At 36.7% G+C, this 72,089-nt stretch overlaps 1 protein-coding gene across 1 annotated transcript; it reads left to right on the top strand.

Annotated features, from left to right (window-relative positions):
• The first annotated feature begins 41,406 nt into the window (after nucleotides 1–41,406).
• LOC121368355 (T-box-containing protein TBX6L-like) lies at nucleotides 41,407–71,720 on the top strand. Its single transcript, XM_041493049.1, has 8 exons — nucleotides 41,407–41,564; nucleotides 44,544–44,697; nucleotides 48,139–48,322; nucleotides 58,676–58,943; nucleotides 64,441–64,587; nucleotides 66,508–66,575; nucleotides 67,104–67,165; nucleotides 69,910–71,720. Exons 1-8 carry the CDS (start codon nucleotides 41,529–41,531, stop codon nucleotides 70,554–70,556), a joined length of 1,566 nt encoding a protein of 521 aa, XP_041348983.1. The 5' UTR covers nucleotides 41,407–41,528; the 3' UTR covers nucleotides 70,557–71,720.
• Nucleotides 71,721–72,089: the final 369 nt, after the last annotated feature.

Here is a 72,089-nt window from a genome sequence, read left to right as displayed (position 1 = left end):
GCCCATGAAGTGGCGACAGCAGGTTTCCTCTGTCAATATATTGCGTGGTCCTTAACATATGTCTGACGCCATATAACCGTAAATAAAATGTGTTGAGTGCGTCGTTAAATAAAATATGTCTTTCTTTGGACACAGTCCTGATAGCTGTGTGTGTGTGTGTCTGTGTGTGTGTGTGTCTGTGTGTGTGTGTTTGTGTGCGTGTGTCTGTGTGTGTGTGTGTGTGTGTCTGTGTGTGTCTGAGTGTGTGTGTGTTTGTGTGCGTGTCTGTGTACGTGTGTGTGTGTCTGTGTGTGTGTGTGTGTGTCGTGCGTGTGTGTGTGTTTGTGTGCGTGTGTCTCTGTGTGTGTGTGTCTGTGTGTGTGTGTGTCTGTGTGTGTGTGTGTCTGTGTGTGTGTTTGTGTGCGTGTGTCTGTGTGTGTGTGTGTGTCTGTGTGTGTGTGTCTGTGTGTGTGTGTGTCTGTGTGTGTGTCTGTATGTGTGTGTGTGTATGTCTGTGTGTATGTATGTGTGTGTGTGTGTGTGTGTGTGTGTGTGTGTGTGTGTGTGTGTCTGTGTGTGTGTGTGTGTGTGTGTCTGTCTGTGTGTGTGTGTGTGTCTGTCTGTGTGTGTGTGTGTGTGTCTGTGTCTGTGTGTGTGTGTGTGTTTCTGTGTGTGTGTGTGTGTCTGTGTGCGTGTGTCTGTGTGTGTGTGTGTGTGTGTGTGTGTGTGTGTGTGTGCCCAGGAGAGCGCACGTGAACATTAATTGGATATAAGCACGAAAACAAGGATAATGGAATGGCATGTGGTTGTGAAACTTCTCTAATATGGCTATAGCCATGCAATCTGATTGAAATCAGCGCCACTGATTAACAAGGAAGGAAGGAAATGGTTTATTTAACGACGCGCTCAACACATTTTATTTATGGATATTTACGGCACATGGTTAAGGACCACACAGATATTGAGGGAGGAAACCCGCTGTCGCCACTTCATGGGCTACTCTTTTTCCATTAGCAGCAAGGGATCTTTTATATGCACCACCCCATAGACAGGATAGCACATACCACGGCCTTTGATGTACCAGTCGTGGTGTACTTATTAACAAGTGGAGTTAATTTTAATCAGATTAATACCCATGGCATTTTTTTATTTTTTTTTACTCGAAATACAGTCTATCTGTATGTATGTATTTATTGTAATAATTATACTCTCTATTACTAGTTACTTCGTCTTTTTCTCTTGTCTCAAGTTTTGTGTCTCGGATTAAGCCGACTCAGCTATATTCAGTCTATGACCGATTTGGAACCCATGATATATAATTAATACAAACAGCTGAATTTGTGTATTGGAGGCGAAATTGTATTGAGCGATATTTTTTAATGCCTCTGAGCACAAAAGATCATCTGGTCATGATTTTTTCCATTGAGCTTTATCAGATGTTAACTTAACGAAGAGTAAGCTCAGCGGATTTCAATATCTGATTTCAATGAGATTGTAACGTCATTCAGTTCCGATGTAATCAATATTGGCACAGCCCTTGCACGTATATGTGGTTTAGCCTTATCGTAGGTAGCACCATTAGTATATTAGCTTAGGTTAAACTATACTTGAATTGTTCAAAATGTGAAAAAAAAGTATGAAAACTTGCATACTGGTAATTTTTTACTTTCTTTTATATAAATTTGTTTTTTGGTGGTGGCCATTTCGAGAACCAAGATGGCTGCCACAATTGTGGTCGGATCACGTGAGTGTTGCTTTAATATAATATTACAAATTGTACCAATATTCAAAATTTAATATTTTAAACGATTTTTACCTAATCTACCAGATTATATATAAAATATTATTTCACCGGGTCAAAGTTCGAATGTTCCCTAATTTCAAAAACAGAAATCATGACTTTTATGCCTGTCATTAGGCCCACTGGTCTATTTCTTGTTTCGGCCAGTGCACCATGACAGGTATATCAAAGAGTAACGGGGAAAATGTAGCGGGTTTCCTCTCTAAGACTATGTGTCAAAATTATCAAATGTTTTACATCCAATAACCGATGATTAATAAATCAATGTGCTCTAGTGGTGTCATTAAACAAAAAAAACGTTTCTTTCTTCTTTTTTTTTTTTTTTTTTTTCTTTTTTGTTGCATTATGTCATAAATGTGTTATCTTGACAGTAAATTAACGAAATTTAATTTGAATTAGTATTTAATGTACCAGGTATAGCATTGTGTTTGACACGTGTGTGGTACCACTAAAATTACCATAACGAATTTTGGGGCTGGATTAGAAAGGTTAACGACGGTTCTTGTTAAATCCAGAAAGAGCAAAAAACCCTCCCATGTTCTTCAATTTTGGGCAAGACAATTAGCGGGGTCGAAATTGGCTGGTATTCCTGGCGGACATTCGGTCCGGCAAGCTACAAATTCTACCTGACCGAATCAAAACTTGCCGGACCAAACATGATCATAAAGTATAAACGAAAATTAATGACCTGTCTTAGACCTGTCTTAGACCTGGCCTGCAGTGGTGTTTCCCGGCAAAAACCTATCGGGCCGGCAGTATTTCGACCCCTGAATTATATATATATATATATATATATATGGCATAGGCTTCGGAAGATGCCAAAAACAGGACTATGTGTGGACAGTTATATTAATCATCTTTCAAATGAAGTGGGGTCATTGTATATTCTTCCAAGATTGTGTGTGGGGGGAGGTGGGTGCTAATGCCCATTATGTTTCCCCTCCCATGCTACAGATGTCTATGTATGGTGTAGCAGCTTTAGATACACAGGTTAACATTGTCATCTATGATAGTTGCTTTGGTGCTTCGGGAACAAGCAGTAAATATTTAGGTTAAGTAGGTTTTTATAGGGGTTTTTTTCTTTTTTTCTTTTTCTTTAAAATGTTATCGATAAAATGTTTATGTTATGTATATACTCTTTTCACCTACATATTAATAATAATAACAATAAAAATAATAATAATAAAACTTTAGGATTGGTCGTTTTTGTCCCCAGGTAGGGTCGGATTCCAGGAAACGCATATGATGTTCTATTATGTTTTTTTGTTATATATATTTTTTAAAACGTCTATGCACCATACAGGCTGGTCTGGTATAATATTTCTCATATTTCACAGTATACGCGATCACGAGTTCGTCATATTGAACATGTGTTACATGTACCTTCACAAACACCAGTGAAACAATCGTCATGTTTGAATATGACATTTCACGTTGTGGGTTCTAAATTGACTCGTTACATTCTGGACAGATACGCCGATTCATTGTTTGGCCTTTATTTATCTCTCTTGGGGCGAGACGTAGCCCAATGGAAAAGCGTTCGTCTGTTGCGCGGTCGGTCTGGGATCGATCCCCGCTGGTAGGCCCGTTGGGCTATTTCTCGTTCCTGTCAGTGCACCACGACTGGTTTATCAAAGGCCGTGGTATGTGCTATCCTGTCTGCAGCATGGACATTGGTGTATATAAAAGATCCCTTGAGAAAATGTAGTGGGTTTTCTCTCTAAAATTGCCAAAATAGCCGATGATTAATAAATCAATGTGTTCTAGTGGTATCGTTAAACAAAACAAACTTTAACTTTTTATTTCTCTGGCGCGGGATCTATATCAGTCGGTAGAGCGCTCGCCTGAAGTGCTTCCGTCGTAGGATCGAATCACCCCAATGGACCCATTCTCTGATTGGGGTTTCCCCGTCCCAACCAGTGTACCACGACTGATTTATATCAGAGGTCATAGTATTTGCTGTCCTGTTTGTGGAGAAGGCTATGTAGGACTATATAAAAATCATCAAATATCTGACATCCAATAGCCGATGATCAATAAATCAATGTGCTCTAAGGCGCGCGACGTAGCCCAGTGGTGTAGCGCTCGCTTGATGCGCGGTCGGTCTGGGATCAATCCCCACCGATGGGTCCATTGGGCTATTTCTCCTTCCAGCCAGTGCCCCACGACTGGTATATCAAAGGCCGTGGTATGTACTACCCTGTCTGTGGGATGGTGCATAAAGAAGATCCCTTGCTGCTAATCGAAAAGAGTAGCCCATGCAGTGGCGACAGCGGGTTTCCTCTCTCATTATCTGCGTGGTCCTTAATATATGTCTGACGCCATATAACCGTAAATAAAATGTGTTGAGTGCGTCATTAAATAAACCATTTCCTTCCTTCCAATGTGCTCTAGTGGTTTTGTTAAACAAAAACAAACTTTAACGTGACAACGCGTTGATTAAAATGTATTCACTTTTTGCAAATTGATTGCAAACATATTTTATTGTACAAAGAACAAAATAATTGGGCACTTAATAGACACGTTTCAAAACAACTCGTTATAAGGTAGATGGTGTTTATATCTAACGAAAAAAAGTAGTGTTCTATATGTATAGCGATATTGGTATCATGTATTATATAGATAATAATACACGAGTGGCCATTCGATACCATTTATCTCACAACGAGTTTCTTTTAAAATGTATCTAACGAGCGAAAGCGAGTTTGATACGTTTGTAAACAACGAGTTGTGAGATGAATGGTATCTAACGGACACGAATGTATTATTCTGTTTCTTACATATCCCAAAAACCAGGTTTTAAGCAAATTTTAACATCTTTTTCGACTAAAAGATATTTACAACCCTTTGCACTTGTAGCTGACTTACGCATCACAGACACATGATTGTCAGGTTAACTATACGTCACCGTGTAATCGATTTCCATCGTATTGTTTTTCATTGGATATATGACATTGGTGACCTGGTCATCACCTAGGAGCAGCCAGTCGTATGTCTTGAAATTGTTAACACACGTACGTGTGTAAACAAGTATGTGTTACAAATAACGCATGGTGTTCTGACCAACGGGTGTGTATGAAAGTCCAGTCATTCTACGCGATATCACATTTTTAAGAGTTTCATTAACTGGCACTTTCTATATTTTTATAAAGTTATTTAGGAACATGAACTATATACATTAAACTACTTCTTGAAGTTGATTAGCGTTCAAATTTTGCGCAGCATTATCACTTTACATCGTAAAGGGAAATAACTCTCTTTAAACCACCCCAGCTAACTATAATGAAAGAAAGAAAGTAATGTTTTATTTAACGACGCACTCAACACATTTTATTTACGGTTATATGGCGTCAGACATATGGTTAAGGACCACACAGATTTTGAGAGGAAACCCGCTGTCGCCACTACATGGGCTACTCTTCCGATTAGCAGCAAGGGATCTTTTATTTGCACTTCCCACAGACAGGATAGCACAAACCATGGCCTTTGTTGAACCAGTTATGGATCAATGGTCAGTGCAAGTGGTTTACACCTACCCATTGAGCCTTGCGGAGCACTCACTCAGGGTTTGGAGTCGGTATCTGGATTTAAAATCCCATGCCTCGACTGGAATCCGAACCCAGTACCTACCAGCCTGTAGACCGATGGCCTAACCACGACGCCACCGAGGCCGGTGCTAACTATAATGAATGCCAAAAGAAACTGTACACTTTTCAAAATGCCATATTTTCTCAAATACTTGGACAAACTTCTACAAATTGTGTACATTATTTGAATAATTTCACCCAACAAAAGTTATAATCAGTCAGGCGTTACAAGGGCTGGCCCGGAAAACCAGTTTTGCACAAAAAAACATGTGCACCATTAAATGTGACGAGTAAAAAAGTTTGTTTTGCTTAACAACACCACTAGAGCACATTGATGTATTAATTATCGGCTATTGGATGTCAAACATTTAGTAATTCTAACATATCGTTTCAGAGAAAAACAACTCGCTAGTAAGGGATCTTTTTTATGCCCCATACCACAGACAGGATAGCACATACACGGCCTTTGTTATACCAGTCGTGGTGCACTGGCTGGAACGAGATGCGACTAGTGACTAGTTTATAATGAAACAAATTCAGAATGGTAGCCATTGAAAAAAATATTGGATATTAAAATGTGTTAAATGGCTAGGCTCTGTCAAATTTAACGCAGAAATACAATAGGTATGAGTGTAAGATCAGTGCACACACGGTATACAGGAGGATGAGACATGCCCAACAACCACACACCTTGCCTGCATTGCAAAGTGAATGACAAAACCTACCAGCAACTTTGGTTCAACGTTTACGGCGACGTGTAACAGCGTTATTTTGAGCTAACAGCGGAGAAACATATCATTAAGGACACTGAAGCGCCTATTTAACTCCCCCCCCCCCCCCTCTCTCTCTCTCTCTCTCTCTCTCTCTCTCTCTCTCTCTCTCTCTCTCTGTGTGTGTGTGTGTGTGTGTGTGTGTGTGTGCGTGCGTGTGTGAGAGAGAGAGAGACAGAGAGAGACGGACAGACAGACAAGACAGACAGATAGAGAGACAGACAGACAATGCTACCTTGAATTTTTTATTATTAAAAAAAAATAATACACCTACCCTGGCCCACATGATGAATAACTCTAGTTTTTAATTTTAAAATGTAATGACATTTTGTGATGTTGTTAATGAAATCTGGTTTGATGTTACCATCGAACTACGATTGTTTTCCTGTTACCAAAATAGATGTGAAAAGTATTCAGTGTATAGTTTCTTTTGGCGTTCAGTTTACATGATATGATGAAGGAAGCAACCCTGTTTTCTAACATAATTATGGGAGTTCAACGTTGCATAACCTAAGAGTCAAATCGCTTCCGATTACAACAGGAGCGGGACGTAGCCCAGTGGTATACCGCTCGCCCGATGTGCGGTCGGTCTAAAATATCCCTTTCTGCTAATCCGTATATCGGAAAGAGTAGCGGATTTCCTCTCTGATTATCTGTGTGGTCCTTAACCAAATGTCCGATGCCATATAACCGTAATTTAAAAAATAAACCATTCCTTCCTTCCTTCTGGGTCCATCAAAATAAAGAAAAGGGGCACATTTTTTCAAGGGAATTAAATTCCAAAACTACATGCCGCTAATTGGTTGTAATTCCAACACGGGTTATAGGAGAGGGTGATGGTGGCAGGGCCAATCGACAATCATTTTTAATAGATGTCTTGTAGTTTCGTAATGACATTGCAGTTTTTAGACGTTACATTTTGTATCGTACATCTTTTACTAATAAGTAAACTACATATCAAACTGATAATTCTACTATCAATAGACAACATAATAAATAGTTTATGCAAATTTTCAAATTAATCAAATTGCATATTCTTGTCCGCTATTCAGCTTTAAACAGTGGGATGTTTTGGGGTCGGCTTTTTTTTTTTTTCTTTCTTTCTTTTTTTTTTTTTTTCTTTTTTTTCTTCTTGTTTTTTTCTGTTCGGTTTTTTGGTTGGTTTTTTGTTTTTTGTTGGGTTTTTGTTCTATTTTGGAATTGTTTTGGGGTTGGTTTTTTGTTTTTTGTTGGGGTTTTTTTTTTTTGGGGGGGGGGATTTTGGGGGGGGGGTTGATTTTATTATTATTATTTTTATTAATTATCCGATACATGCACCCCACCCTGTCATAAACTAATATTAAATTTGGATGCCTTTCAGTTCTTTAGGCCTAAAATAATGTGTTTCCGAGAATGTGCAAAAAAATTATAATAATAATAAATAGGTAAGGAAAGTCAGCTTTAAATTTTTTCACATATTTCTTTTACGCTTTATGTTGGAAACGGTATTTGCCATTCCTATTGTCTTCCACTCCCCAATTTTCACCCCCAATTTAAAAAAAAATGTATCTAATTATAATATATTTTATAGATACATTTTTTACCTTTTCAAAAGAATACTACATGTATTTAGAAAATAAATGATACACTCAAAACCATGTTGTCAGTAAGTTACCCTCATACAAAATAACATGTTACCACTTCATCATGTTTCATTTTTTAAATCTACTCGCCTGTTAAATTAGCATCGTCGCGTCCTTTGGACCGCTTAACGACAGATGGCGAAATGGAGAGTTCGCTTCCCACTAATTAAAGTAGCCCCTATAGTAATTGTACACTCTAAAAGACTAACACTCGTTAAGACCCGATATCGTTTGACAAACCGTAAATGTTTCGACATTCACCCGAGTGGTAAAAACATTGATCTTCGGGCAACGTTTTCTAATGAATGTCAAGTTTTAATGTCATGGTTTTATTCTTAGAGTACTCTTGAAAATCTTTTAACACAAACGAATTAAGTTTTGATTTATTGAATTACAAAGGCTCTTATAGGTTGTTACTTGTGTGCGTGTGTATTTGTGTGTTTGTGCGTGTACGTTTGAATGTGTGTGCGTGAGATAGAGAAAGAAAGAAAGAAAGAAAGAAAGAGAGAAACAAAGTAACAGAGGGAGAGAGAGAGAGAGAGAGAGAGAGAGAGAGAGAGAGAGAGAGAGACGGGCGGACGGACGGACGGACAGAGAGAGAGAGACAGACAGACAGAGAGAGAGAGAGAGAGAGAGAGAGTGGTGAGTGAATGAGTGAGAGGGGGAGCGAGAGAGAAAAAGAAGTAAAGATTGTGTGTGTGCGTGCATGCGTGCGTGTGTGTCTTTTGAGTGTTACTATAACAACAGGTTTTACTGGGGGTTTTAATTCACAGAATTTGGGAATTTCATTTCAGTTACTAAATTCCACTTTTCTATTCGTTGTTGTTGGGTTTTTTGGGTGGTTTTTTTGTAAAAACGTAAGATCAATTTGTATTTTATATTTTTCAGAACAGGAAAATGAAGAAAAGAAAAAAATTGTTTTCATATCAACATTTATAAAACTTAAATCAAAATAGAAGTTTAAAAAAAAGAAAACCGTTTAAGGATGGGTTTAAAAAAAAAAGAAAACCGTTTAAGGATGGGTTAAAAAAAAAAAAAAACCGTTTAAGGATGCGTTTAAAAAAAAGAAAACCGTTTAAGGATGGGTATTAAGTTTGTAAGTTTGATGTCTTGATGTCATAAAACCTGTTTAAATTGATAGTTTAGTCATACTTTTACAGTTTATAAGAGTACAAACAATGGTTAAAATGCATAATTAATCCACAGTGCAATAAAAAGCAGCATAAAATACCTTTATGGAATTGAATTTAGCATATATAAAAAAACAAAAAACAAAAACAACCTCCATACACACATATACAAAAACCCCACAACAAACAAACAAAACAAAACAAGAAAATAATAGTATGACAACTTAGAATATTTCTTTATTTAATTATAGAATTGGATTGGGTTGGATAACATATTAACGTGCCTATGTCCAATTAAGGTTCAAGCACGTCTCTCCCGAGCACAATCTCCGACTTCGCCAGTGACTAGGTCCGGGGAGGGGGGGGGGGGGGGGAGTAGCGTTCCAAATGGGCAGAATTTTGAAAATAGCAATTAGTACAAAAGTCAATAGAATTTTAAAAAATAAAATAAAAAGTTAACAAGCCAAAAATAAAAAGAACTGACTGCTCGGCCGAATATTTGTATAATTTAGAGCATCTTAGGACAGTCCAAAAATAAATAAGAGAAAGAAGAGAGGATCGGACTATTTAATAATATTAAATAAAGAAAGTAATTTCGACATAAAATTTTTAACGAAGGTCCAAAAGTATAATGTCCGATCTATATATCCACGTGAGTGGCCTCGTTATGGCCGTTAGAAGAAGAAGAAGGAAATGTTTTATTTAACGACGCACTCAACACATTTTATTTACGGTTATATGGCGTCAGACGTATAATTTAATGCCGTTAGGGTGCACAGCTTGTAGGGACGGGGTGGGTTTCATCCCGTCAAGAAAACCCCTAGATTGACAGTCATTAAACGTTGAAGGTGTAGTGCTGTTGAAATACAAATCTTGAGAAGCAGGATCCGTCTGCACGAGAGAGTCAGATCACATCAGAGTGTTTAACGTGCACATTCAGAACAAGCTGTTGTAGCGCACGCCTGTCCTGGGCACAGGTGTCGGCCTCGGCCGGCTCCTCCGTCCAGGACAGGATAGGACAGGGGTGGGGTGGGGTGGGTTGGAGAGACCGCCTGCACTGGCAGGTGCAAGGGAGTACCAGCAGTCCGACCGGGGCCGGTAACAGGCGGAGACGAGAGAGTATCAGACTAGGGTTAATGATAGAAGACAACAGTGTGCACCTATACAGTACTCACACTGAGATTGAGGACTTTTAGTAAAACTATTTTAAAATACAGGCGCGTGTGCAGGAATTTTAGCAGGGGTGGGAGATTCTAAACCGAAATTTATAGAGGGGGTAAAAGTATATTGAGAAAAGAGTAGTTTTAACTCCCGAAAAACTCCCCCCCCCCCCCCCCCCCCCCCCCCCCCCCCCCCCCCCCAATGCACACGCGCTTGAAATGTGTTACGTACGCACGCCCGATCGGAGAACGACACAAGACCACTTCATCCGTTCTGCACTCACTCAGAATTTCTACAAGCAGTGCGGGAGGGATGAGATAGCTTTGTGTCGTGCTCGCGTTGGTTATGCAAAATTTAGATAACACAATATTTTATTTAGAACTAGTTCCTTCAACTACAGAAATTTTGACACATAATCTGAGTGGATAATGTGTTTTTTTGTTTTTTTATTTATTTATTATTATTATTATTATTATTATTATTATTATTTTATAGGTGTGGTGGTGTTTTTTGTTCGTTTGTTTGTTTGTTATTGTTGGGTTTTGAGGGGTTCTTTTAATATACACTTTAAAAAGTTCTGTCTAAGTAATTTATTAAAGCAAAACAAGAACCATCTTTATGTATTATACACGTGAGATTGAAAAAAAACGTATACCAACTATAATAGCTATTTAAAAAAAGTGGGGGAAAAAAAGAAAGAAAACAAAGTGAAAAAAGAATAGTTATTTAACGGTTTGATATTCATGTGGGCGGAACGCAGAAACGGGAACTTTGTATTAATGTTAATCGCGCGACAAATATGATAGTCCCAGTGCGAGTTATCTCTCCTTCGTTTCGACACGGACACGCCCCCATTTTGTGGGCTGTCACGCCCCCTCTTTGAAGACAATAGTTCCGGAGAATTGAAATGAACAATAATTCAAAAATAATGTGAGCCAACTCTTCCGAAAGCAATCATGATACTGGGGCATACAATAAAGTTCTGGCTTATCCCAAACAACTGTTATAGTTAGAAGTGTAGTTTTGAATCCATAATTCATTAGTTTTTAAACAATAATAGTTTTCAACACAACAACTTGATTGATGACAATTTCTAAATAAATTATAATACATATCATGTCGTTACTAAACTAAGATTCTTAAATGCAGCAGCAATCATTCTACAAACAAGATGAAAACTTTTATAACTGTAATTGCAGAAGCTGGCGTGATTCAGTTTATTGTTCGTAGCCAGCTGCAATTTTTTAAATTTTTTTTTAAACAACAGCAAACGTTAAAGTTTGTTTTGTTTAACGACACCACAAGAGCACATTAATTAATTAATCGCCGGCTATTGGATGTCAAACATTTGGTAATTCTGACACGTATCAGAGGAAACCCGGCCTTTGACCAGTTGTGGTGCACTGCTTAGAACAACAACAACAACAACAAAACACACGAAAAAAAAAAAATACTGGGGGGTTAGTATATATTTTTTCATACGTACGAAATTATTGGATGGGGACGTGGTTTGGGCTATTACAAACAAACACCTTGTTTATACAGATACTGACAATCTAAACAAGAAAATGTTGTTAATGTCATCAAAAATAATATGTTAGTCGTAAACCTTTAAAGGGACATTCCTGAGTTTGCTGTATTGTAAGATGTTTCCGACTAATAAAATATTTCTACGATTAAACGTAGGCCAACATAATATTATTAAATATATTTTCTTGTTTAGAATATCAGTGTCTGTATATGCAATGTGTTTCTGGTCGTCTTAATATTTGTGAGAAGCCCATAACTGGATTTTGTCTTAAAATAATTTTGTACGTACGAAAAAAAAATTTTTTTAGGAAATAAAATGAAATTTGACCTATTACAAATATTAGAACAATATAAAAAAACACGTTTAATATACAGCCACTAATATTTTATGCAGAAAAATATATTTCATATGTAATTACAATCGTTAAAAAGTCTCTGTTAGTCGATAACATCTTACAAATTGCAGCAAACTCAGGAATGTCTCTTTAATGTAGGCGTACCCATTTTGCAAGTTAATAACATAGTAACTAATGAAAGTGATGATAATGATGATGACATATGGTTGTTCTTTTTTCTTTCTTTCTTTCCTTTTTTTTTTTTTTTTTCGCAATGGATTCATTGTGAAGTCTTGTTTGTGTTTTGTATTTTCTTTTCGCAAACCTGCTGTCTAATTATCGAGCACATAGAGAAGTTTATTGCGTCTTTTATCTGTTTCCTTTATTCTTTCTTTCTTTCACTCTTTCGATAATGGTTTTTTTTTCATGTTTAAATTGCACAAATATATAACCAGCGTGACATGTATGTATTATGAAGAAGGCCTAGTAAGTTGTATAACTAGTGCCTAATCCATTTATTCTTTTAAAAAACAATAAAATATGTTTCAATCAATCGATTCATTGTATCCCCTTGCTGGTTTAATATACAATGTAACATGTATTATTCTTCTATAAGTGTTGGTGGTTTGGGGTGTGTGTATTATTTTTGCCGAGCTGGCAAAGACCCATATATTATTACTGTGCGTATGTCAATGGCCGTGGTATCTGTCGTCCTGTCTTTGGAAAATAATGAATGAATGTCTAACGACACCCCACCACAAAAATACACATCGGCTATTGGGTGTCTGTCTTTGGAAAAGTGCATATAAAAGATCACTCGTCGCTAATGGAAACAAATGAGCAGGTTTTTTCTAAGACTATATGTCAGAATTACCAAATGTTTCATATTCAGTAGATGATGACTAATAAATCAATCGATTCAATGTGCTCTTGTGGTGTCGTTAAACAAAACAACTTTATTCTTGTTTTACTGCTGCTGCCACCGCCACCGCCCCAACCCCATTTTATAGTTAGGTACGTCCCTGAATAATAATAATTCACGTTTTATGAAAAATAATCAGTGATTATGAAACGATATGATTAATAAATTATGTAATTTGGTAGAATTAGGTGTATCTGGCCTCCTGTTTATAAACCTTAAAGTCTAGACTTTAATAAAGTCCAGACTTTAACGTCATGACAACGTTATTCAAATAGCATTACGTTAAACTTTAGACTTTATTAAAGTCTAGACTTTAAGTTTTATAAGCACGGGCCCTGGTGTACCAAACGTAATATAAACAGGCAAAAGGAAAAGTCAGCAACCAACCACAACAATTGGAATACAATTTAATAGGCCTTCATTTATTTAAAGCGGACAGTCGCAATACAATGGCGAAATCTGGAGACATTAGTCGAACACGTGTTGTCGTTTTATACCAACAACCCGTCCTTTACTTCACAGCGGTCACATGTTGGAGTTTCAAAATGGCGGCTCACACGGTGGGGGAAAACACACGGAGCAGACCGCACGTCCTTTCAAATTAGATCTCCTGATTTCGAAATGATGGATATTAGATGTAAACACGAATAGGACAAACAGAGACATACAAATAAATCAGACTCTAATGTGACAATAGCCATTCACCGGCGCTTGCTGGGGGTGAAGGCGGCGTGTTGTGGTCCAAGCTGTGAAACGTCATTAGACGTTGGTCAAGTCACGTGCCGCGCGTGCCATCTTAGTTTCGGTGACATTCGCGCTTTTCCGGCAGTGACAAACCTGACAAAATAGATATAATATTTATATTCTCGCTATGACGAGACTGGGTTGATTCGATTGTTGGCGGATAGTTTGTATCAAGGACATCTGCTGGTTTTCCTGCTGACAAGATGTAACACTTGTTACTACAGTTGATAACAACAATTAAACGGCCATTGAATATCTCCGTTTACAATAACACGATTGAGATATATTTCAAACGTTGTCAGGTTTTTAATTTTTAGAACGAAAACATTGAAATGTAACAGCTGTCTCTTAATCTACTTTTTAAATGGTTATTTCGTGACTATTATATATATTTTGTAAAAAAAAATAATTAATACACATGTATTTTTTACCCTTAAATTATACCGTCATTATAGTAAGATATACAAAGAATACTATTATTATTATTAGCAATGTATTTTTCCGGAAACTGACCATACACAAGTTAGGCGCAAACGTCGTATATACGTCATCCGTGTGCTTATACGTAACCCGCAATGCGTACCATTACCAATATTTATTTACATGCTCATATACCACTAGACCGGCCTCGGTGGTGTCGTGGTTAGGCCATTGGTCTACAGGCTGGTAGATACTGGGTTCGGATCCCAGTCGAGGCATGGGATTTTTAATCCAGATACCGACTCCAAACCCTGAGTGAGTGCTCCGCAAGGCTCAATGGGTAGGTGTAAACCACTTGCACCGACCAGGATCCATAACTGGTTCAACAAAGGCATGGTTTGTGCTATCCTGCCTGTGGGAAGCGCAAATAAAAGATCCCTTGTTGCCAATCGGAAAGAGTAGCCCATGCAGTGGCGACAGCGGGTTTCCTCTCAAAATCTGTGTGGTCCTTAACCATACGTCTGACGCCATATAACCGTAAATAAAATGTTTTGAGTGCGTCGTTAAATAAAACATTTCTTTCTTTCATATACCACCAGAGTTTCGAGCATGTCTGTCCCGGGCCCGATCTCTGGAAAGCCAGTGATCTGGTCAGGGACAGATCCGCAACGCGTAATCAACAACGGTTATAACATTGAGTATATATAAATAAATTATTACACTCGCATGTGAGTAGTACTGATTTTACGAAATTGTCAGAATTTCTGTATTGCCCGAGCGAGAGCGAACGTAATACATGAATCCTGACTCGTTTCGTAAAATCAGTACGACACACAAGCTCGTATAATAATCTCTATATACGTCCTCCGTACCCATATGCGTATCCGATCATTATTTGCATTGTGGATTACGTACATGTATGCGTATACGCATACGGATAAGGATTACAGACCAATTGAATTTGAATTATCTTTAGTTCACGTTGAAGACTGCAAGTACACATACATAAAGAGGCTATCATTGTTGTTGGTTGTTATGTATTATTGAGAGGGTCTGGTCAAAAGGATTAAATAATTTTTAAAATAATTTTAAAGTAAAAATTGGACGCGCAAGATGTTAACAATTTAAGTCGTCCCCGTCGTAAATAGCGCTAGTTGCATTATAGCCCATTGTAAATCAGCCTGCGTATTATTTACAAATGAAGGATGAGTAAAAAAACTGGGTCCGTTCAGTGAGATAACTTAAACTCCATTTGAGAAACAGTTTTGGTGAAATTGCAAGTGGCGGTCTATAAAGCCGACGCATCTTATCATTTTATAATAATAAAATGATGATGATCATGATGATGGTGATGATGATGATAATGATGATGATGATGATGATAATGATGATGATGGTGGTGGTGATGATGATGATAATGACGACGATGATGATGATCATGATGGTGGTGGTGATGATGATGATGATGGTGATGATGATGGTGATGGTGTTGATGATGATGATAATATATTAACGAAACGTTGAGAACATTCACTCATATAATAATAAATGTATGTTCAAAGTAGCAGATATAATAACAATGAGTACATGAAAATATGACTTCTCATTTTGCAGCCTGCTTGCATATTAATAATTGCATGTTTGGTAATGGCGTGCATAAATGAGTTCATCAGTTATTGTTGGCGGAAGTGTTGGTGATTTTCGCCTGTAAATGAAAGTCTGGCTTTCTGTGGCTTCTTGAGTGAAAATATGACGGGAAATCGTTACCACGTAACACCTTTCCACGAAGATATGATTTGCACATGAATGACATGCAAATTTCATCGCGAATTCCATCTAATCGACTTTATAGACCGGCACCTGAATCGTCACCAAAAATGTTTCTCAAATAGAGTTATCTCCCTGAACGATTCTTCAAAAACGTGAAACCAATTATCTATAACGCGATTATTCGAGCATGACCGAGGATCCCAAAAGCCGTCTGCTCCCAGACAGGTAGTTCTGGCGTTAGAGAGGCGCGAATAAAAGTCATTTCAGTACGACCCACGGTGGATCTTTATGGTAAAATACGACGGCCATTCCGGTCTGGAGCGTGATGGAGCGCTGCCAAACCTTATCAATAATGCCAGGAGCGACACCTTCACATCGGACAGCGCCACCAAAGAAAATGGAATCGCCGGGTGATAATGATTTAGTCCGCCTTTTTGTTTCTCGTGGTGTCATCGCTTCGCTCACTGGCATTGCTTTGATAGGGAGATGGACACTTTCCTCCAAGATAATTACGTCCATAATGTTGAAATTTTCCGCTCCTTGGCGGGCCATAAAGTGCCATTTTGGCCTTCTTCATAAGAAAACGTGTCACTTCACAATTCCGTTAAGATAGCTTCTTCTGGAATTTAGATCACCGATGTAATTTGTTTTTCTCCGCTTCCGTGCGTTCTGTGTAGGCTACAGAATTCAGCTGCCTGGAATGATGAGGACATCAAGGGATGGCGGTACCTGGCCTAAGATGACTAGGGTGGGGAGGAGTAGTAGGGAAATAATTGGGACACAGTAATATGTATATATAGTGTCTTATCCTGCTAGAAAAAAACACCCTCATCTAAAGTAAAAAGTGCATCTGATTTGTTTGTTTTTTCTTCTTCTTTACAGTGGTAAGGCGTTCGCTTGATATTAAGATATTGTAAATACACACCACTTAAGTCACACACACTTATAATAATATAAAGAAAACAAAAATACAAACATGCACTAATTGAAATGTATATTATTCTGAAACAAGCACTGACACTCGTATGTAGATCTTTATTGGCCACATTCAAGGAGAACCTGGTTTATTGTAAATAAGAAGTTTTTTTATTAAATAAATGGGGCACCCGGCATGTTCGGGACCTGCCTGAAATGTAAAAAAAAAAAAAAAAAAAAAGGCGTTCGCTTGATGCGCGGTCGGTCTGGGATCGATCCCCGTCGGTGGACTCATTGGGTTATTTCTCGTTCCAGCCAGTGCTTCACAACTGGTGTAACAAAGGCCGTGTTATGTACTATCCTGTCTGTGGAATGGTGCATATAAAAGATCCCTTTGCTCCTAATCGAAAAGAGTAGCCCATGAAGTGATGACAGCGGGTTTCCTCTCTCAATATCTGTGCGGTCCTTAACTATATGTCTGACGCCATATAACCGTAAATAAAATGTGTTGGAGTGCGTCGTTAAATAAAACATTTCCTTCCTTCTTTTTAAAAAATATTTTTCTTTGTTGTTAGTTTGTTGTTGTTGTTGTTGTGTCTTGTTTTATTTTATTTGTTTATTGTGGGGCTACGTGCAACTTCCCTGGCCTCACTCTGTAAATACGATCCTTTTAGGGCAGACGTTAATGGATTATGATATACCCGAGCCTAATGCTGCTTAAATCTTTGTTAAGGTCCCGATGCATACATTAAGATTCATGCACGGCCACCATGGGTCCAGCTTCTGACATCCAGAGTGATGGGAGGGTTGCAATCTCGAGTGTGTTAACCATTTAAAATACGGAAGGATCTAGCTCTATCGCTAAAGCGCTCGTCTGAGTTGCGACCATTTTTTTTATTGTGCTTATTTCTTCCCACGACTGGTATATCAAAGGCAGTGGTATGTGTTGTCCTGTCTGTGGTAAAGTGCATATGAAAGAACCCTTGTTGCTAATGAATTCTTTTAGCGGGTTTTCTCTCCAGTAGCCCATTATTAATAAATCAATGTGCTCTAATGGTGTCGTTAAACAAAACAGAATCTTAAACCATTGAAATAGAAAACATTCACATTAACTGTCTTACTGTTGCATGCTGTTTTCTATTGGCTTTTCCTAAACATGTGCTGGCTACTTTAGGTCAAAATATCTAAATATATTTGGAAAAAAACAATTGAATATAAGAGATCGGGGTATCCCACTGACAACGAACTTAAAATACGAAAATGACCGAGTGTATTGGTGCGGATGTGGCGAATTGTAATACGTATTGTGTACTCTTTATAATAAATCGGAATACCGATAACATTGAGCATCGCTACTAATTATATAAGTATCATTTCAGGGGAAGGTACTACCAATTTAGAATGTTTACCAGTTTCGAACGATTCTGCATTTAAAGGGACATTCCTGAGTTTGCTGCAATTTTTAAGATGTTACCGACTTTTTAACGATTGTAATTACATATCAAATATATATTTCTGCATAAAATATTAGTGGCTGTATATTAAACGTGTTTCTGATCGTTCTAATATTTGTACTAGGTTAAATTTCATTTTATTTTTTAAAATATATTTTTTCGTACGTACGAAATTATTTGAAGACAAAATCTAGTTTGGGCTTCTTATAAATATTAAGACGACCAGAAACACATTGAATATACAGACACTGATATTCTAAACAAGAAAATATATTTAATATGTAAATGTAATCGTAGAAATATTTTATTAGTCGGAAAGATTTTACAATGCAGAAAACTCATCTGTTTTCTGGCAAAAAAATCCTGCTATTTCGTTGAAAATCCTAAAATCATGGAAGATTCTCATTGGCGTTGGAAGCTGGGGGTGAGGGAGGCGGCAGGATGTAATCCATACCCTGACAATTATTATGCATTGTCCCATCCAGTTCAAATGTTAAAACATTTTGTTTTGTTTAGCGACACCACTATAGCACATTGATTTATTAATCATCGGCTATTGGGTATCAAACATTTTGTAATTTCGATATATAGTCTTAAAGAGGAAACCCGCTACACAATTTTTCCATTAGTAGCCAGAGATCTTTTATATGCACCATCCCACAGACAGGATAACACATACCACGGTCTTTGATATACCGGTCGTCGTGCACTGGCTGGAACGAGAAATAGCGTAATGGGCCCACCTAATTAAAATGTGTTGAGTGCGTGGTTAAATAAAACATTTCTTTCTTTCTTTCTCTCGTTATCTGTGTAGTTCTTATTCATACGTCCGACGTTATATAACCTAATTAAAATGTGTTGAGTGCGTGGTTAAATAAAACATTTCTTTCTTTCTTTCTCTCGTTATCTGTGTAGTTCTTATTCATACGTCCGACGTTATATAACCTAATTAAAATGTGTTGAGTGCGTGGTTAAATAAAACATTTCTTTCTTTCTTTCTCTCGTTATCTGTGTAGTTCTTATTCATACGTCCGACGTTATATAACCTAATTAAAATGTGTTGAGTGCGTGGTTAAATAAAACATTTCTTTCTTTCTTTCTCTCGTTATCTGTGTAGTTCTTATTCATACGTCCGACGTTATATAACCTAATTAAAATGTGTTGAGTGCGTGGTTAAATAAAACATTTCTTTCTTTCTTTCTCTCGTTATCTGTGTAGTTCTTATTCATACGTCCGACGTTATATAACCTAATTAAAATGTGTTGAGTGCGTGGTTAAATAAAACATTTCTTTCTTTCTTTCTCTCGTTATCTGTGTAGTTCTTATTCATACGTCCGACGTTATATAACCTAATTAAAATGTGTTGAGTGCGTGGTTAAATAAAACATTTCTTTCTTTCTTTCTCTCGTTATCTGTGTAGTTCTTATTCATACGTCCGACGTTATATAACCTAATTAAAATGTGTTGAGTGCGTGGTTAAATAAAACATTTCTTTCTTTCTTTCTCTCGTTATCTGTGTAGTTCTTATTCATACGTCCGACGTTATATAACCTAATTAAAATGTGTTGAGTGCGTGGTTAAATAAAACATTTCTTTCTTTCTTTCTCTCGTTATCTGTGTAGTTCTTATTCATACGTCCGACGTTATATAACCTAATTAAAATGTGTTGAGTGCGTCTTTAAATAAACATCCTTTCCATCCTTGATATGTTAGATGAAGAAGGCATTATAGGTCGCACTCATTTTTTGTCGGGTGCGTATGCAAAAAAAGATAATAATAATTCTGATCGCGGCCTTAGATTATTTTGAAAATGGCTCTAATTAATATAAATCTTTTTTTAAATGTATCTTCATATGTACAACTTTTAATTATTAGTAAGCTATAGAGGAATCCTAAACATACAATCTAGCTACCGCTCCCTATATTTCACTCATTCAAAATAGAAAGATATCTACGATTTGAACGAAACTCGTATTTGTTCGATTCCCTATCAGGCTACGGTCTTCTAGATGCATTGTACCAAATCAGAGACTCCCGTGTCAAAGTTCGAGGTGCGCCATTACATATTTACGGAGTAAACTCAGCAACACTTCTGATTGGTGGTAATACGTGACCATTGGCCATTTATGCAAATACTAGTATCTATTGCCAATAAATTAATATACTTGTAGTCAGGGTACACTTGTAATGCAGTATATACTAAAAGTTGAAATAAGTGTTGGGTACAGTAAAAACAAAAATGGAATCGTGAGCTAGATCCCGAAAACTATATATTATAGAATATCCTACCAACGTTCAAGCATATTGTTCGGGGCAAGCGACCTCGCTGTCCAGTGCAGAGGTTAATGGTTTAGCGTGAGAAATGCTGTATTCAAACTACTAACTGCCAGCAGAAAGTTGGCCAACTCGACAGGTACGCTCTGATTAACAACCAGTTGATTATACGACGAGAATCGAGTTGCAAGTGCGCTCAAACTAGCAACTGGACAGCTGTAGAAGTCGTGACAGTAGAATGTTGGCCAAAGTTGGTATTCTGAGCCTAGCAAAAGGAAACCTGCTACTGTTATGTAGCGTCATTTTTAGAGCTTCTGAAAAAAATGGAAGAAAAACAATTGATTTTCATACAAACAAATGAATTCTTTAAATATTATTTGAACAAGGACAAATTAAACAAATTCAAATAATCTGTAAAGAATTCGTTTCTGTTTGTATGAAAAATTGGCCAACTTGATAGTTGCGTTGCAATTTTTCCAACTCCCGACTTACGATGGGTGCGCTCAGATTAACATCTAATCGGTCGTAGGTAGATGAATACGACGAGAATCGAGTTGTAAGAGGGCTCAGACTAGCAACTGGACAGTCGTAGAAGTCGAGAGTTTGGCAAGTTGGCCAACTCCGTCGTGACAGTTGGTAGCCTTACACTAGCATAAGCCAATGACTATTGTCGATTAAATAATGGAAACATTTTAAAACGTCCAATCAGGGAGACCGTCCTATAGCATATCTCAAATCGGAGTTGAGTTCAGACAGATCTACTAAGCAGAAAAAGAAGAAAGAAAAAAAAAAAGAACTTGCGAAACTTGTTTTTGCCCTTCGCGTTAAACCAAATTATAAACCACATTGGGAACCAATCAAACTATGTGTGAACGTTATTCTTAGATGCCATCAATAAGACGGAGCGGGGATAAAAAAATTAATTCAAAAAAAAAAAAAAAAAAAAAAAACGCTTTGCCTGTCTGGTCCATGCACTTCGCATTAAAGTCCGCAGACTCTAGTTTCAACCCGTGAAAATTAACAATAAGTTTGGTTTATCTACCAACCTGTAACACATTTGGATAAAGTTACAATAGATTGAAACACGTGTCTGTGACGTTAAAACGTGAAAATTCCCTTAAAAATAGACTAGTGCTTGTCTTTATAAACGTTACTTCTCAGAAGTGCGTGCGTTTTGAAGAAAAATATCAAAAATACATTTAGCTGTGTTAGAAACACCAGGATGATCAGAAACCCTTCGGATGTACGGAAATGGAAAATCTAAGCAATACAATCGAAGTAATGTCTGATTTCAATGATAAAAAAACCCGGCTTGAATAGAAAGAAAGAAATGCACTCAACACATTTTATTTACGGTTATATGGCGTCAGACATATGGTTAAGGACCACACAGATTTTGAGAGGAAACCCGCTGTCGCCACTACATGGGCTACTCTTTCCGATTAGCAGCAAGGGATCTTTTATTTGCGCTTCCCACAGGCAGGATAGCACAAACCATGGCCTTTGTTGAATCAGCTATGGATCACTGGTCGGTGCAAGTGGTTTACACCTACCCATTGAGCCTTGCGGAGCACTCACTCGGGATTTGGAGTCGGTATCTGGATTAAAATTCCCATGCCTCGACTGGGATCCGATCCCAGTACCTACCATCCTATAGACCGATGGCCTAACTACGACGCCACCGAGGCCGGTCCGGCTTGAATAGTAAAAAATACGCCGTAGTGTTTGAAAACTAGGTTCAGGCACTTTAAACAGAACGACTAGATTGTGAACCAATCAAATAGTTCGAGAACGTTAGCATACACATATATATATATATATATATATATATGTATGCTATGTATGCTATGTATATGTATATGTGTGTGTGTGTGTGTGTGTGTGTGTGTGTGTGTGTGTGTGTGTGTGTGTGTGAACTTCAATTGGATATAAGCACGAAAATAAATAAGTTGAAATAATACTATATTTCATTCAGATACAGTGACGTCACTGACTTATTGAAGAGCAGACGAGACGAATAGGGGTAACTTCGGACTTTGGTAACTTCGGCCTGGTAACTTCGGTAATTTCGGACCCCATCGGCTTAGTTAAGAGGAATTCCGATGACATTTTTCTACTGGTCTCGACGGCGCAGTGCCTAAGCAAACGTCGGTCTTACAAGGATGACAGGTACATGGTACAGAATACGCGTTACATGTAAGGGGTGTTACTAATTACGTAACGCTCTAGGGGTAGAGGAAGAGGGTACTGTGTTCGATTTACGTAACATTTTTCAAGACTATATGTTATTTTTATTCATTACTTAGACATAAAAAGGTGTTTTTTGGAAATGCGCGGTCAGTCTAGGATCGATCCCCATCGGCGGGTAAACAAAAAGACCATGGTATGTGATATCCTGTTTGTGGGATGGTACATATAAACGATCCCTTGCTAAAAAAAAAATGTAGCGGGTTTCCAAGGCGCGTGTGCAGGGATTTCAGCGGGGTTGGGGTTTTTTAAGCTTGGGAAAGTAAGGGTTTCGACCTCCAATTCCCTTCCCCTGCACATGCACCAGATTCCTCTCTAAGATTATATGTCAAAATTACCAAATGTTAGACATCCAACAGCAGATGGAAGGAAGGATATTTATTTTATTTATAGCCCGTTCTCACCGGGCTTAAGTCGTGTTCACGATGGGCTTCCGATGTCTTGTTTGGCTGTTCGCAACTTGCACGCAACGAGGATTAAGTAGAATAGATCGGTGAACAATCCATTCTACGATTTTTTAACGCAAGCAGGATTTGCTGCATGCAGCATTTCCTCCTTGGGACAAAAACATCGGATCGACCACGTAGATAGGACGCAGATTAATCTGAGATACACCGCCTACCGACCCCCTACCACTCGCAGAATAGTCTGCGTAAAATTGCCATTCGCAGACTAGTCTGCGGAAAGTCTCAGAACAGTCTGCGTTTGATCGGCGAATAAACAAAATAATTAGAATTTTTTTCCAGGTTCTTCCAGGTGTTCGCTGAGTGTTCGGCGACAGGACGCAGACTGTTAGCAGATCGGTGTACACCTCTCTGCGAGACATCGCAGACTAGAAAATTCATTTTTTTTCCCCCGATCGGTTGCAGACTGTTCGCAGACTGTTCGCAGAGTGATTGCTTCCTAACGCAGAATAGTCTGCGATAGGGTAAGGTTTTGTCGAAATCTCAACTTGAACGCAGCGTATTTTTAACGGAAACCCATCGTGAACACGACTTAACGACGCACTCAACACATTTTATTTACGGTTGTATGGGGTCGGATGATTATTAAATCAATATGTCGTTAAACAACACCCCCCCCCCCCCCACACACACACACACACACACAACTTCACCCTTTCCAAACGAAATAATATTTATTTGAATTTGTCGATTTTAACACATAAAATTAAGAAGTGAAAACGTTCATTGTCTACTTTAGTATATTTTATTTTAAAAATATATACATGATTAATGTGTTACTAGTATACAAACTAAACTTTGAAAGTTCTACTAACACTTTATAAAATATCAATTCTGAAATAGGAAGGTACGACTGTCGATAATACGTTGTCAAGATCAAACCGGTTTTAGCGAAAGACTCTAGTACCGTATCCTCAACCGAACGTTCTTCGTACAGCGCAAGATTTCTCTTTTAATGTTTTGAGACGAACCCTACAATTTGAAATCGGCAAACGCACGTGTTAACTGAAACTGACAACAGGCTGTCGTTTGTGCTTTGCCGAGCTATGGCAACACAGGCGACGAATCAAGCGTATACGTTTGACAATATCCGTTCATAGCGAACACACACGACTTTTTTGAAAGTGCATTTGAGCTTGTATTTCACATTTGTACATGATGTTATAATATGGTAACCAGAGAATGTAACTTTAAAATGCTTATATGCCGAGGATTCAAACATGCTTAATGTGGGCATAGCATCTGATTAAAATCAGGAACACATACCAAATCAAACCATAGTAAGAAGGGGACGGGGTATGAGCAGAATAAATGTTTAAAAATTAGTAAACAAAATATACACAACAAAATGTACAATGAATATATAATAATGTTTAATTAAATAACAAACTCATCAGGTTGTTTAACAACAAACTTTCGTTTGCGTATAACCCAGATATAAGCTTCTTTTATTAATACAGAGGCCGAGATTACCGGTCCGAAATTACCTGGAGCCGAGATTACTCGAACCCGAAGTTACCAGGCCGAAGTTACCAAAGTCCGAAGTTACCACGTTCCGACGAGACAACCAGTCAAAAGGATACCAGATCCTTTTAACATCCATTCGTTAGATTTCTTCCTGTCGTAATTCCATTGTTAGCCAGTATTCGCCAATAAGGTATTTCACACTTCTGTCCCATTATTCACGTGAGGAGTAGAGAGGGTACTTACGAAGTCTTGTAACCATTCAGAAACAAATAGATTTCATATTCAAAAGCTGTTGACATATATGTTAATTGCCATCATTAGGCGCCATGGTTGGATACTACGAACATGTGGAGCGTATTTGATTAAATGTCACTATTTTCTTTTTTTTCTTTTAATGTTGTGTGTGTCTCTCTGTCTGTCTGTCTGTCTCTCTCTGTCTCTCTCTGTCTCTCTCTCTCTCTCTCTCTCTCTCTCTCTCTCTCTCTCTCTCTCTCCCCCAGCCCCCCCCCCCTCTTTCTCTCTTTTGTGCGTGTGTTTTGTTTTTGCTTTTTTGTTTGTTATATTCAAGGGGTTTTAGTTGGTGGTTTTATTAATTATTGTTTGAAATTGTTTTGTTTAGGTTTTGTTTTTGTTGTTGTTTTATGCTGCCATCGTTATAACTGTACAATATTTATTTTCTTGTTTTCAGATGTTTTTACTGAATCATATTCCATAAGTAAGAATAGAGTAGTTAAGTTCAGTGTTATTATTTATATTGGTTGTATATAAATATATATGTTACACTTTCTAGATTCTGTGTGGAGGGTAGACTAATAAAATATCTATTTTTTTGTCTGTTTGTCTGTCTGTCTGTCTGTTCACGATCAATACCGATGTGTTCAAAGCTAATTAAAGAAATGCAGAGGGAAAAAACTCCCAAGTCTGACCGAGATGTAACAACTTATTGGGAGCATCCACTGATGATAAATCGATATATCGTTCAAGGATAATGTTTTTCTTGGCACCTATATGGTTAACGACGGGATTTCACACGTCCGACCCGCGAATCCGCTGGGATATGAAACGCGTTCTGTTTTTAAGCTTTTCTCTTACAATCGCAAATTTCTGTTCGCCGGTCCGAAAATAATTTGTAATAAAGTTCTGGCTAACTTGATCAAACGTTCCGTGATGGATGTTGGTTTAAGCGATTTGTCGCCATATTTCGCTGCCATCAGTTTCGAAGAAACACCGACAGCCAGTTTCGCGTGATCGCTGTATCTTATGCTCGCAAATTAAATGATATCGCATGAACCTCATCTGGCAAAAGTAATGCCCGGCTGAAAGAAACAGACAAATATTACTCCGCCATAGGCGAGAACTCGAAAGATATCGCATCCAGCGCGATCTGGGTGTAATAGCGCGACATATGCCAAATCTCGAACTATTCCGCGAGACCGAGACTTTGAAGTAAACCCGCGTGACGAGCTGAGACAATTTACGCCTCCGGGACAAAAGAGCTTCTCTCTTCACTCTATTAGCTTGCTATTAAAATAAATCAACTCAAGTGGTATCGTGTAATTACTAGAACTTTACGGTTAAATACCAGAAATATAATTGCAATATTCTCCGATATTAATAGCTAGAGGGAGGGACCGGTAACGTCCCCATTGTAAACACATGTAGTTGAAACTTTTGGCGCCGTTCTGGTAATGCTTTGTGGAGCACGGCTAATTAAAGACATGGCAAGTGAACAAATTAACAGATGGGATATTTATTAGTAATAAAAATTAATAAAACCGAAAACGAATCTATGTGTGATATTTTATTTATGTGTGATATTTTATGTATAAATAATATTTTATGTATGTGTAATATTTTATGCATGTGTGATATTTTATGTATGTGTGATATTTTATGTATGTGTGTGTGATATTTTATGTATGTGTGATATGTTATGTATGTGTGATATTTTATGTATGTGTGATATGTTATGCATGTGTGATATTTTATGTAAGTAAAATTTTTTAATTAAATAGGCATGATGTACATTCATGAACGATATGTTCTCGTACGTGTATGGAGTAGATTTGTGGGATGTTAACGAGTTTCTTCTCTATCTAGACTAAGTATTACAATTATCATATACGCCAAAACCTTTTACTGTATTTTAACAAGACTTAAATGGTTTTTTTTATATGATTGATATATCTAATATATTTCTATTTATTTTAAATGTCGTTACTTTGTATCTTTTATTACATATAATATCTTTGTATGTTTTACTATTTAAATGTATTTTAAGTCTCATAACTCCATGATGAGTAACCTTTATATTGTTTATTAAGAATTTTAAATGTATTTTATTGTATATTTATATTACGTATAATATCAGTATGTTTTACAATGTGATTTTTTAGTCTCATAACTCCATACGGAGTGGTCTTTATATTGTTTAATAAGAATGTTTCTTATGTATTTTATTGTATATTACATATAATATGGCTGTATGTTTTACTATTGACAATGTCATTTTTTAGTCTCTCACAACCCTATACGAAGTGGTCTTTATATTGTTTAATAAGAATGTTTCTTATGTATTTTATTGTATATTTATATTACGTATAATATGCCTGTATGTTTTACTACTGACAATGTGATTTTTTAGTCTCTCATAACTCCATACGGAGTGGTCTTTATATTGTTTATTAAGAATGTTTCTTATGTATTTTACTGTGTATAATAATATTGGGTAAGAATTTAATAAAATATCTAACTGTCTGTCTGTCTGTCTATGGCCGACAACCAAATAATCCGACTTCTGATGTATGAACAAATGATTCTCTTATTCTCTCCGCGGTTTCACTGCGATTGTCTTGTGATTGTTTCAGATTTAGTCACCTAGTGGCTCTGCACACATGGTTTCAAAATCATTGTATTTAGTGAGTGATAGTTTCATATATTATTACCTAATATTTCTGAAAGACTCGTTTGTTTCATATTACATTGTTCGTATCAGTCGGTTCATCCGTCCAATATAGAAAGACTCGTTTGTTTCATATTACACTGTTCGTATCAGTCGGTTCATCCGTCCAATATAGAAAGACTCGTTTGTTTCATATTACATTGTTCGTATCAGTCGGTTCATCTGTCCAATATGAAAAAAAAAAATGTTTTATTTAACGACACACTCAACATATTTTATTTACGGTTATATGGCGTCGATTAAGGACCACACAGACAGAGAGAGGAATCCCTTTGTCGCCACTTCGTGGGCTACTCTTTTTGATTAGCAGCAAGGATTCTTTTATATGCACCATCCTACAGACAGGGTAGTACATACCACGGCCTTTGATATACCAGTCGCGTGCACTGGCTGGAACGAGAAATAGCCCAATGGGCCCACCGATGGGGATCGATCCCAGACAAACCGCGCATCACGCGAGCACTTTACCACTGAGCTACGTCTCGCTTCTGTCCAATATGTCCAATATGAATTCAAAATTTGCATTCAGTCACATATTCGAGAATAGATGTATCAGTTTTACATCCACCCATCATTCTATTCCACTCATGCATCCGTCCATCCGTCATTTTGTTTATTTAATTCAATGCAGTCCATCTCTCCGCCTGTCCATCAATCCATCCATACACTCACCAAGTTGAAACAGATTTTTAAAAAAATAAACAGACATAGAACCAGGAAGTTAGTTCTCATTTTCCTGAATCTCGACTGGAATTGATTTGTGACTGAGCGCAGATTACATGTCAGTCTCGTGTCATCTATGTCATATTCCCGCGTCCATGTTGGTAGATCATATGGCACATTAAAACTCTTTTAATTAGTCCGTGCGAACAGCTGTGCGTAACAAACCAGACGGTTCGGTTCTGTCGAGAATCCCGCCGAGTTGGTGACACCACCGGAGAGGTGTGACCGCGCAACACGTGCATCACGGCAATACGGCGGTGACGGAAACACCAACGGAGCTGTTATAAATAGAATGCATAGTACTATGTAAATGAATCTGTTTATTTCCTCCCTCTCTCCCTCTCCCTCTCTCTCGCTCTCGCTCTCCATGAGACACCAAGACATTGTAATGTGTTACAACTCTGCGTAAAGAGTGGTTTCCTCTGGAATCAATGGTAAAAAAAAAATTAAGAACACAAAATCTTCATCGCTTGTCAACAAGGAGATGCAATTAAACTTCATAACGTTTAGTAACGGGTTAATCTGTCGGCCAACCTTGGTCCGGCAACAACAACTGGTTTATATATTAAACAATATATTAAAGAAGTTACCTCTAGAAAAAAAGTATCTATCCTGGGTGGAGCCCACAACAGACATACCCAACATCAGTGGACTTACGCAAGATAAAGGATTCGCATCTCGAAAACTTGCTGCTAATCAACAATCCCTCCCGGCAGATCTGTTTTTTTGAAGAATTGGAAACGTCTGCCCAGCACAGGCGTGCTTGAACATTTCGTGCATGTAAGCACGTGTCAGATGGTTGATAAACCGAGTGGGTAATAAGAGCAATCTAAGCGATATTAGACAGGTATATCTGGGATTAACCTGTGTACTGGGCTCACTGCCCGAGAGTCAGCCATATAATTCCAGCCAAGCTGTGACCAGAAAAATATAGACATTCGAGTAAATATATTAGCCATTTGCAAAACGATCTAAAGTAAAAAAAAAGACTGGACATAAATCATTAGTCCCAGTTATCACCACGCTTGCCATTGCGTGTTGTTATATACTATTGACTTCCTCTGGAACATCTTAATAATTACTGAACGAAGATATGGGAAATAAGTCAGAGAGAACATTATTTTTGCCTATTTTGCCTAGAGAAAAAACAAATCACAGGAAAAAACACACAGTTTAATTTTAATTTTATTTGAATGTGTCAATGTTCATAACAACTGAACGTTTTTGCTTCTTCTTTTTTTAATTTTTGTGGTTTAAGCTGATGCTCCACCCAGCGTCAGGAAGATATTCGCCAACAGTCTTGCGTTCCTCGAAAGCTAGAATCAGACTGTCAACTGTCATGACGCAGTTAGCCAACTCGATAGTTGCGTTGTAATTTCCCCAACTCTCGAACAACTACGGGTGCGCTCAGATTAACAACTAATAGGTCGTAGAAGCTGAATATGACTAGAAATGAGCTGTAAGACTGATCAGACTAATGCCGGGCTCAGACTACCAACTGCCACGACGGAGTTGGCCAACTCACAGAGCTAAAGACTTCTACGACTTTTCAGTTGCAAGTCTGAGCGCTCTTACAACTCGATTCTAGTCGTATACAACTCCTACGACGCAGTTTTATCCGATTCCAAAAATGAATCGGGCGCTAACTACAACTCAACCCGACGGCCAGTTGGCAGTCTGAGCGTATTCCCAACTCATCTGGGACGTCGGCAATCAACCAACCAACCACAGCGCAGCACGTTGGCCATGTGACAACATCCACAAAAAGTAAACATGGCGGACAACTTAAAAGAAGAGAAAATGGTGGAAATGTGGCGTTCCTACCCTGTGTTATACAATACATTTTCAAAGAACTATTCTAAAAGAAACCAAAAGCATGCAGCAATTTGGGAGATTGCGCAACATTTTGGAACGACCCGTACGTACTGTTCAATCTGTTTTATTGTGTATGATCCAACTCTTTGTAAAATTTCATTTCAAATGCAGGGCCATTCCTCCTCAGTCTCCGTTTTCTGCGAAGTCTGACAATGGCGACCGCGGCTGGACCATACATAATATCCATTCTCATCTGTTTCATCTACACTGATCACGTGCGCATGCAACGTCATACAAATGACATCACGATCGTGGTGGATTGCCGACGATTAGTTGTTGGTCTGAGCGCACCAGTCGTTAGTGGCGAGTTGGGCAAAATACAACGCAACGGTCGAGTTGGCCAACTCCGTCGTGGCAGTTGGTAGTCTAAGAACCGGGACAGTCGTAGAAGTTGTGAGATCGGCGAGTTGACCAACTCCGTTGTGACAGTTGGTAGTTTGAGCCTTGCGCAATAGGTCAACAGGCAGCTTGTGGACGGTACCCTGGTACTCTTGCATCTGCACAAACCGCCGATGAACTTGTCTTTGAGGTGGGTTGCCAATAGTATCCTGTTAGATGACGAGGCTCACTGTCGCCTACACACACTGATAGCATTCAATAACCTTTCACGATGAGGAAGAAGGAAGAAAATGGTTTATTTAACGACGCACTCAACACATTTTAATTACGGTTATATGGCGTCGGATATATGGTTAAGGACCACACAGATATATAGAGAGGAAACCCGCTGTCGCCACTTCAAGGGCTACTCTTTTTGATTAGCAGCAAGGAATCTTTTATATGCACCATACCACAGACAGGATAACACATACAACAGGCCTTGATATACCAGTCGTGGTGCACTGGCTGGAGCGAGAAATAGCCCAATGGGCCCACTGACGGGGATCGATCCCAAACCGACCGCGCATCAAGCGAACGCATTACCACTAGGCTACGTCCCGCCCCTTCGCGATGGGGAATGATGTTAAACAACAAGGTTGAATAACATTTTAAAAATCGATCCATGCACCGCACCCTAAACAGTTAACATTATAGCATAACACAGCACAGGTCTATGATTTAAAAAAAAAAAAAAATCAAAAAAAAAAAAAATCTTTATTATTTGTTTCATCTTGTGCAGTTTATATAAATTAATCCAATATCTTATCAAAGTGCCATATAACAGTAACGTAATTCAATATATACCTTTTATGACTTTTTTTCATATGATTGTTCTTCCTGTGACTTTTTCCAGTTACTTTTTCCTGTGACACTGTGACATTTTTTTCTCTCCATATAATCGTCTTGCTGTGAACTGTGAGTTCATGTCCGTTTGTTTCAGTTTTTGTTTTACTTCGTCATGGTGTTACATTATATTATATAACATTTAGTGAAATGTCTTAAAATATCAGTGAAATAAAAGTGACGATAACACATTATAGAGTGAAAATTTCACTATTTCACTCTAAAATGTTTTGTCACTGTAGCAAGTGTTATCTTCACTGTAAGAAAGCCCGAACTATTTTGCTGCTGGCATTTTAAAAATAAAGTTAAATTGCCTTACGTTATATAATAAATAGAAAATTTCATGGGGTTTTTGTTTGGTCAAATATGATTTATATCCCATCTCGTAAAGCGCGACTCGTGTGACATGACTGCAAACTTCACTCGATGAGATATAAATCATATTTGACAAAAAACATGAAATATCCTCTATATATTCACCATAATTTACAAAATTTGTTTTTAAAATAACAAAACACACCTTTCACGACATCAATAGAAACATTTTGATCAATCAAAATTAAAATAATAATTCCATCCATCCATCCATCCATTTATTCATTCATTCATTTTTAATAATATAGTAGTGAGTGTGTCAACTGTCATTAATCAATTTGCAGTTATATTTCATCAATCAGCGTAAAACAAAGAGAATGTGCAAAGATGATTGCATCCAATTCCGTCGGTTAAAGCAAAAGTTAATAAATAATAATATCCAGCCAATGCACCACGACTGGTACATTAAAAGCCGTGGTATGTGCTATCTTGTCTATAGGATGGTGCATATAAAAGATCACTTGCTGCTAATCGAAAAGAGTAGCCCATGAAGTGGCGACAGGGGTTTCCTCCCTTAATACCTGTGTTCTTAACCATATGTCCGACGCCATATAACAATAAATAAAATGTGTTGAGTGCGTCGTTGAGTCGTTACATAAACCATTTCCTTCCTTCCATAATAATAAAATATTTTTTCTTCTAGTAAATTAAATTATTTAGTTGTAATGTTTTATGGGTATATAGCTTAAAGTATAGTGCTACATTTCAAAGCAAGGGTATATCAAAGGGTGTGGTATGTACTATCCTGTCTGTGGGATGATGCATATAAAAGATCCCTTGCTACTACTACAAAAAGCTAGCAGGTTTCCTCTCTAAGACTATAAATAAAAATTACCAAATGTTTGACATCCAAAAGCCGATGATTAATGAATCAGTGTGTCATTTAGTGGTGTCATTAAACAAAACAAACAAACTTTTAAAGCAAAAGTTAATAAATAATTTTGTCGCGAAATCGCCATAATGTAACTTTGACATATCACCTTTAACAAGTTTTACAGATACTTGCTTATAACTTTATTTTATTGACATACAATTATAAAGTTAAATTCCTGTTTTTACAATAATATAATTATGATCGAGGGCCGAATAAATAATATCTTACACAACATGAATTCATTATGTAACTTTGACATAGTACCTTTAACGCAAGTTTTATGGATGCTTACTTATTAATTTTATTGATATAAAATTGTAAAAGTCATATTCCTGGGGTTTATATATATATATATATATATATATATATATATATATATATATATATATATATATATATATATATATATATATATATATATAAACAAATATATATATACATGTATATATGCTCGAGGGTCAAGTAAATAGTGATGCAAAGTATCTTCAACAACATGAGTCCATTTCTCACACAGACAGTACTTCAGGGGTGTTCAACAAACAATGTAAACAAACGCATCCGCTGCGGAGTGTGTACAGCGCGCCTTTGAGGGTGATTGTGTGGTTCACGAAAGCCTCGCTAATTTACGTGAGTCGCTCAGCGGGGTAGCGGGGTTCCCCGAGCCGATCAACGAGCCGGAAGAAAACGAAGCAGTGGGGTTGTGATGAAAACAAACGAGGGTTTACTCCACAGATTGGTGAGGGGTAATTAAACAAGGTTTTTTGTGAGTTTTTCCCACACGTCTCGCGCCGGTCTGTCAAAACACTTGATTAAAGATCAGACTGTCTGTCTGGCCCAGTAATAACATGGATTTAAAAAAAACAATTAAAAAAAAATGCCTTCCCCATCAGTATTGTATTTTGTAATAAACATTTAATAAATTATGTTTTTACATAGAAGTTAGCACAATGTTCTTTTAAATATCTCGTAGGTCATTTGGCCGGATGCTGTACTTTTTCTTTCTTTTTTCGATTTATTTTCGTGCTTATATTCAATTAAGGTTCAAGCACGCGGTCCTGGGCACACAACTCAGCTATCTGGGCTGTCTGTCCAGGATACGAGGTTAGTTGTTAGATGTTAGTGGTTAGTGAGAGAGAAGAGGGTGTAGTGGTCTTACACCTAACACTGAGTCGTTAAAACTCGCTCTGAGTGGGAGCCGGTACCGTACTGCGAACCCTGTACCTACCAGCCTTATGTCCGATGATTTAACCACGACACCACCGAGGCCAGTTTCTTTAACAAAAACTGCCTTCCCCATACCTATTGAAATTTGGCATCAGTATTATATTTTATAATTAACACTTAATAAATTATGTTTTACTTTTAAATATTTTTCAATTTTAAATGTTTGGAGTATCTCGTAGGCCATTTGGCCGGATGCTGTACTCTTTAACCTTTGTGTATATATATTAATATATTCTATTCTATCATTCTATATATATATTTAGCAAAACGAAAATTTGCTCGAGCAGGAGGGAGTGGGATCAACTCCTTACCTCTGCACACTCACCTGCTGTGCAATGGCGGAAATACAATTTAAAAAGACATAACTATATATTTATTTCAGTTATCATTCTTTATTTTACATAATTAAAATATCCGTTTGTCATATCGTGAATTTTAATACATGTATTTGTAATGTAATAAAATATGACATGGCGGGACGTAGCCCAGTGGTAAAGCGCTCGCTTGATGCGCGGTCGGTTTGGGATCGATCCCCGTCGGTGGGCCCATTGGGCTATTTCTCGTTCTAGCCAGTGCACAACGACTGGTATATCAAAGGCCGTGTTATCTGCTATCCTGTCTGTGGGATGGTGCATATGAAAGATCCCTTACTGCTAATCGGAAAGAGTAGCCCTTGAAGTGGCGACAGCGGGTTTCCTCTCTCAATATCTGTGTGGGCCTTAACCATATGTCCGACGCCATATAACCGTAATTAAATGTGTTGAATGCGTCGTTAAATAAATTATTTCCTTCCATGTAATGTAATGCTATGAATATGATATTTTATATTGACTGTAACGTATAAATTGATTACAATTGCAATTAGAAACAGCTACTCCTTTTTGAAAATGTATTATTACATATCCCAAAGTTTTAATATTTAAAAAAAATATATATATTGATATTATTTTACGATGATAATTGAAAATCACTCAAGAGAGAGAATCTGGACCGACATAATTGGGAATGTTTAGTTGAAGCAAACAGTTTGTAACGTTATGCCATGAACTTTCAATGAATGGGAATACTGAATATCGATGTAATGTTTTGTATTTAAAAATATCGATATACTAATATTATATTGTATTTGAAAACGATCGGTATAAAGTTTTGTATTTAAAACGTTATACAGGTTTGTTTGTTGCTTTTGTTTTTGTTTTGTTTTTTGTTTTGTTTTGTTTTGTTTCGTTTCTTTTTGTTTTGTTGAGTTTTGTTGTTGTTTATTTGTTTGTTTGTTTGTTTGTTTGTTTGTTTGTTTAAAAACAATAAACTCTGTAAATGATAATCCCTTTAAATGTCGAATACCAGAATTAATTTTATGGGTATCAATAAAATTTTGGATGCCAAAAAAAGAGAAGAGATTTCAGAACTATTTTTACAGATAAGATGAAACTTTTTTTTTACAACAACAATTTTATAATATTATTCCTGAATTTTTATTTTAATGTCAAATGTCAAAAACCAAATATTGGTTCTTGTGGCGACAGGAAATAAACACGTATTAAGTAGAGTCTAGAGACAGACATGTCGAGTCGATCGAAATAATTGATGAAACTGATGGTTTTTTGCTCGTCAGACAGTGTTTTCACAAGCAAATTGACAATGATAACAATTTCAATACGGAATCGATCGCTGCTAACACCTAACTCAACCACTTGAGTTACACTGACCTGTAGACATCCAGTAGATGTGTAAACAGTTACGATGAGCTAAGTTAATTAACAGAATTACCGTCTCTTCATTAGAGGAAGTAGGTGACTGTTTTTCCTAAAGACAAGACTTAAATGTTTCAACAGTGGCGTTGTTTTCCTAACAGCTATTGTCGATTTCGTCCCGGCGCCAAATGCGCTGTAGTACACTATTATGATATGTGTGTAAGCGAGGAAAGTGAAATAGATTATTGCAATTGACAACCGTAAGTTGAATACATCCAACTGTCTATATGTGTTTGATATAAATTTATTCTCAAATGCAGTTGTTTTAACTCGTCTATGGTCTGTTGTTTTAAAACTAAAATGAATTAGCATGCATGGGGGGGGGGGGGGGGGGTCGAAAAAAATTGTGACCAATACTTTTGTTTTTGAAAGCAAAGAAATACACTTTATCCCCCCCCCCCCCATGGGGGTTAGAAATAACCATAGTAATTATTCAATTTTATAACCATTTGATGATGAAAAAACAACGCGTTTCTTTTTTACGAATAGAAAAAGGATTATTTCACTAACAAACACAACATTAATATAATAACTTTACCAATATTATTAAATATTAATTTTTTTTATTTTTTTTATTTTTTTTGTCCCCAGAAACATAAGCAAGGTCAAGGTTGGGGCCTTGAATCATTGCTGTACATGGTATTATTGTATATACATAAACGATACATAATTAAAGCTATACACTCGTATATAAAGCACTTATTAAACAATATGTGTATCCATATGCATGTGCGTGTGTGTGAGAGAGATATGAATTTATTAATATTTATTAACCTTTGTAAAGTTATAGTATTAATGTTGTATCTGTATATATTACATATTACGACGTACTGCTTACATCATATAACTTTGGGCATATCCAAAATGTTTATTTTAGTTCTGATGTTTGTAGTAGTTCAAAATTAATTTTATGTGGAAACAAAAGGTACAAACCTAGGAAACTAGACTTTACAAAGCTGGTACCAACGTTTGTTCCTAGAATTACAACTGAAAACTCCACACGAATAATGAATGCACTTATTATCAGACTGAAGTTTTTGGTGATGATTAAATTTAATCATTAAAATGAAAACGAAAATTGACTACCACGTCTGTATTCAATAAAGGTTCAAGCACGCTGTCCTGTGCACTCAATTTTGCGACTTAGGCTGTGTTTTTGAAATGAATGTTTTATAAAAGTGTAAGAGAACAAATACAGAAGTTGGCGACTGGATTATTCTTACCGAATATTTTTATTTGTTTGTTTGGTATTATTGTGCTTAAATATCCCGACGGTCCGAACACGCTTACTGTGGGAACAACCTCTAATCCTGCCGAATAGCAGCAAATGCGATTTTATGCTCACTTTCATACAAAGACAAGACAACACATACCACATCCTTTGATATATCATTTCAGGAGCGTGAATAATGTTTTTATTATTTTATTTTATTTTATTTTTAATTATTATGCAGGAATCGATCGCCCATCCAAGTACTAACTAAAACCAATCTCTTTTAATTCCAAAAATTAATGAGAACCTGTGTTTGTAACTTGTAAAATATATGTGTACATGGGCGTACATAGGATTTTGAAAAGGGGGGTTCCAAAATAGATTGCAGAGATATTGGGCATATATTTCTTATGTTGAGTAAATATAATAATGTCAGATATCAATGTCAGATATATTAAATTATAAAAAAAAGCGATTTCAGGGGGGGGGGGGGGGGGGGGTTCGGGTCGTCGAACCCATCCCCCCCCCCCCCCCCCCCCCCCCCCCCCCTATGTACGCCCATGGTGTATGGCCCAAAAGAGAAAGTACGTTTATTGTTGGATAGTTTCTAATATACCACTTCAGGCGGTTCGACTTGTTTCGATTATACTATATGACACGTGTCAAAACGTCTTACCACAAACGATGATGGGACAAGAGATGTTTTATTTCATTTTTCTGCAGTTTTCAAGCACCCAATTAGAGTGGTCGATTTTGTGCGCATCACCTGTGGCCGCAGGCCGAAACTGATTTGTGTTACCCGCTCTTGACTTTGTGAAAACGATCCCGCGACAAGACTAGAGTTGATTTCACCTAGCGTTTTGGAGGACACGTGTTCTGTACGTGTAAAGAACAATTTCAATAAATACACCAAACGTTGAAAAATAATAGGCCACTCCAAACAGCACCAATATCTTCTGGCATAACAAGCAAATATAAATATAAATTATTAATTGAAATAAATAAATAAAAATGAATGAATGAATGAATGAATGGATGAATGAATGAATGAAAAATAAATAAATAAATAAATAAATAATACAAAATAATAAGTTAAACTAAACAAACAAATAAATATCATCTAGGTAAGGCCTAAAAAATGTATGATTCCGGGAAAGTGCCGAAATTTGTATTTAAAATAATTCCTTGGAAAAATATTAGGTATGGTCGGGTTCCAGGAAACACACTTTCTGTACGCCTAATTCAAAATAGTTTATATTAAAGCTACAAAACAATAATTTTATACATGAATGTAGTCGATTCTAAATAATTACAATTAATACGTACATTAAATTACACCTCTAACTATAAGAATTAATTTAACTGAAAACCCCCTTTGCTATTATTTATGGACCATGGGACAATACGTAGCATATAAATAATTTTAATTAGGATCACTACATTAGTTATAAAATAAGAAGAAAATTCATAAAACTATTGATTCTTTTTGCATATGTTTAATACAAGTAATTGAAATACATGTATTTTGAAATAAGCAAATCTCAGGTTAGTATATTTTAACCGTTGGTCTGTGTTAGTCTGTGGTGGATAGTTAGTCTGTGGTGGTTATATATTCATTTGAGCTTTTTCATAAATTTTTATACATTATATTTATGTGACCACATCCGTATAAGGGTAGACTATAAACAGGCAGCGGGCTTCTTCTCTTATGCCGGCCGAGGTCGACTCTTGTGCCCAGGACAGGCGTGCGCTACAACAGCTTGCTCTGAATGTGCACGTAAAGCCCTATGACCTGACCTTCTCTTATTACCAAGTGTCGCAATTATCAATATTTTTTACATAAACAATTTTATTGCTCAAAGGGATTGTGCACATTGTTATCCGATTTACCAATGTTACACACCTAATATCCGCAGTTTATCAAAGTCAGTAACTAAAATTCTAAAATTAAAGTGTACATTCTTACAGAATTCTTCCAATTAATATTTCACACTTACATTTCTAGATTCCATTAGTAGTGTAATAAGAATACTAATCATTCCTTGTAGTTACACTGTACATGTAACAATCGAAGTAAAACTTTAAGGTGCGCAGGTTTTCATTCTCTACAAATAAAAGTGAATTTCTACGAGATTGGTGAATTCCGGGGGGTGGGGGTGGGGGGGGGGGGGTGGAGGAGACATATTAAAAAACACCACTGTTTAGTTGAATTTAGTTGCATATAAATTTGTTTGGTATAAATTTTGACAATAATTGTTTAGCAAAACAAAATACATATATGTATTTTATCGTACATGTATATATATTACGTATTATATGCCTGTATGTTTTACTATTGATAATGTGATGTTTTAGTCTCTCATATCTCCAGAAGGAGTGGCCTTTATATTGTTTATTAAGAATGTTTCTCGTGTATTTTACTGTGTATATATAGGCTGAGACTTTAATACAATATATATTTGTCTGTCTGTCTAAGCACGTATATTTAAAACAATTTTTTAACAACATTTGAAATTTATCTTTAATATTTACAAATATTTTGAAATGTTATATATATATATATATATATGTGTGTGTGTGTGTGTGTGTGTGTGTGTGTGTGTGTGTGTATTTGTATATATATATATATATATATATGTGTGTATTTGTATATATATATAAAAGTTTTGAAATTTAAACGTGTTTTTTTCCTCCATTTTATACCAATTGTTGTTATATATTTTAATATTCATTCACGTATTATTTACCATGAATCATTGTGGCAAGAAAAATTAGAAATAGTTTCTGTAATTTACAAAATGAAAGTATTGTATTTTTTACATTCTGAAAACAGCGGATTTTCTTCTTTTTTTTCTCTTTTTTTGTCAATTTAGGTTATTTTGCAAATACATGTGTATATAATCTGACGAACAAAATAAGTCTTATATAAATGTTTATCTTCTAAACAGATCCAGCAAATAAAAAACAATTTTAATTAAATCTTCTTTAAGCTGACCATCGTTTATATGACTAAATATGATTTCTGTAACACTTCCATTGAAATCTTTATTATCTAGACGTTGGCCACCACTTCGGGACTGTCATCTTCGTGTGACCTTTTACGCACACGTTGTCGCCAAATGAGAACTTTGGCAGTAACTTGGTACAAGCATAACAACAAACGTATCTGCTTCCTTTGATCGGCTAAACCCGTGAAATTCGAGACTGACGGACTTTTAAATAGCATGTTAAAATCGCCGTAACACCGTTTTAATAGACAGGAACCTTAGTATTTGATACGCAACTAAAGGATTTCAATAAAAGTTTGTGCATTCTCTTAAAGAAATTTCACAAAAGTATTTTGTTTCTGTTAACTTATAAATATCAAATTACTGTAAACAATTCATGAATTGAAGTTTTAAAATATTTGGGAGTACAATGTAATTTATACAAGAGTTAAAACACAATGAAGATTCTGTGGTTCAAAATATTTTCATGATATTCTTGTAAAATATTAATTAATATATTATTATTAAAATAATTATTATTTATGGCCAAACGTTTTCTCCTCAAATTCTTTTTAAAAAATTGTATTAAATGAAAAACAGTTCTAATATTGTCTTAAATAGAACATAAAAAAATGGCTTGGAATATAGGTGCCCGCCCACACAGTATATTGTTAACATTTGATTTTACAAATGATTTTAGAGGCATCCATATTAAAATATTAATAAATGCAAATATATTATGTTTTTTCCATGCAAATTCTATAAAATTTCATTAGATATATAATATTTTTAGTCTTAATAATGCATTCACGTACATGCACATTCAGTATTATCTGAATTATTATTAGTGATATTAACGCAACCCCGCATATAGTATCACGTGATAAACATGGGTTTTGTTACATCTCGTAAAACAAAATCGGCTAGATAAAAGAATAAATAACTTTCACAAAAATTTACAACAATAGCATCATAAAGAACACCAAGAAAATATTGACAGAAATGTTTAAAAAATAGAAAAAGGAAATGCTCTTAAACCGTATGGCGCCATGGGAATTTCTAACTATCCAAACATTCAGTTTGGCTGGAGAAAAAAAAATCGCTTCAACAAATAAAGAAGGTACATACAATTGTGCAAAAAGTAATTTTGTGTGTAGCTGGGTCTCGGTGGAGAGAAGATAATCCTGTTTTCCTATCTCTAATTAACCGGCGCATCTCCTCAACGCAAGAAAATGTTATCAACTTTCGTCTCCTACCGGCGCTTAGAACGAAACGCAATAAGACCTAAAACCTATTAGACAATAGACCACGGCGGGTAGATCCGTCGATTCTATTGTTATTTTGAAGCAGAGATGTGTAAATCCGTTGTTAGTGTAAGTACTGTTTTGTCGTGTCCATTCATCGACATTTTAATGATGTTTTTGTCGTCGAACATTTAATGCACTCTTCTTATTTTGTTTTCCGGCGCCCGCTTGTCTCGTCTGCTTGATGGACGTGCGGGGCAGCCTTCTGTCCTTATGATAATATTGTGGGCGGGGCTTCGCGAACTGCGCAAACAAAAGTGCTGTATTCCTGACTTATGGTGTAAACCTCCCGCCTGCCACCTCGCTACAACACTGGAGTGAACTCTGACAGAAAGCTGATACGAGGGTGAAAAACGGATACTGCGACGTGTGCGATCTCAAACTTGATTTTCTTGTGGATATTTTTACAGCTACATTGGCCATGGATCTTCTTTGTCAAATTTCCCACAATCCTTGCGTAAGTTCATTAAATATATATATTTCTTATTTTTTATATATATATATCGGAAATTTTTAAATTCAATATTGAAATTATATCAATAAAATATTAATTGAATTTCATGAATAATACATAATCTTAGAGATTATTTTATCGTCTGCTATATTGTTTTTTCTCATCGATCGACTGTACATTTTTTATTTGTCTATCTTAGTGTTGAAATGTGACAGTGGTTATATTGACATAAAATGCAGTGTATAAATGGATGCATATGGTTATATTATAACATTATTGCTTTTAAGTATTTAAATGTGATAGAATTAATATATTATAAGCGTTTAAGTTGGGGGTTTTTTAAAGACTTCATGCAATTTTAATTGTGTACTACACTATAGCAAAACAGAGTTACAAGGGGAAGAGATGGCAGTGACGGCCAGTGAATGGTTGGCAATGTAGTAAATTGGTAGTGATGAAATAAAAGGGGGTGATGAAGTGAAGGGGTAGCGATTCCGTGAAGTTTGGCAATGCTGTGAAATGCAGCGATGTAGTGAACGGGTGGCGGTGTGGTGAACGGGTGGCGATTTAGTAAACGGGTGATGATGTAGTGAAGTGGTGGTGATATAGTGAACAGATGATGATATAGTGAACGGATGATGATATAGTGAACGGATGGCGATGTAGTGGACGGGTGGCGATATAGTGAACGGGTGGTGATGTAGTGAACGGGTGGTGATATAGTGAACGGAAGGCGATATAGTGAACGGGTGTGACGATATGATGAACGAGCGATGATATGATGAACGAGCGATGATATGATGAACGAGCGATGATATAGTGAACGGGTGGCAATATAGTGAACGGGTAGCGATATAGTGAACGGATGTCGATAATATATTGAACGGGTGGTAATGTAGTGAAGAGATGGCGATGTAGTAAAGTTGTGATGGTGAAGTGAAGGGGGTGACGATGTAGTGAACGGATGGCGATGTAGTGAACTGGTGACTATGAAGTAATAGGGTGTCGATGAAGTGAACGGAGTGGTGATGAAAATTAATTTTATCTGTCATATTTACAAAAGCTGTGTGTTTATATGTGCCAATAAATCGTAGTGTAGCAGTGTATTGGTGCATCTATCTGAAACAGCGAGTAGCGGTGCGATTTTTAAAAAGTTGATTTGTACATTTTGGATTTTAAAACAATCACCGAACCTAAATCGGTGTAATAGCAAAAACATGAACCATACAAAAACATTCTATCAAAGAAGTAAAAAAAAAAAAAAAACATTCTATCAAAGGAAATTTTTTTATATCAAAGCCGAATAAAACATTATATCAGAGACGGGAAAACATTATATTAAAGACGGGGAAAACAACATTTTTTCACAGGGAATAAAACATTCTATCAAAGACAGAAAAATCAGCAACATTCTAATTAAGACGGAACTTAGAACCGAAGACGGATGTTTACTTTGGTTATAACGGAATCAAAATGAAAACATCATTAAAATTCTTACAACGTACTTCTCAATAATTCACATACCCCACTCCACCACACACACCCCAATTTTTGTTTTTAATATAAAAACAGATAATACATTAATTGATAATCGGATGATGGTGATGGGAGAGAGGTTTATATGTCGTTAATAGATGGTTAAATCTTACCGAAATAATTAAAACAATGAAATAAATGTATGCTGATTTATCATCTTCTTTGTATGTTCTTTTTACAGTTAGATATAACATTCCGATGGTATAGCCTAGACGGTTACTTTTCCGTTTCCCTGAAATGAAGTTTATTAATATTGTATTTAAATAATTAAATATTTTTTTGAAAGTATATACTACAAGTATACTATAAGTACGCGATTTTAATTTACGGTCACGGGAGGGGGGGGGGGGGGTGTAAATATTACACAAAGAGAGTGATCAAAATATGAAGGGAAAATATATATATATATATATATATATATATATATATATATATATATATATATATTTCGTCTAAAATCCTGCCTATGGCATATGTTTCTTTAACATGACGACACCTAAAAATGAAATAAAACAGACAAGAGTAAAAAGTAAAGAATACTTTAAAACTTTAATAAATAAATTTTATTTATAAAATGATACGTTTGAGCTTAAAACCCACGCCAAAATAATAATAAAGTTACAAGAAACTCCAATGAAAATATAACGGTACTAAAAATCAGTTTAACTAAACTAGTATCTTTTTAAAATGCTGATTAAAATATATTTAGAAATTATTTATTAGGTTTCATATAATTTGCTATTGAATACATATAAAATAAAGTATATTAGTGCATTAAACAAATTTTAAAATGTCTTACCCGAGTTATAAACTTGATAATCAAAGTTGAAATATTTGTCAACTTTCACCACAAATCGTTCTTGTATGCTAGCGTTTTCTTTGCATATTTTGTGATATGTAGCCCAAAGACTAAATTTTATTTTAGTCTTTATCGTGCTAACCACACCTAAGTTTAATTTAGCATAATCTTCTTCTGCGATAGCTGATTCAATTTGTTTTGTTGTATTAACACTTAAAGAACAACAGCCCAAAATTTATAAAACAAACACAATTCAATGGCAAGCTATACTATTTAATCGAGTAGACATTTCCAGTTATTTTGTTTATGTAAAAAAAAACAGACAACAGAAAGCAAAACACTACTCGCCTTAAATAATGCCGCCCCTTTGCGCGCGCCAATGAACCGCAAGAAAATGATTGACAGCTACATGCGCGTTCGAGCACCTGTTCATGTATCACGCGCTCGACTCACGTGGGCGCTGGTGGGTGATTGGCATACACGGAGAATCGGCGATTTTCGTCATGTTACGTGACAGTAAAACCCAATCAGGATGTAATAACTATTGATAATTGTTCCAATCGCCCAAACAGCTACATTTCTTCTCGCAAGCCAGGTGTTTATTTCTTCTCTCGGTTTATAACGCTGCAGTTATGCTTTTATTGCAGAAATATCCCCCAAGCTCGGGAAACATGTACGAAGACGATATTTTGAGCCAAAGAGCACGTGCGTTTCCCCTCTCCCACGGACTGATGCCTACCCCACAGGCCTTTTCGTTCGGCTTCCCTATGCACCCAGCACACGATCCGATGTCTCTTGCAGGTATGTCAATAGATACATTTTATTTTTAAAAGACAAATGTGTATATTTCTTACATGATATATTTATATTATTATAATTACTCAATATTTAATATATTGTATTTTAAAAATACGTAATACATTAATTTTAAGAATAAGTTGAACATTAAACTAAATTATATTAATTTTATTTTGGGTTTTAACTGTCGAAGTAAAGTGTTTAATACAAATAAGAGATGTTGTTGGGTTGTTTTGTTTTGTTGGGGTTTTGTTGGGGGGTTTTAAGAAATAAAAATTAATAACTTGTCGCCGTCGTTGCTGTTAAATTTGGATTCTGTTGCAGACGTTAGTTAATATTTACTGTTAGTGTAATTTGTTTTTAAATTTGATTCTATTTACACAATTGTGATTTTAATAAAGAAATACATTTACACAAATATTTCGACTAAGTTATTATTGTATATTTAAATGTTACAATTTATTAAGGAAATTGAATAAATTAATTTAATTAAAGGATCCAACATTTTATTTAAATGTAATCATTTTAAACATGCCGGTAGTCTTCAAGTCGTTGCAAGCTCTTCTCGCGTATAGCAATTTTAGTCCAGTATTAATTAACAAAATTCTTTGTAGGACAGTTTGTTTCTTTCTCATTTTGCATACTACAAACTAATTTTTATTTTATTTATATGCATATTGTTACGACATTGCAAAATGCAAATCCAGTTAAAAATAAATTGTGACAGAATAAATTTTTATTCGTTCGTTCATGCATGCATTCATTCTTTCTTTCTTTCTTTCTTTCTTTCTTTCTTTCATTCATTCACTCATTTCTCCATCTATTCATTTATTAATCTATTCATTCATTCATTCATTTTTAAATGATAAATATGTTGTGAAGAAACTCGGGTATCGCGCTTCTTTTCAAACCATTTTTGAAATCTTCTAGTCCTTTTTACATCAACAAAAACATTTAAAACTATTTTCCTGTGCCTGCTCTATTTGCTGAAAATATATTGTAAATATAATAAAGTCATATTGTTTAAACACAAATTCAATGTATCGTGGGGTATATTGTTATTGCTAGAAATATATTGTAAATGTTAACAGAATCACATTGTTTAAACACAAATTCTATGTATCGTGGGGTATATTGTTATTGCTAGAAATATATTGTAAATGTTAACAGAATCACATTGTTTAAACACAAATTCTATGTATTGTCTCCACTATTGTTATTTTCCGAACTGCCCAAAGGAACAAAGCTTGAGAAATGAGTAATTACAAGACAACTTGTGTTTCATTTTCTCATCATAAATGATTCACGATCATTGCAGATCATTCGCATAACGCTCGATGCTAAGATTATTAATAATGCACGTGCATAACGTGTCGAGGAGAAATTGACATAACTGCCTTTTGCTGCTTCCAATATTATACCTTATAATACCGTGCGTCTTTTGTTTCAGTATCGAACAGAACTTATCCATAAAAAAAAAATCAGTCAATTTGTTAAATAACACACTGTTACGTGTAAAAGTAACAACTTTGTTTTTAACATCATTGAAATGTTTTATTTAATTTTTGTTTCCATCAGAGTTTGATATAAATGCTATTTGCTTCAATATCGAATAATTTAAAATCTGGTCTTAATATACAAACTCATATCATGCGTGTAGATATAAACAAATTATTTTTAATCATTATTTAAACACTTTAATACATTTTACTTTCAACAAGGAAAATTATTATTACAAATACCATAATTTCTGGAACTATATAAAATTGATGGTAAAGTGGAATATATTAATATAGAACAAATACTGTCTTTGTTTTTTTTATTTTATTAAATATATAATTTTGAACAGTTTTGTTTTATATTTCGAGTTATAGTTATGCGTTCAAACTGAATTGATACATGGAAACGCTGTGGTATTTAACCGAATAATACGAGCAAAGATAAATCAGTATATACAATTGCTTATTTAACATAATCACGAAATATAAAATTACTTTTACTAAAGTGCAAACACGACAATACCCGACCCCAATCCACCCCCCAAAAAGTAATCTCCAAAACATTAAATATTCATATTTTCCTCGAAACTTGTATAAATATTTATCTGTTTCAAGAAGGAAAGTTAACACTATCAACGCAGATGCCGTCGATACGTAGTAATAAAAAGTGAAGTGATATGCGTATTTAATCGTCAATTTATTGCAAATAATAATAATTATGTATTGCAGCAGAGTATTGTGCCGTGTACGGTTTAAATATGCACACCAATATATGAATATTAAAACAGTCTAGTATTGAAGCAGAAATATAAATTCTTAGTCATTGTTAAATGTATAATAAATTCTTTAAATACCAAATTAAAACTAATAATAATAACTAAAATAAATAAATAAATAATAATAATACATTGAATAAACCCACCTTGGGCTAAAAACTTTTTTTTTGTTTTTTTTTTGTTAGGCTGGGTCGGATTCCCTTTTAGGCCAAATGAAACATCACTTTAAAATGTATTTTTCGGTCAGTTGATTGCTTATCCAATCTTATAAATAACAATCTAAAAGTAACAATTCTTCTGTTTGATTATATTTTGCATGAATAAAAAAACTAAAATGTCTCTGTACCTATGACATTTAAAAACAAAATCATCGCAATTTTCTAATCATTTTCAACATAAATATGGTTTTCTATGAGCTTATATGTTCCGTACACATATGTTCAGTCCTGAAAAGAACATTCGAGTTTTAGTGTAGGTGTATTCTTGTCATGAAGATTTTGATAATTTAATACTTAAATACCAACGATTTTAAATGAACTATTTTGCGTTTGCTTCCATTGTAAAATCCTTTTTGATGATTAAAATTACATATTAAAAATATTTATCTGTTTAGAATACGAGTATCTGTATAAACAAGGTGTTTCTTGTTGTCCTAATCATCGTAGTTGCCCAAACCGGATTTAACCTGCCAATAATTTCGAAAGTACGAACGAATATACTGTCTATTATGAAGTAAAAAGAAAAATGACTGCTACAGACATCAGCACACGACCACAAACACATTGGATATACAGACACTGATATTCTAAACAAGAAAACATATTTAATAAGCTTAGTCCGGAAAAAATAAATCAAGAATTTGTATAGTAGGCATAGGGCAAATGCATGTTTCTTTTCTTAATCATATATATTTTCTACTACTTGTAAGTAATAGGTTTATTTTAATATTTAGAATTTATATTATCATTACAACGGTTTGGGTTTTTTAAATTGTCTCTTATTTTTCCAGCTTATTATTATTTATATATATATATATTTTTTTTTTTTTTTTTTTTTTTTTAATGGTTTGTGGATTGTTGTGAGGTATTAGGGTTGTTTTTTTGTTGTTCCATTGTTTACTTTTCTTATTTCTTATTTTCATTTTCAATTTTTTTTTTTTTATAATTCAGGACCAAGCCAGCAGTTTGGAGCCTACCCGCATCTTTCGGCGCCTGACCCCAAACGGATGCTGGCTTCCGGAATGGGCCACGGGGAGACAATGGATAAGAATATAAAGATAACGCTGGAGAACCTTGACCTCTGGGCCAAGTTTCACAGCATAGGAACGGAGATGATCATAACGAAGACTGGAAGGTAAGATATATTTACATCATTTATTCTACTTACAAATCATCTTTGTTCATGTCATGCATTGTAAAGCTGAAGGACACTGCGCTCCTGTATTCAGCCCCTGCAAGTGCTATCGACAATGCCGTGCAGATTGGCGGAGTTTTTAATTCTCCACGGCATTTTTGCTTCTTCTTTTTTTGCTTGAGACTATTTGATTTGTCTTCCACTGCATGTTTTATTTTTTTGCCGTGGACATTTTCTTAATTACAGCAGTTGTGTACATACAATACGTCGATTGGTGATCCACAACTGTGGTATGTGTTGCCTTGTCTGTAAGGAAACGCAGATTGGGAAGAATGTCACTTCGGCCTATCGTCCTGTGCAGTACGCCACGACTGGTTTATGACAAACACAATGGCATGTGCCAACCTGTCTGTGGACAAAAGCTCTGAAGTTAGAACGGGCATCATGTACTGGAACTGTGCTATCTCGAAAACTAACAATGTATTTAATTTGAATGCTTGATCCAATTAAGGTTCAAAATGTTTGCATGAGCTGTTTGTCCAGGGTCCCGTTTTACGTGCACTTCAACTTATTTTCATGCTTATATCCAAGTGAGGTTCAAGCACGCTGTCCTGGGCACACATCTCAGCTATCTGGGCTGTCTGTCCAGGACAGTGGATTAGTTATTAGTTGGTTAGTGGTTAGTGAGAGAGAAGAGGGTGTAGTGGCCTTACACCTACCCACTGAGCCCTTAAGAACTCGCTCTGGGTTGGAGCCGGTACCGGGCTGCGAACCCTGTACCTACCAGCCTGTAGTCCGATGGCTTAACCACTGCGCCACCGATGCCGGTCCCGTTTTACGAAGCGATCTTAGCGCTAAGATCACCTTAAGCGCATAAGGTAGTAATGCATATGAGGTGATCTTAGCGTTAAGATCGCTTCTAAAACGGGTCCCAGGACCGACAACAGTCGACAGGACAACAGTCGATTGAGCCAAACGGAATCGATTAATGATTTCATTTTTTTTTTTAACTAAAGTATTAAATGATAAAAGTCAAAACTGGAATAATTAATTACTTTATTGTGTCGTCAAATTGCCCATTTTGAAATCGCAGGCACAAAAGAGATCAGTTTAATTTTATTAGTTTTTTGTTTTAACAGTTAAGTTACTGTTAGAAGCGTGTGCTATTTTGTGGTGAACGTATATAACGCAATTACGATGTTAATAGGTCCTCGTGGCGTTTGCTTGCAAACAGCAGCACGTGCGTGCTCGTGCCCGATCACGTGGCACTCGAGTACACTGTTGATTGGACAAGCCTCTGGAGATTTCTATGATTGCGCAGATTTTTTAACATAGAGCAGTTCTGGAAAAAAAAATCACAACGGGAGACAGTGAGCCTTACTAATAACATTAACTAACTCTAAAATGTATTTAATGATTTGCAACCAATTATATAATATTACTGATGAATTATCCACTATACGTGCACACCCCACCCCCCCCCCCCCCCCCACCCCCTCCCAATTTATCTCGTAGTTGAAGCAAGTGGGGCACTGCATCAGACTTTACCAGAAATAAAGAGTAATAATTAATCCCCAGTCCCTATGAACGCCACACCCGCACAACTATCATATTCCTCCACAGATGACCCCACCCTCACAAACAATGCGACCCCACTAATGTCACCACTCCAACAAAATGCTGTGCGGTTTGTAGCCCAGCGGTAAAGCGCTCGCTTGATGCGCGGTCGGTTTGGGATCGATCCCCGTACACTGGTAGACTGGTATATCAAAGGCCGTGGTATGTGTTATCCTGTGTGAGATGCTGCATATAAAAGATCCCTTGCTACTAATGGACAAATGTTGCGGGTTTATTCTCTAAGACTATTATGTCAAAATTACCAAAAGTTTAATAAATTAATGTACTCTAGTGGTGTCATTAAACAAAACACTCACAAAATGCCCACTGCCCCCATAAATAACCTACCACAACAAACACTTCACCCAAAGAAATGCCGCTTCCTATAAATACCCTACCCCAAAATATTTAATGGCAGCTCCACCACAATACCTACAACCGTTTCTAAGCCCTACAGTCTAAAACACCCAACACACTCTAACTTTAAGTGTCCAAACATTTATTCACTTATCAAATAAACTCGTTTCTTTTTTTAGAACAATATTTATTTTCACACACACCTTATTGTAAACAGGGGTTGTTAATGGGGTCTCAATGGCTGGTTGTGGTATATTTATTGTAACGGAGCCGCTATGTCTGGGACAGGAGCCTCGCCAATTGGTTCCTATAAATATTTATGCATTTGTAAATATACAGGAGAAATATTTTTTCAGTGAGAAATAAAATCAACAACAACTAAAAGGTCGTTAGTTTGCGGCCGTTTATTGGTGTGTATTTATGCACGTTATGTTTTACAGAAGACAAAGTTAAAGTTTGTTTTGTTTAACGACACCACTAGAATACAAATTGTCAATTTCGATTTTACATTACCTTTTGTAAATTGTATGCTCAAAGCATTGTTATTAATTGCTTTAATTATTTAACACATTCCATTTACGGTGCATTCTGTGATCTGGAAGCCAAATGTTATGATGTATAACATATATCGGTAATTGGAAAAGTAGAAAAATAATAATATAAGACAGGCGGGGGGGGGGGGGGGGTATGCAGGCAGATCTAAACTGGCGAGCGAAGGACTCTAGGCGGGGGTTTCGGGTCGTGTTCTCTTGGGGGGGGGGGGGGGAATTCAAAAAGAAAATTTGCTTTCTGCAGGGTGGTTTGACCCGGAACCACCCTCTCCCGCATACGCGCCTGATAACATTCTGTTGGCGGATAAAACATAATTAAGTTTCAAGCACCCACGAGGCATACTTTGGGGTTTTAAAATCAGACATCGTCGCTGTTCTCTTGTTATAAACAAATGTCGAATTCTCCGTTTTAATTTCAAAATGACCATCCCGTTAGGACTGAAAAAAATTAATAGACAAACGAACTTTTTGCTGTCGCTGAATTACATGCACAACAAACCAAACTGTGCGGAAACCCATGCGGGCCATACATGTTTTAAAAGGTATTTTTAATAAACTAAACTATAAAATACCAGTAATCACGGGACAAAATAAACTGTCATTGATGTTTTTAAATTAGAATGCATAAGGCGTGAAGAACGTTCGGAACAGATGCCTGTAATGTCTTCGTGTAATCATCGCAGTTTTGTGTTGTCTGTTTTCGGAAATCATTGTATTAATAAGCAAGATAGGTTTACTGCGCACCTGTGACATTTCGGTTATTGCTTGCAAAATCCGGTTCTGCAGTTTAACGGCTGGTGGCTGGGTCACGTGTCAGACATCTCATCACCAATCATTCCCTCCCGCGAGCTAATTTGGCGCGTGCCTGCGCGCGCTTGCAGATAGGATCACGGGAGGAAATTATTCATAAAAACGCATTTCGAAAACAAACCTGTTTGCACTTTCGCAGTTTGATGTCATTTTCATGCGATTTTATTTACATATGTTTCACAGGAACAAAGGATTATGTATTCTAATCTGTAATTATTATTTACGTTTATTCGGAGTTTGTGGTTAATGACATAATTAAATCAAGATTTAAAGCATAACAATTAGATGATTTTATATTATATATAACAGGGTCGCGCTTAGTGGGAGGGGGCAGGGATGCACATTTTTTACCATTTTAGGAACAATGTTAATAATAATGATAAAATTGTCAAGTGATATTATTTAAAAAACACAAAAACGAGTTTCTCAACATTCAATTTGTATATTTTCAAGTATAACTATTTCATCAATATAAAATATTATGAAATAACAAACGAACTCTTTCTTCGGAAAATTAAAACACGAACTAAGTGGAATCCCCATCCTGCGGTTCGGCTTTTTCCGTGAGTAGCCGAATGGGTCAATTCTTACATTCTTCCACACATTAATACAAGCCATTTTAAACAATATTGACTGATTCAATATTAACTAATAACGTAAACAGTTATTTTGAAATATAGAAAATAGCTGAAACGATCAGTTTTGTGTTTGTTCATATTAACACTAATTGTTGCAACATATTAGCAACAACCAAATAAAATGATTGTAATGTTATTAGTAACGACTAAATATGGTATTAAATTCTAACAAAACCCGTAGTATGGTCAGTGTAATGTTTGAGTCAAGGTTTAATAACACGTCAAATTATTTTAAAGAGGCTGTTCTGAGATTGCAGTCAGTAACATGTTTTCAGTTAACAGCATTTTTAGTAACTAAAAGTACATATTAAATATATTTTCCTGTTTAAAATGTCAGTGTCTGGGTATACAATATGTTTTTTGATATTCTAATGTTTATAGTAGCTCAAATTGTATTAAATTTTTACCTCGAAATAATTTCGCACATACCGAAACAATTATATTAAGAAGTAAAATCAAATCTAACTATTAGAAACATTAGAACGACAAGAAACACATTAAATTTGTCTTCGAATGTTGCTTAATTTTTAATGAGGGGAATATCATGTGTATACCATTCGACATTCAGAAACTGATATTCAAACAATAAACTGTATTCAAAATGTGATGTTCGTTGTGTGTGTGTGTGTGTGTGTGTGTATATATATATATATACATATATATATATATATATATATATATATATATATATATATATACATATATATATATATATATATATATACACATCTATATCTATATATATACATATACATATACACATACACATACACATACACATACACATACACATACACACATATACATATATATATATATATATACACATACATATACATATATATATACATGTATATATATATATATATATACACATACATATACATATATATATATACATGTATATATATAGAGAGAGATATATAGATATATGGTACAATGGTTGAAACCCATAATAGTCCCTTTAACAATATTCTCAAGGTCAGATCAGGTCAGGTCAGGTCAGGTCAGGTCAGGTCAGGTCATAGGTTTTAACGTGTACATTCAGAGCAAGCTGTTGTAGTAGTGCACGTCTATTATGGGCGCAGATGTCGACTTACGCCGACTCCTCCGTCCAAGACAGGAAAGGGGCATGGGTGGGTGGGAGATGGAACCGCCCGCGCTTGGCAAGAGCGCACAAGCAGCCCGACTAGGGTCAGTAGCGCGCATATTCTCAAGTGATATATTTCTTTTTTATAGTTAACTAATTACTGCTTACCTTTTACTGAGGAGTGTATCATGTGTACATCATTCGACATTCAGGGACTGATACTCTAAACAATAAGCTGTATTCAAGATGTAACTTTATTATTTCGCAATATTTAACAATATTCTCAAATGATATATTATTTCATTTTCATAGTTAATTGATTGTTGATTAACTTTTAATAAGGAATATATTATTGTTAACTATAAAATACATGAGTTGAAATCAGCTGAAATTTCCACCGGATATTCGGTCCAGCAAGCTACAAATTATGCCGGCTCGAAACTATGTATGAATATAAACGTAAAATAAATGCCGGTCCGACCGGCCATTGATAATATTAACCGGTAAAAACCGGTCGGGACGATAATATTTCGATTCTTGTAATATTATGTATTTTTAAAAAAATTAAAAAATTATTTTCTTTCAATATTTAATCGCTTTGTCTATTTTAACACGAACTACTGTCGGTGCGGTACCTGCTAGTGCTACCTGTTGACGTAGCTGCGTTTTGTAGCACACCTGGCCGTCACACCTTCACCTCGGCACCATTTCTAATTGATTGCTTTAATGACGTGGCCGGCTGTTGCAATGGATCTCGTGTCATGCGGAGCTTTCATACAACTCACTCGCCAGTGGTTAGGCAAACAGATAACGTACATTATTTTCATACTGTTTAATGTCAACAGTGTATGATGACTTTGTTAGGATCCGGCTTGATAACAAAGAGATTCTAAAAATGATTTTCAACGCACGTGTCACAGGCAGCGAAAGCCAAAGTTGTCACTTGCGAATATCGGATATACGGAGAAATAAATTATCGGTGCATTTTTATGATTTTATTGTAAGTGTCCGTGTCTTATCGATTCATAAAACAAAACCAAAATAAAGTTATTCACATTAGTTCCGATTGCATCGATATAGCTTTTTGATAAGTTACGGCCGTATCCTCCACAAATTGGCGGGAGGACAGGTGACCCCCTCAAAGAATGTCATTATTATTATGACTCCAGAAAGTAGCACGACAAAAGTTAAAGTTTATTTTGTTTAACGAAACCACTAGAGCATATTGATTTGTTAATCATCGGCTACTGGAAGTGAAATATTTGGTAATTTGTATATATAGTCTTAGAGAGGAAACCCGCTACATTTTACCATTAGTAGCGAGGGATATTTTATATGCACCATCCCACAGACAGGATAGCATAGCACAACAATGTCATGGTTTAATTTTATCGTATTTTTCATTGCATACATTTGGTGTGACATACGTTCATGTAATTTCATATGAAGTTCAAAACTTAAATTAGCTTACATCATAGTACGTAGACCTACTCATATATTCCCCATTATGCTTAGCCGTTCCCCATTTTTTCCATGATAGTAATATAAACTGATAAAAAAAAAAAAAAAAAAAAAAAAAAATGCCATTAGACACCATTTCTTAATTAAATTAATAATTATAAAAAATAATATATAGATATAAACATTTAAAGGAAACGGAATGGAAAGGTATTTAAATAAATTTTAACAATTATTGTTACACAATGAACACGTAATAAATGTATCGTAGATCTACAATATACTGTATAGGTATATTATTGTATTGGTTCTTGTTTTGGTGTTGTGTTGTTGTTTTGTTGTACTACAATCCACACTTGATCACAGGGAGAGGGATCGGAAGTTTTTGGGGTTTTTTAACTTCTAATTCACACAAAATAACATTTTATTAAAGCAAGCATTGTCTGTGGGATGGTGCATATAAAAGATCCCTTGCTGCTAATCGAAAAGAGTAGCCCATGAAGTGGCGACAGCGGGTTTCCTCTCTCAATATCTGTGTGGTCCTTAACCATATGTCTGATGCCATATAACCGTAAATAAAATGTCTTGAGTGCGTCGTTAAATAAAACATTTCTTTCTTTTTTCTTTTATTATTTCGACCGTCGGTGGGCCCATTGGGTTATTTCTCGTCCAAGCCAATGCACCACGACTGGTACATTATTGGCCGTGGTATGTGCTATCCTGTCTGTGGGACGGTGCATATAAAATATCCCATGCTACTAATGGAAAAAAGGTAGCGGGCTTCCTCTCTGAGACTATATGTCAAAATTACCAAGCGTTTGACATCCAATAGCCGATGATTAATAAACCAATGCGCTCTAGTGGTGTCGTTAAACAAAACAAACTTTTACTTTATTTCGAAATTGCATGTCCCGAATTCTCCTACAGATCTCGAACTCTTTGGGAGCTAGGCTCATTTGCCTTCGACAAACTGAAATTGACCCTTTTAGAATTTTGCGGACCCCCCACCCCCCTTATAAAATCCTGGATCCGCCCATGTCAATTTTATAGTATCGTCATTGTAGTCGTCGTCGTCAACGTGATCATTTGGTTAAAGGTAACAAAATGTGACTCTACTCTGGACGTTCTTCAAGTCGCTCGAACGCAGCCAAAAACAAACAGATTGCAGTTACTTAATTGAATGTTCGAATTCTAATTTTCAATATGAAGTATTTTCCCCCCGTTTATCCCCCAGGCCGTTAATTATGAAGTTGTCAGTCACCTCGGACCAATTTTCGTTTCGCATTACGCCTACTTTTTCACCGACAAAACACTTAGCTGACTATGTTTTTACAGGGATTGTAAAATCTGTCGCCTTTTCCGCCCGCCAGACGCGTGCCTACCCTCGCCGACGCGTTCGCAACTGAATACATTACAAAGTATTACAGGATTCTACCTTTTGACTTCTTTTAAAACGTGAAATAACAAGGTTTGTATAATGCTAATTTACCTCCCACCGTGATGTCATTGTCACGCCCACAACCTGATATGGACAGATGCTTTTGTTACGCGCGCTTGACGGTCACTGGGGTCTTGATGCTACCGTCTTGAAATCAGATATTGGAGTTTTATTGGGTGATTTTTGTGGTTCTTTTTCTTTTTTCCTTTTTGTTTCTTTTTCCCCCCGCTTTTTACGAGGTGGTCTTCTCGTATATAAGGATAAGGTGATATATGTATTTAAATTCACTGTAAAGAATCTCGTATGTGTGATAAATTACCCGCACAGTTTTAACTAAGTGTATACATAAGGGCGAAGAGCTATGGGGGAAAGGAGGGGGAAACTCCATCTTTGTTCAAATAATTGATGACGACAACGATGACGATGATGATGATGATGATAATTATATCATTGCTTATATTCAGGCCTACAAAATAGTGCTCCTCACCCCCACGCCACCCCACCCCCCACCCCGCGAAAAAAAAGAAGTAATAATAATAATAAATAAATAAATAATAATAATAATAATAAATAAAATAATAATATATTTTTTTATCAGGTAGTCTGCTTTTTTAAATATTTATTTATTATTATTATTTTATTTACTACATTTTTATTCTTTTCATACCAAAAAAAGAAGAAAAAACCCCTTAAGGTCGACTCCTTTTTTTTTAGGTAGAGTCGGGTTCCCGGAAACTCGCATTTAATTTTTTTATCTTTTTTCTTCTTTTCTTTTCTTTTTTACACTTGACCTAAACACACTATCCTGGAAACGGTTTCAGTTCAATAACAAGCACCATGAATAAGAGTAAATTGCGGTAGTTTCTGGTTTATTAATACTAACCAATGGGAGCCGCTGTTTTTTTTTCCCCTTACAAATTTGTCGACACACCTGTAACTAAGACGCGGAAGTCAGCTACATAATATAGTGTGACGCCGCCTATTAAAAATAGCGCTCCGTTTACACATTTTGGACGGTGCTTCTTGTTTAAAGTACGACCTAACAGATGTAGCGTACAAGTTCAAACCCAGTGTGACAGGTTTCGCGGAAACTTGTATAGATACAACAAAATCTGTTGCACCTAACATAGCACCCTTCTGACGTCACTGCGAGAGCGAAACGCCGATCATTAAGCATACAATACACACACGGAAATACTTTTCGCCAGCTGTACGCGGCGGTGGTGTTAAAACTGTCGTCAGATATCATCATTTGCTGTGTTCGTAGGTTCGGAATAAAGAAGCCTTGTATCAGCTTGATACCAGGATGTGAGCCACAAAGAGAAATTAACATCTACCTTAAGCCTTTAAATAAATATACAAATCGACTAATTGTTGATGCGTCTATAAGCGCCCATATTTCAGTTTTAAATAATTACTTGCATGTCAAGCAATGTTTAAAAAAATATATTCATTCTGGCTTAAACTTGTATATAATAATCAGATATAGATAACTATAAATAAGTATACCTGTATGTATACTGTATTATATTTTTAAATTAATAGTCCCTACTAAACAGTCTCCCCAGAGTCTTATGATACTGCTGAGGTAGGGGAGTCTTAAAACCATTACTTTACAGGAGTTCCGAAAAACAAGAAAGTACGTGTACTTTAAAGTTTAATACATCAATTTGAATTCTGAATATATATTTTAGAGCTGCAATATCGGCTGCTCAACTGTAAAACACTTAGTTTCGGCAATTACAACATTAATCTCGCCTTTCCATAATATTCAAGTCCTTCAACCTATTTCATTGCGGATGGCTTAATACCCGGACTAAATGTAAACTTTTGGTGTATATTAGCTAATATTAGCGCTTAAAAAAAAAGTTTCATTACCTTGAAGTGTGTTTTAAAATGGCGTCAAAGAATGCTCTTTTATTTTTAGCAACTTTTAAACACTTCAGTTGTAAGAATGGGGAGTACAGACCATGCACAACTGTTAAAATAAATCGAAGTATTTAATAATAATGAGATATTTAATCACACGGTTTTTAGCATACGCGAAAACAACCTAATTGCATGGTGTCTTTGGTGCACCGCTAATGGAAAATGTACCAGGTTTCTTATATGAAAAACTACGTGTACCAAATGTTTCTCATCCAATAGACGATGATCGTTGTTTTTAATACTTTGCAATAAAAACAATAGTGGAATAGTGCCCCGCATCTGAGTGTTAAAATGGAGAATACTAAATTTGTATATGACATATTATTATTAGCGGCTATAGTCAAAGGATGTTGGAGATTGGTGTGTAAAAGTAACAACATTTATGCTAATATTCTATTCTAAATGGTTAACTACGTACAACTAAATGCGTAATAAATTCATATCTTTTTTTTCTTTTTCTTTTAGACGAATGTTTCCAACCATCAAATGCAGCATGGATGGTCTTGACCCCCATGCCAAGTACATACTGCTAGTGGACATAGTGCCGGTTGACGATTGTCGCTACAAGTACCACAATTCGGAATGGGTTGTCACCGGAAAAGCCGAACCGCACATGCCCGGTCGTTTGTACATCCACCCTGACTCTCCAGCTTCCGGTGCCCACTGGATGAAACAGCCGACGACGTTTCACAAGTTAAAGCTGACTAACAACAACCTGGATCAAAACGGACATGTGAGTTTATCAAAAACTTCATTCTTATTCTCTTTCTGGGGTGGGACGAAGCCCAGTGGTAAAGCGCTCACTTGACGCGCTGTCGGTCTAGGATCGATCTCCGTCGGTGCTCCCGTTGGGCTATTTCTCGTTCCAGCCAGTGCATCACGTCACTGGTATATCAAAGACCGTGGTATGTGTTGTCCTGTCTGTGGGATGGTGCATATAAAAGATCCCTTGCTACTAATGGAAACATGTAGCGGACTTCCTCTCTAATACTATATGTTATAATTACCAAATGTTTGATATCCAATAGCCGATTATTAATAAATCAATGTGCTCTAGTAGTGTCGTTGAACAAAACAATTTATTTTGTTTCTTTCTTTTTTTCTCTCCATCCATCTATCAAGCCATCCATCAAGCCATTTATTCATTTATTCATCGAACCATCCATCTACTCACATATTCATTCATTCATTCATTCATTCATTCATCCAAACACTCACCCATTCATCCATCCATTTATTTCTTTATTTCTGTATTCAATCATTCATGCAGTCGTTGTATTTATTTATTTAGTGAATTCCCAAGCGAAAGCGTTATTAAATGATTCTGATGTTTATTGTGAGCCATATGAATATGTAGCCTAACTGATTATTACCACAATATATGATCACAGACTGTTGACTGAAATGGCAAAGACTTGAAAATACTACAAGATTAAAGTCATTATGATAGCCATGTTCGCATTTGGTAAAATTGAATAAACGATACCAATATTTAAAAGAAGAATAGACAAAAGTCGCCCTTGTGTATCGCAAAAGCATGGGGTTTTTTTTTTACCTGTCTTGCATGAAATTGTATTTGACGCATAAGCAGTTACTGGTTGGACAAAACTTTCTGGGATATCGCTAAATATTTCTTTGCGTTTAAAACATGTGCTGGTACTAAGAGGCTCGCATACCAGAGGGGGGTGAGTGGATGTCGCCCCTCCTTCCCCACCCCCCCCCCCCCACACACACACACATACATACACACTCCACCTTGGTCCAACCTAATTTTACCCTGGTCCAAGCGATTTTTTAAAGGGTTTATTTCAATGTGTTTTCCGGATGAACATAACCCGACTCGCCCCCCTAAAAAATTGTTTTCCCCGGTATTCACACACACACACACACACACACACACACACACACACACACAGTGGCGTAGCGCGGGCGAGGCCACCGCGTTGCCCCGGGCGCAAAATTCTGGACTGGTGGAACGGACTCGAGGAGTGCTAACGATCCACTGGTTGGGGACGCAATACTTGCCTTGCCCCGGGCGCTGGCAACCCACGCTACGCCACTGCACACACACACACACACACACACACACACACACACACACACACACACACACACACACACACACACACACACACACACACACACACACACACACACACACACTGCACTATTTCTTGCATATGCGTCTGCATACACACATATAAATATATGTTTAATTATAGTATTCAAGTGTCCTCATCTCCGAGGACACCTCCCCTATGCAGAGTGGTGCGTCCTCGTGTCGGTGTGTGAAAAATCACGTTCAATTCTGTGGAACGCGGCGCTGCGCTAATCGGCTCCTTTCGTGACGGGATTCCCTCGGCCGGCCGACGGCGAAGCGCTTAGTCAAGATTTTGCACGAATACCAAATTCTCGCCGCTTAACTTGGACGGAGCGACGCATAAATGAGTGATGTAGTCTTCCTGCCGTAATGAAAATATGTAGAATTCGTAAGCGCCTCGCTCCTTTGGGTCCCGCGAAAACGTTATTAAAATTCACAATGATCGCGTGAACGAAAACGGCATTGCCAAAAAAAATCTCGGAGAATTCATCATTGTCATTTTAGATCGCGTGTTACTTAACTTAGTTTTTCTTCCTTTTCTTCTTGTTATCTATATATATATATACATGTATATAATATTCAGTTTTAGGAATTGGTTGGACGTTTAATTTTTGCGTTTACCGTAGTTTGACACCCAATAGCTGATGTATTTTTCGTGATAGAGTCGTTAAACATTCATTCATTCATTAAATCATTTGGAAGTTTCTTCATCGATCACCGGTTATGACAGTTTACACCAACCGATCAATTTTCGATTATACAACCGGGTATAATTATATGAACCAAAGAAGGATTTGAATTATTAGGACCATGCATCTTTCACCAGGATAGACCCTTACAAATCGCTAATTTTACCTCTAATACCTATCCAATGTCTGTTTTCTTTATGTGCACATCAAAATAAAAACAAACCTCGGTATATTTTTAACATCTATGTATTTGTATCATCAATTATCACACCACTGTGTTTTAATTTAAATCGTGAATTCTTTTTATTGATATTGATCATAACTTCATTTTGGCATTTATTTTAATTTGACACCCAATAGCCGATGTATACTAGTGGAAAATACAAATAACACACACACACACACACACACACACACACACACACACACACAAAAACGATGATAAAATTAGAAAAAAGGTTTTGAGTGTCAAGTCAGGGGAGGGGGCACAGGACCCACCCTCTTCAATTCCTACGGGCTTACCCCTGATGCCACTGACGACGCGTAAATCGGCAGGCATCAATAATGAGCGAGAGAGCCCTCAAACGACAGCGAGTATATAATCAGAGTTACGTCCCTCGACGAACATCTTAATACTTTCAACAAATCCAAATTGATAGAGCGATGTTCCTTTTGTGTGCATTAATTCATTATTCAAATAGTTTTGGCCCCATGATCTGTGTCCCAGCGCGTGCCGTGCGCGTGCAGTTTTGTTTTTCCTGAAGAAATCGAACACGTGCTACTCAAGATGGCGCATGGACGAAAGAAACCGATCCCCCTGCTCCCGGGAATTGCCGACCCTCTTCTCGCGTTTGACAAATGCTATAACTTTTGAACGAAACGTCAACGTGAACAATTGCTTCTCATTCCAGAAGCTATTGGTTTCAATTAAACGAGGAACTGATGTTCCAGACCCGCTAATGAATTTCCAAACGCCGTGTAATGATGGCGCTGGAGGAAAAACGTCCCCTTCGGCTTTCGTATTAGGACAACAATGTTGGATAATTTCGTTACAGTAATTTGAATTGGTTGTGTGTGTGTGTGTGTGTGTGTGTCTGTGTGTTTGTGTGCGTGTGTGTGCGTGTGCATGTGTATGCGTGCGTGTGTTCATGCGTTGCAATAGAGTGCTAATTTTTGTAGCAATAATTTTTCATTTTACTTCCTAATATTCTGTTCAATGGCAGAAAACCCAGGGTAGTCACTTTAATGACCGCAAATAGTATGAGATATATTTACTAGTGTGTTATTTGTTCTAGTATCATTTATGGCATGAAAGTACAATAAACCCTAGTTGGTTTTCATGAATATCTCACCAATTTCTGTATTCGAGTATTTAAGAATTTGCATTTTATTTTTAAATTTATAATCGTTTTATTTGTGATTTATTCTACGAAAATATATAGCATTAGTTTCAATAAATATATATTTCAAAAATACTTTAATTTGAAATACTATTTTAGAAAGCAGTACCGTTAAATAAAACTGCATCTGTGTTTGTTCATATCAAAATAAATGATTTCGTAAATCCATTTAATAAAATTAAAATAGTGGAAATATTGCAGTTGTTTTCTTTAAGTGATGTCGAGATGACCATTTAGTTAACCCGTGTTTGTCGTCTCTGGGATTAGCCCCGGTGTCATCAAACCCAGTAAAGAGTAACTATAGGGATTTTAGCAGGAGAAGGGTCTAGGCCCCGTCCACGAAGCGATCTTAGCCCTAAGATCACCTTAAGTGCATATATTAGCTGTGCAGTTACTGTGATCTAAGGGAACGCTTCGTGGAACGGGGCCCTGGACTGTGGCAAGCGAAGTTTATAGGGGGTGGGGTGGTCCAGACATGCTCTCCCAGAAAATGTATTGGGGGGGGGGGGGGGGGGAGAAGAAAATTTGCTTGAGATGGGCGAGGTTGGGGGCAGTTCGACCCCCGAAACTCATCCCCTGTACACGCGCCCGAATACGATAAGTTTCAGTGCCCGTTTTAGCTTTTTGGTTGGGAAGTGCACGATCTCCACAATATTTCAAATATAAATGACACCACACTGGAAGTTTGACCGTGGATAATTTTGTTCAACCCTAGATCAAGTCTTGGACTACGATCATGTACTGTTGGTATAACAATATTTTTATTGACAAAATTTGATAACATCATTAATATAGGGAAAATTAGAAAGAATTTTTTTTTTTTTTTTTTCCCCCCAAGATATGATCTAAAATGAAAATAAAAAACAAACATAATTTTGTTTTGCTTTAAGATATGATCTATACAAACACGAACATACATGATAAGGGAAGTTACAGGTCGCATGCTCATCACCTCGGTGGAAAGATGGAAGTGATTTACACTATCACCTACAGTGTTTGTTCGTGTTGCCGGTGATGACACAACATTGCTGGTCTGGCGCCAATGGCGACGATTTCGACAACAGGAAGTGCTGGTTGCACACCACTGTTTATGTGGCGATGTACCCTGCAAGCGTCAGATTGGCACTGTCGCTGCAATCACTCCGCCACCCTTTGACACGGCGGCTTCTTTGAGTAGCCGAGTCGAGGGCTCGATGTGCCTTAACCACGCAATTTGTGCCGTTCTCGCTCAATCGAAACAGAAGAGCTATTGCTTAGGTGCGCGTTCGCGGTCCCCGAGGGAGGGGGCTAGGTGTAAATGAGTTGAGTCACAACATTGGCAACTTCCAGCGCCCTCCAGGGAGCAATGGCATATGCAAACACACAGCGGGAGTATTAAGTGCCGAGCCAGGCTTTAGTATATGCTCCATAATACATTTCGTTGTGTTGTTGTGGTTCTACTAAGAGTATCTTGAAGGACAAAATATTATTATTTATTTAGTGTTATTACCAGTCTTTTTTTTTCTAGATCTTTGCTAATTTTCCTAGGAAGGTCCGCGTTTTAAATAAATGAAGCATTTTACACAGCATACAAAAAATTGTATCAATAGTAGTGATGTAGTTAAAATTACTGTTAAAATATGATACAAAAAGTCGTACGACACACCCTCCCCTAATTTTCCCCCGAATTAAACAAAAATGCCCGAATCTGAAAAAAAAATCATTCAATCATATTAACATTACTACTAAACAGCTATAAAGGGTTATAAACAAATCACTGCGCATTTTTACATTGATTACAACTAGTTTTAAGGGTAGAATGATGGGAATACATGGTAAAAAGGTCTCGGGTTAGCACATTTTGCCCGAATATCTGTATCATTTTTGCCTGAATTTGAAGTTTTGCCCCCCCCCCCCCCTGTCTCTTACGCTTATGCTCGGGACCGTCAAATGCCATATTAAGGATTTTGATGCACACACACACACACACACACACCCCCCCCCCCCCCGATAAATACTGTGCTGCATTGTCGTTGAACAATCACTGTTTTTTCTATCCAGATCATCCTGAACTCGATGCACAAGTACCAGCCTCGTCTGCACGTCGTGCAGGCCAACGACATCTTCAGCATGAGGTGGAACACCTTCAACACATACGCCTTCGAGGAGACGACCTTCATCGCCGTCACCGCCTACCAGAACGAGCTGGTAGGTTCTGACCGTACTGTACACCTCCACAGGCTCTAGACTCGGTTGAAGTGGTCGTGGAGGATTTTTTTTATTATTTGCACTCATATAATTAAAGGGACGGTCCATTGTAACACGTTTGTGCCTAAGTAATATATCCTTTTTAATGACTAAAATTACATATTATCAAAGGTATTTTCATGTTTAGGATATCAGTGTCTGTACTATAAGCAAATTTTTTATAGTCGTCCTAATGTTTGTAGTAGACCAAACCATATGTTACCTCCCAATAATTTCGTATGTACAAAATATATATATATATTACGAAGTAAACTGAAAAATTCCTGCTGCAGACATCAGTACAAGACAACAAAGACATTAAATATATGGAAATTGGTATTGTAAACAAGAACTTGTATTTTATATGTAATTTTAGTTGCTTAAAAGGCTCAGACTGCAAACTCGCAGTTCCTTTAAGAAGCAGGTTTTATACTTCAATTGGAGTCTTTGCTCGATGGTCTGGGTGTATTTCAAGAATAAACGATAAGTTTATAATTCTGCCTAATAACAAGACATGTTGTGGATTATAATTAAAAAAACAACACATGAGTAGATATAAAAGATAAAGACAACAACATTAATATCTACACGCGTCGGAAGATGGCAGCTGTATATAAATTTGATTTTCAACTGGGGGATTTTTTTTTTTCAGAGTTGGTGATAGTATCCCTACCACCCCACCCCACCCCTCATCATCACCACCCTCATTAACAAGTTAATTATTTCTTCTTACTTAATCTCTTCTTGCTTTACTTCTTTTTCTTTATCATTGTCCTTATTTTTATTAGGCGCCTAAGCTTTTAAAACGATAAATTACATCAGATCGCACACGTGTACTGCATCAGTTCATGTCATCGTGCAGTTTTAAAAAGTCTTTCACATTTATTTACGTGCACTGACATTTATTTTAAAATGGCAGTCTCACAATGCACACAACCATTTCTTTCTCGCGTCCCCCGGGACCAGTCAAACCTCGTGACCGCGTGTCTACGTCTGCTTACAAACGACTGTTACGGAAGCGTTGAATATTTTGTACTGGTTTTACACCGCATTACGTCAAACCTGCCATGTCGTGGCTCCATAACAACTGGAAAGTTACATTATCCATCGCTTGTTGAGGTTATTTTTCTCACTTCAAAAGCGATAGATCAATAAATATTTAATTCTTCATCACACATACTCATTAGGACTACAAGACTGCCATTATACTGTAGACTGGTCGCTACCATTTCTGGCTCGATGCTTTGGAAGATTGAGAGACGAAACAAAATTAATAATACCGTGAAAGTAGTTCAGTGTCTGGTAATAAATAGATAAGTATTGATGTGGAATGTGTAGTATATTTTATTTACAGCATTGAGAGGTGCGTTCATAATTGTCAACAAATTTCTTTTTTTTTTTTTTTTTTTTTAAAGGTACCCATCAAACAAACTTGATTTATAATAACAAATATTTTGATCAACATATTTTTAAAGTGTATCCTTATATTACACACACACGCACGCACGCACACACAAACACTCCGGAAAACAGTTTATATTTTCGTCGAAATGTCGAGAATTGTTATTGGCCCCTGGGCATGAAATTAATGTATATATACAATATATAAAGTAGATAATTTAATGTAATTTTAAATGTTAATTTTATTTAACTTACATAAATAAGTTATAACCAATGCAATTAAATAGGTTCACTTACTACATATACTTTGTTTTGTGTCTAATAATATATTCAAACGGGATTTTTGTTCCCCCCGCCCCAACGTACAGTTGTTTTTTTAACTTTTCATAATTTTGAGATCTGGGGTGTTTTCTTCTGTTGTCTATGTATATTTTGCCAACTAAACATCATATTAATGATGTTTCTCTATTTATTTTTCAGATAACGCAACTAAAGATTGATAATAATCCATTTGCAAAAGGATTCCGAGATAATGGAATGGGTCGCAGGTAAGCAGTATTATTCTCTATACAACTATACATGTAACAAACTAACTATTCTAATTTCCATTTGTATTTAGGTATTAAATGCAAATAATGTATTCCAATGTCGTTATCATAAACTCACACAAGCTCCATTTATTACAATTTGTGTTTTGTGTGTATTCATTAGCAATATAGAATTGTCAATACTGAACATCGCAAAGCCATCAAATAATCTGTCGGGTAGAGTTGGGTAAAAAAAATCTACTTAAAAAAAAAAAAAAAATATATATATATATATATATATATATATATATATATATATATATATATATATATATATATATATTCCATACATTTTACCCCATGGGGGCTTTATAGCGATGCGCTTGTTAAAAGTATATTAATTATACCAATCTGCGTTTTCACAAATTGTTTCATTATAGGTTTGTGTTTTATTATTATTATTAATGTCAGTGGGTTTTCTATTATGTGTAAGTGATACACTAACAATCGACTTATTTTCTAATCCTCCAACACGTCCTCTTATTACAGAGACCATCGCCTCAGTCTCAAACGACCGAATAGTCTCGACACTTCCTCTGAGGATGACAAAGGTGAGACATGCGCACTAAAGTCCTGATTTTGTTTTTTGCTCTTCACTTTCCTGCAAATTCCACCGTTATTAGATTAAGCATCTGTGCAGCTCTCCGCTCGTCTCGGGCTCCCTGGCAAATCTTCTCTCAGCCTGTGTACGCTCACACCCGAGCAGAAAGCTGGTAGGATTGAATTCCCGCCTGCCCTGTGAAAATGGACGCTTTTAAACTCTCCGCGAATTTGAGTTTGTCACCTCGGAGCTGACGGGCTCTTCGGTTCTTTAATAGAGGGAATTTGCTTCGTCTTGATAAGATTAGCTTTCGCGTTGTGAAATATTAATGAGCGCGGCTGATTACACCACGGACCGGGCTCCAGTATCGTGTTAGGGCTTGGCACCTATCTCGCCGGTAATTCAATCATTCCGGGTCGTCATTTTGCCCAACACCTGTGCTTGTGTCCTTCTTACACGTGTCTGGTCTTCACTTTTAAATACTGCTTCTATATCATCATTCACCACCCAACTAACTGCTTACCAGCCCTGATTTCATTCGAACTTACTGGTGTGTGTGTGTGTGTGTGTGTGTGTGTGTGTGTGTGTGTGTGTGTGTGTGTGTGTGTGTGTGTGTGTGTGTGTGTGTGTTTTGGGGTTATTGTTTTTTAAAAACCCCAAAATAATACATGTGTGTATATATATATATATATATATATAAATTAAAGGACGTCCGTTTCATTTAAAGTTGACCTCTAATTTGATACACTCTGGGAATGACTGGTAAAACTGATAATTTATATGGACAAAGATTGTTTTCTTTGGGGTTTTCTTATGAATAGAAGCCAAATATTTTTGTTAGAAAAAAATTAAGAAGAAAAAACTCAAATCATTAACACACTTAAAAGTAATATTAAGGGAGGGATGTAGTGTTTGAAAAGGGATGGATATAGGCCAAGTTAATGTCTCCAGAAACATCAACCCTAGAATAAATAATTGTATTCATCCGTTAAACATTGGATTTTTGGAGCACTTCGACGTTTGTGGGCACTGATCAACCTCAGCACCATGCTCTGGAACCATGCCTAATACTTTTTGGTAGAATCCGGTCCGTGGTATATTTATACTAAGCCATGTCTACAAAATCAGTGTAAACCATGTTCTTCGTAAGGTAACAAAAACACGACCACATTTTTCATTTCAACTTCGTGCTTATATCCAATTAAGGTTCAAGCACTCTGTCCTGGGCACACACCTCAGCTATCTGGGCTGTCTGTCCAGGACAGTGGGTTAGTTGTTAGTTGGTTAGTGGTTAGTGAGAGAGAAGAGGGTTTAGTGGCCTTACACCCACCCATTGAACCCTTAAGAACTCGCTCTGGGTTGGAGCCGGTACAGGGCTGCGAACCCTGTACCTACCAGCCTGTAGTGAAAACACGACCACAATAACCATTTACTGCTCCTCCCCTTTTTAAAGTTTGTGTTTAGTCTCCAATTATATTGTTAGCCACGTGATCTGACGACAACAAAACCAAATTACTGCCAGTGTGGCGGCACGCGCCGACAACGTCATTAGCGGAAGCTGACTTGTCCCGCTTCGAAGGAATGGCACGTGTGTTACGCTACATTAGGTAACGTAATTACGGTTACGTCAGACAACGTAGTCGGTAATGGAACGCGTATCTATTCAAATTGTATCTCTCAAAGGACAAACAAAAATTCACCTTGGACGCTTATTTGAAGGAGAGATTTGAGTTTATCAACGTAGACATTGTTAGGCTTAAGTCGCATCATCTGTCGGTGCCTCGTCAAATTAGTTATAAATAAGCCTAAGTAACCGGCCCCCTGCAAAGATCTCTTTTTGTCAGCGACTGTACAGTAAAGAATGTACATGAAAACAAAGGTAATGCAGTACTTTTGATATGCTTGATGATGATTCGATAGATAGCGAATTGAATTTAATGGTTACGGAACGCCACTAGCGTTTCCGACAGGAGCCCGCCGCGACAGATGGCAGCGAACAGATGCCCGGATTGTCCCTCCCAGGACGATGGGACTGCATCATATGGTAGACAACGACCTTAGAATCAATTACGAGATGAGACCGGCGCTCGCAACTCGTAAAGAGAGAAGCCACTAGTAACAGTTTGTCTGTTAACCGCTGTGGGCTTGGCGTTGACAAAATAGTTGTATTATTCCGTAAACCTACAAAAAATAAATCTTGTATAGAATTAGGATCAATATTTTAAAATGGTTATTTACTTAAACACGAATTTTGTGCTTTTGTCCAATTAAGGTTCAAGCACACCTTCTGGGATTTTTGTCCAGGACACTGGGTTAAATTAGGCCTACTAGTAGTAATGCTTAATTAATGAGGGGAAATTTGGTGTAGTGGCCTTAAACGTCATCACCGAGGGAGCCGCTGTGTAGATGCGAACCCAATTCTCCTCTTCTTGTCTGCGCTTCTCTGGTTATGGCCGTAGTGCAAAATAGTGTTGGGCACTTGTCCGGGAGTGAACCAATATTACCCCCTTCCCTCAGGCCCCATTTCTGAAAACAGTGGAGGCGGCCGCATTCTCAAACACCCAGTCTTGTACACCCATGTGCAAATTACATGTATGTACCCATTCGATTATGCCTTTGAACTGGGAATAGGATTTGCCATGTTAATTTTGTCGAATTGTTCTTAAAATAAACATCTTTTTTTGTGTGTGCTGTCTGATAAGAATATACAATAATATTATGTTACTAAATGTATTTCTTTTGTCCCTTGCACAGGTGACATCATGGGCACACTGAAGAAGATGAAGACAGACTCGGAAGAGATGGGGATGAAGCTAAAGACGGAAACGCACGCCGTTATGCCGTCACATCCGGTTTCCAAAGACCCCGACACGGATTCCCTTTCCAACACTACCGACGATGTTGCAAGCGACACGCCGGATACGGAACTCCCGTCGTGCCAGATCCTGAAGGCCGCTTCCACCATCTCGCCGACGCTGGACAAAACGCGGGCCTCGCACAGCGCTGCATCGTCCCCATCCCCCAACCAGTGCCAGTTCGGCGTCTCAAAACAGTTCTCCCAGTGCATGGGCGGCGACCAGGTCTACTACCCGCACCACTCCAGTCGGATGGCCAACAGTTCGTTTCTGCCAGTCTCGTCGTCTGCCCTGCTACAACCGGGTTCAGCCAGTTTGAGCCAGATGCAACAGGCCTGTCGTCTGCCCGGCCAGGCGAGCGACTGCTCCTTGCGGCAGTCTGCGGCACTAGCCTCTTCCCACGGTTACGGTATCAGAACACCCCAAAACCAGCATCACCCGTCACTCTCTTCATGCACATACATGCAGTCTGCGCAACAGTACGCCGCGCATTTGGCCCCGAACATGCATATGATGAATATGAATTTCCCTGGACCGATGGCATGAAACTGTTTTGGAGAGCATTTCGATGTGACGTGGTTACGTAATCTAAAGTGCTGGCCCTGAAGCGCCAACGACAACCCTGCATTATTAAGTGCAACGACGTTCGTACACCTGAATTCAAGGGTTGTTGAGCGACAAAGGGTTAAAACATAAAATGACAGATTGTGCTATTCCAGTTAGGCAAGGCGGAACTTCAACATTAAATTATGAAGGATGCGTTCAGAATATTTGGAACAAGCTACAATTTACAGTCAAATAAACCAAATTATTTAAGCAAGATGCTAAATGATGGTGACTTTAATGTTCTAGTTATTAACCCCAGATATGACTTTTTTCTGCAAACGCGATTAATTTTATTTCTTATTCGGAAACATAGAAATGGTGCAAACAATATGAAATGAGACAGTGAAGATTTATCATTTGGTTTCAACTACAGGAGCCTAGCTTCCATATACGCAGGTACGCAGCTGCGTACCACCTGAGATTACATTTTTTGTACATTAAAAGATATGATGTAAATGCGGGTATGCTCTATGCCAATAGCGTTTTATTCCATCGCTGAAAAAGTCGGTGTACACCCTGAAAATCCGAAGCTAGGCCCCTGAACTACCAATAATTTTTTGTTTCCTTTTCCAATCTTCCACTATAGTGATATTATTTTTGTTTATTTTTATTTTATTTTTTTTGTGTTTTTTTTGTCAGCAACGTATCTGGTTTTATCATATAAGAAACATGATTAATATTACATATCGAGTCAATATCAAAACTATTTTTTCTGTTCGTGTTTGTGCTCTGGGGTAAATTATATATCCATGTGAAATACGGACTTATTGTACAGATGGATTCTTTGTATATGTGGTTTCATTGTTAATATTATAATTATTAGTATTATTATTTGTTTACGTTATCATTGGTTTTCGTTTTGATTAATGGTTTTGCTCAAAATGTGAAAAGGACACTGATCGATCGGTAACAAGTGCAATGAGCGATGTATATTATCAATTATATAGATGTATATATAATTCGATTCATTATTTATGTGTCAATAAGTCATCTGACTTGTTTGTAAATTATGATACATGTGAACTGAGATTAAATCCTTTTATGTTGAGATACATACGTCGTCATGTTTGTGTCATACATGTTTTATTAAACTGTTTAACTGAGGTTCTTTCGGTGTGGTTATTGAGGAGACTTTATTTACAAATATACCCACTGCATGATTTTTAGATATACCCACTGACGAAGTGTTTAAAATGAACGGGATCTAATTCAAGAGCGCTCGCCTGAGGTGCTTGCGTCGTAGGATCAAATCACCTCAGCGGACCATTATCTAATTGGGATTTTTCCCAGTCACAACCAGTGGCCCACAACTATTTTTAGTATGTGCTATCCTCTCTGTGGGAAAGTGCATATCAACGATCCCATACTGCTAATGGAAACAAATGTAGTGGGTTTTCTGAAATTCCTGTAAGGTCCTAATGTTTGACATCCAATAGCCGAAGATTAATCATTGTGCTATAGTGGTGTCGTTAA

Source organism: Gigantopelta aegis, chromosome 3, assembly GCF_016097555.1.
Source record: "Gigantopelta aegis isolate Gae_Host chromosome 3, Gae_host_genome, whole genome shotgun sequence".
NCBI lineage: Eukaryota > Metazoa > Mollusca > Gastropoda > Neomphalida > Peltospiridae > Gigantopelta > Gigantopelta aegis.
The sequence above is the reverse complement of the archived record's forward strand: the minus strand, read 5'-3'. Positions and strand labels throughout refer to the sequence as shown.

Bases quoted from the DNA above. Each gene is read 5' to 3' on its own strand.
- LOC121368355 (XM_041493049.1), top strand. From the start codon at position 41,529: ATGGATCTTCTTTGTCAAATTTCCCACAATCCTTGC. The intron at 58,944-64,440 runs GTGAGTTTATCA...TTTTCTATCCAG, and splicing joins ACCTGGATCAAAACGGACAT to ATCATCCTGAACTCGATGCA. The intron at 67,166-69,909 runs GTGAGACATGCG...TCCCTTGCACAG, and splicing joins TTCCTCTGAGGATGACAAAG to GTGACATCATGGGCACACTG.